The sequence below is a fragment of the Leptinotarsa decemlineata genome, unplaced genomic scaffold, assembly GCF_025532065.1.
Source record: "Leptinotarsa decemlineata unplaced genomic scaffold, Ldec_3_MD MMD2_P_RNA_scaffold_6, whole genome shotgun sequence".
Taxonomy (NCBI): Eukaryota; Metazoa; Arthropoda; class Insecta; order Coleoptera; family Chrysomelidae; genus Leptinotarsa; species Leptinotarsa decemlineata.
The window spans coordinates 481,119-553,207 of NW_027412533.1; the positions used below are offsets into that span (position 1 = coordinate 481,119).

General features: G+C 34.8%; 1 protein-coding gene across 1 annotated transcript; it reads right to left on the minus strand.

Moving 5' to 3' along the window:
* Nucleotides 1–10,188: 10,188 nt before the first annotated feature.
* On the minus strand, nt 10,189–20,519 carry LOC111504295 (uncharacterized). Its single transcript, XM_023158813.2, has 4 exons — nt 20,383–20,519; nt 16,240–17,445; nt 12,924–12,995; nt 10,189–12,639 (listed from the first exon to the last, which is right to left on the minus strand). Exons 1-4 carry the CDS (start codon nt 20,456–20,458, stop codon nt 10,385–10,387), a joined length of 3,609 nt encoding a protein of 1,202 aa, XP_023014581.2. The 5' UTR covers nt 20,459–20,519; the 3' UTR covers nt 10,189–10,384.
* Between the last annotated feature and the right edge of the window lie 51,570 nt (nt 20,520–72,089).

A 72,089-nucleotide genomic window follows, 5' to 3' on the forward strand; every position in this document is an offset into this window, starting at 1 on the left:
ATCTTCATCAATGATATTGAATACAAAAAAAGACTTTTGTACGCGCTCGGTTTGAAATACTCGATTTGGAAACGGTTTTCACTAATCTATGATACTAAGCTTCACTCACTGTCCGATTTATTTCGATCAGTTTATAAATAAAGAAACTGATCATTTGGGAAATCACGTTAAACACTTACAATAACAATAAAACTACTATAGAAATAATTTGGTGAACTATATTTATAGTTTGTAAAATATTTCATTCATATAAATCGAAGATAGGCGAAAACATAAAGATATTTCATTGTTAGAAAATCTGGAAAACTGTAAAACCGAAATCCAACCAGTTTTAATTGCACGTAATCTAACTTTCACCAGATCAAATTAAAATAACAAAATCCAGGCCAGTAGGCTGTGGTCGAATGAAATCTGAAGCACCAAACGTTTCGTACCGAACGGTCGTTCGTTACTTAGATTGAGGTGTTAGGTGTTAGGAATCACAGGTTAAAAGGTGAGACCTCGTTTTGAACAGATACATCTTCCGTCCACACATACTATTGATTATGTCTGCCGCAGTATCAGACGAAACGTTTTGTACTTCAGCTTCCATTCGACCACGGCCTACTAGGTTAGGTTAGGTTGGGTCCAAAGTGAGTGTGTCTATTCGAACCTCCATCGCAACCCGCAAGGGTTTATTGTGGCTCACACCTATTCACATTCTACCAAATAAACCCAGCTTCTCAACGAAACCGATTAGTTTGTATGGTGAGTGGTCTTTAAGGTCAGATACGTCCTACTAGCCCCGATTTTGTTTTTTTTTTTCAATCGTGACTCCGGGCGTGAAACCCTGTGTTCTTATGTTTTACCGGATCTTTCCAGAATTGCCAGTTTTATGTGAATTTCACCAAATAATTATTTGTAGATGTTCGAATAAAATACATTTGAATTTCAAATTCTGTAATTTGATTTCAGTTCATCATCAGTTCATTTGTCTTGATACTCACACAGCCCTAATGTACACTACTATGTAGTTGGCAATATAACTTAGGAGAATGATCAGTATATTTCCTCAAGAATGAAACAACTCCAACCATTGTGACCGATATACGTCAATTTGAGAGGTTCTTTCTACCTCACGTCCTGTATTTCATTTTATATTCGTTTTCCTGCAGAAGGGACAATTTGATTTCGAGTCGAGTTTGTGAGCAAATCAAGTTTAATTTTACTGATTGCCGTATGCAGTATGCAGAACTTGTAGAATACGTAAGTGGGACTGTATATTTTGTAAGCATATACAAAATCAGATACTGAATTTTCTTCATTCACCATTTGTGTACCTTTCCTTGTGGTACGTGAAAGCCGGAAAGAGTATTTCGGTTCACAAAATTATGTATTGAAGGTTTTCATACGAAGTGAATGTTTGGGTGGAGTGTCTGACTTTGATTAGCTTCAATTCATTTGTTTTTTGTTTTCACTGAGTCCATGAGTTAAAATTTTTCTCGAGATGACTCAATGATTTCAAGAGTTTAGAGTTATTTGCAATATATAATTTTTTGTTAATATAATAATCTTCGAGGCCTGTTGAGTACTACTAGACTTTTCAGGTCCACAAAGTTTTATTGGCGTCGCACGTTCTTCAAAATAAGTTTCAATGAATCGTTTTGCCTGACAAACAGTTTATTTCATAGAGAAATATTAAGTTGACTTTCATTTTACGGGCAATCAAATTTTTGCAAGTTTATATATCTTGAATGACTTGGGCATCTGACATTGGTATGCATTGTTTTGTAGGAAGAAGCTACTACACACTGTATACACAATTATGTCTGCCATGTATGTTGTCTTTGATGTAAAATAGAACAAGAGTTGAACCTAATTTGTATTTATGGAAATATCATTTCAGTCAGTAAATATATTTCAGCGTTAGTTTCCTAACCCGTGTTAGGAATCACACATTAAAAGGTAAAACCTCGTTAGTCCTTAGCTCGCACAAGTTTCGACTTCGGAGGGTTGCCGTTCGTAGGGATGCGACAGCTGGTTAACGGAAAACAGATTTTTTTTAAACATATATGTCATATGAATCCCATTGAAATAGCTGAAGAACTTTGTCCGATATATTCCTGATATATAATTCTGAAATATGCATGTGTGCAATTCCGATGTGAAATGTGTACTGATGCAATGAATGGTCTTACGTCAGTATAAAAGAATAGGTGAAGTGAACTGTCATCTTTCAGATACTTACGAAGCAATTATTTAATACTTATATACTGATGATAAGTATTCGTAGAATATATTCATTTGCTGAAACTGAATTATATCAATTCTTGAAACCCCAGGGGAATTTACCAGTAAACCTACCAACTTATCATTGTTAAGATTGAAGTGCCACTTACACTTCCGGTAAGTTTTCGAAGATTTAATTGATAATTCTGCGTTTTGTCGTTTTGGGGTGGTCCTCTGTTTTATAACTGTACAATCTCATAACATCACTGAAGTTTTTTCCCAACACCAAACCGTTATTTCAATACCTCGACACGTGTTTCGATCACCAAGTGATCATCTACAAGGGAAAGATTAAACTATATATACTTACAATTTTATCCTTATTTATACCAAAGATATCTCTTCTAGGTACCTGAGTCTTGAGTATCTTAAATTAATTTGACAATATTGCCTTATCTACTAGTCTCAAATTAATTTTACAATGTGTCTAATAATTGAAATATTAGGAATTGGTTCACCATCGTTATCCATAATATCATTATGTTTACTTATTTCTTATAGGCATCTAGATGCCTGTTGTTGTTAACTTGTCTAACCAATCTTAATAAACTAAAGTTTATGGAATAGTTTTGTTGCAAAATATGATGTGCGACTGCTGATTTTTGTAACCTTCCATATTTTAGGTATGCTAAGTGTCCCTTATATCTTATTTCAATAGATCTTTTTGTCTGTCCATAATATTTTGCATCGCAGTCCTTACATTCAATTTGGTGAATTCCAGACTTTTACAAATTCTCGACTTTGCCTTTTGAATTTCCTGAAAGGCCCTGTAGTATATGACTTGTTTTAAAAACCACCTTCATACCTAGTTTCTTGAAAATATTAGTATATATTGGTGGTATGGCACCGATATATATTTATCTTGGTTTTCGTCGTTTCTGAAAGTCATTCGTCGAACTTAAGCGACGTTATTTGGCGATAAAACACACACGGTGGCTGGAAGTCTACCAATCACACTGGAGGATATATAGACAAGTTACTCACATACAAGATCAAAATTGTCGGAACTAATAAAAAATTATCACATGAGAACTATCAATATGAAACGGAAAATTTACTTTCTTGATCTGACTTCAGCAAAAGGCATTAAATATACCAATCATTTCAAACAGCAGTTGCTCGAATTTTCATATGATTAGTAATATACGAGTAAATAAAAATAAGTATTTCGAAATTTGGTTCTATTGAGAAATAATGAAGACATGTGTCTGTCATTATTTGTCATTATTTTCCAGGTTTGACGGCTGTCAATTTTTGGAATTTCTCCCTAACGTGTGGCTGGCTAGTTATTACGGCTGCGTAACGCGTATTCATGGTGCTTCTTCAGGTAGTTTAGTGTGCTAATACCTGTACCTGACGTGTTCATGTTGATTAAGGTAGTCTGGACCTGGATTTGGTAGATTATCAATAACATTTTTGACCCTTTTTTACCTGCCGTCATGCTGTTTGCCATTCTTGAAGTTCTTAGAATGAGATTTCATATTTGATCAAGGTGAGCCTCAGTCGAATTTGGAATCCCATTCTAAGCAGTCGTAATATCCAGTCATCGGAGATATTAACTCAGATGAGTTAACTCTGAGTGAGGACGAAGCTAGCCACTTGCGTCAGCGAAATATTAAGAAGAAATTCCAAAAATCCACGGCCTTCAAACCCGTAAAATAGCGACACTTGAATAAAATTAATTCACATTTTGTTAATATACCGGAAAAGCAGTTATTCATTAATCTTTTCTAGAAAAATATGACCAAATTCCCAATAGGACACTTTCAACTTAAAAATAAATCCCCTTCAAGCGCAGCAATATCTGAATCGTATAAAAATTAACTGTGCTGGATCGGATGGTATATCTTTAATTATGCTAAGACATGTTGAAAGCTACCTCATCACCCACATCACACATATATTCAATACCGCAATTGAAACAAACAGCTTTCCCACTTCATGGAAAAAAGCTATTGTTTTACCGTTACCGAAGTGTGATAATCCAACAGAACTATCACACCTGAGGCCTATCAGTAAACTGCCTGTTCTTGCATTCTTTTGCATTCTTTAGCATGCAAGCTACAAAATATCAGAGCTATATTCTCAGTCTAGACCAACTAAAAATTGTATACTATGCTGAAGTGGAGTCGAAGTTGCGCTATGGTGTCTGTTTCTGGGGTTGGTCAACCAACCTGGATGAAGTTTTTGGGTCAGAAAAACATAATCAGAAGTATTACTGGTTTAAGTTACATGGAATCCTGTGAATCTTTTTTTTTAAATAAGGAATACTGACTTTACCCTGCTTGTACATAATGGAAATCGGTGTCTACGTTTCTCAACATAAAAGTGGATTTCCGTTAATAGACTCTACTCATACAATCAACTCTAGGCAAAAAAATATATCAAGTTCCGCCTGCTCGAAAGCGGATTGCTCTCAAAGGTCCTAATATGGCAGGTCGTCGTTTATTCAATGTTTTACCAAGTGAAATAAAAGAAAGCAAAACAATAGCCTTCAAAACAGAAATAAAACATATTTTAGTTTTGAATGCGTATTACAACATCAATGATTATTTAGGGTATGTATGGCGTGTGCATGCGTTTTCGTGTGTGTTTCTAATTTGAAATTTACCTTTGTGATTTAGCGTTTACTGACTATTCCTAATACAGTTACTTATGCAATTGTCGAACAGCAAAATGAAGGATTTGATTTGATCATAATGATCGTCACAGGTAGCCTGCATTAATCCTGGCTGGAATGTTCAGTTCTGTATCCCCTACGGGCGTCATGATAGAATACTGAAGAGATCAATCAATTGGTTGATATATTGGGTACCGAGTGTTTAAATTGCAAAACTCCCAACCTAATGATCACAGGAAACTTCTCATGTAAGAGCATCTATATGACAGAAATACCTAGCGATGAATTAGATTCAGCCCTACATGACTTTTTCGCTTCTCAGTAGTCTGCGTTTGCAGACCTGCACAGTAGGAATTTGTTGCCTCTCCTAATACAAATTCTGCTTTCGCCGCACACTTTCGCGAGAAAAAGACATAAAATACATTGATGAATGTAGCCGTTACCACGTGGTAGAAGATCATTGAGAAAAATGAGAAATGAAAATTCCTTTGTTTTTATACCATTTATACCACTTGAAAAAAATACAATAGAGTTTATTGTATTCATTTGAAAATGTCCTTGTTGAACAAAACTGCAGTAATGTTAACTACAAATATAAGTGGTATAAAAACATAAGAAGGAATACCACTTATATTTTCAACTAACTTCACTGCAAATTTTGTCCTACACGGACATTTTCAAACGAATACAATAAAGTTCTATGTAGCGAATACAATAAAGTTCTTTGTATTCTTTTGAAAATGTTCTTGCATGATGAAACTGTAGTATTGTAAGTTACAAATACGAATGCTATAAAAATAAAGTAAGTTTTATTTCTCATTTTTCAAGATACATAAAATATTCTGCTCCTCAAGCTGGCGACACCACCTATCCTCCTTGGTTTGTTAACAGTATCAGGACTCTGGTCCTTAGACTAAATACTTAGGGTCCATAAAGGGTCCCACGAGCAGATAAGGAAAGAAGATCCATCTCGGCAAAACTTTGTATGACTGGGATAAGACTATGCCAACAGAGCGCCCGGTATTTTGAAGGATCTGTTGGTGACCCTGTTGACCTCAGAGTCGTACATCCTTCAGACATGGATACACATACTTCAGGATAATGCTATCGGTGGGATGCCAGTCTGTTAGTTCAAGTAGTGTAACAATGTACAAAGACAGGAAACCCCACCAAAAGAAAAGTTCTAGTTTTGAAATGTCTTTTTTCAAAGCTGAAAAAAAATCATTGGGAAGATATAGGCGTAGACGTAGGTGAATTTACTTCACTAATGAAACAAAGCAACAGTACGAAACAGTCCCTTTAAACATCAACAATTTGGATAAAAATTTCAATAAATCTCAAGTTTTTGAAATATTCGAACAGTAGAGATTTGAAGTACCTCTGAAAGAAAATCTTATTTGACCTCTTGTACAATTCCAAAATTTTTAAAGAGTTGATTTATCGGTTAGGAGGTTTGAAAAGCGGTCAGAAATTTAAATGAGATTTTCAAAAATAATGAATTTTTGGAGATACGTATTCCATTTCATCATTTTATACACCAGTTGAAAATTGTTCACTAACCACACAAAGTGAAAACAAAAATTCGAATTCTGATATACACCACGTCTGTGAATACGAAAGGATCAAATCTACTCGACAATCAATAGAAGATAAACGAGTTGACACTTCAAGCAAATGAGTGTAAAAAGGAAGGAAGCGGATCCATACCAAGAAAAGAGATTCACAATAATACCTGACTGTACTGTAAATACTCTTCCCTTAGAATTCTACTGCGTTCTCTAATGAAATTTGTAGTTGCTCTCAGAACTACGAACAAAGTCAAGGCTATACTGATTAATGTGCACCGTTTTGCGACGCCCGTTAGATTTGAGCTCATCAGGCCGGGGCTATTCATTACTGTCTAGCCGAGTTTCAGCCCCGCGTTGAGGGTGACTGGTAGTGCTAGCACTGACTGCTCTACGCCCCAACATATATAACAATCACGTAAGCCTGTTATAGGCCATACGTGCTAATCTAGTATGTAATTAAATTCTGTATCCAAGTATCACGCTAATCCCGACTGTGATATAAAAGAATCAACGCACGAGATAGGTATCTGATGGGATTTTCTTTGTTTTGAAGTGTCTATTAGCCGCGTAGTCGTGATTTCATAGCGTGCTATTGAAATTGGTTGGCACATTCATTGATAATCTGGTTCTGTAATGATTGTGAATGTGTTGAACATGAAAATTGGAAAGGAAATAATTTTAGAAAATATTAGTATTCAAGAAAAAACTTTTTGGTTTCCAACTTTTTTCTATTATTTAATAAGAATAAAATCTATGCAATTAAACTTTTCACAAAATTCTCTTGTTCACGCACACAAGTTTCTTTTCAACACGAACTAGAAAAAAAGTCCAACCTCATGTGAACATTGAATTTGGCGAAAATATAATTTTTTCATTGAGTTAGTACTCCAAACATTAGTAATGAAATAGAAAGATATATCATTCGAAAGACGGCTGCAAAACTCAGTGAATGACAAGATATTGATATGAAATTCCACTCAATGGAAATTTATCCAATTCCTGGTGTACTTCGAAGTTTAGAGACCAGACACTTACTTACCTCCTTCTCAGCACCGTTCTCAGCCACTTAACGGAAAAATGACTAATTTTCTTATATATTCGAATGTTTGAAGTAATAACTAAATAAAAAAATGGATTTTAGTGTAATTTATTGTTTTTTCAGTTTGTAAGTGTAGGGAAATCTGCGCATGATCTATACGTCATTGTAAAGCGTACTGTTACGTTTTTCCCATGAGTTTGACAATAATTGACTACACTGTTCAATGATCAAACTAAATTTATTTCACTGTTGAACGTTGCCTTCCCAATAACCCTCTCCAACGAAATCTCAGACACCTCTCACTGGCTCATTGCACTGCCATCATGTAACTTATACCTCAAGAAATTCAATAAATCTGGAATCACTCCCAGTCTGCTCTACAATCACTTGTGTGTATACGGATACACACACATCTACAGAGATACTTCCAAATGAAATGATGGAGTAGCATCAGCCTTTCTGAGCCCGGATACATCAAGTGGTTTTGAAATATTCCAATAATGCAGCGTTTATAGTGGTGAACTTTTGGCAGTCCTTCAAGCAATTAAATTCTCCGCTGATGAAGAAATCCAGAAAACGTTAATTTTAACAGACTCTTCAAGTTCTCTGCCAAGTATACGGAAAATATATACTGATCACCCGCTGACAAGAATCATCAAAGAGTATACTCACTCAATTAGAGGCGCTTTCAAAAGGCTACAGTTCATGTGAGTATCGTCCCATGTCGGGATTTCTGGCAATGAAAGAGTAGACAAAATCGCACGTGAAATCATCAATGAACCAACTATTCAAGAACAAGAAGGAGTACATTATGTTGGCCTGAAAGTATATATGAAAACTGTGGTTTCTAATTACTGGTCATCCATGTGGACAGTATCTTGAATGAAATTAAAAGAAATTGAACAAGACATCAAGCCTTCGAAAGACATTCCCAAACAACAAGTCATAATGATTCATTTGCGTACTCATGAACACTTACTGAAAGGGGAAGAAGAAAAAATCTGTTATATGTGTGGGTTGCCAATTTCAGTTGAACATTTTATGGTGGGGTGTCCGATGTTCGTGGATGGATGACTGAAGTACAATATTAGTGCTAAGACTGCTTTTGTTGTCAACTGTAACTTCACAAACATTGTGAAATCCCAAGTACCAGACAGCCTCCCTTATCCCAATGTTATTTAACTTTGTGAAAATACTATTGTAAATGATATATGTAAATGTAAATGATATCTTCTATATTATGCAAAATATAATTGAAATTTCTTCAGTTCGACCCTGTAGCACATTTGAATTTTTCACTTGATGATTTTATACAAAATAGGATTGGCAGAAGCCAATACCATAGAGTGTAACATACAATTCAATATGGGAATAATATTTCCGAACTGATTCGCTTCTAGATGTTAGGAATATAATTAATACGAGTACAAATACTGTAGAAATATTAGAGGTGAAGTAATTCAAAAAGTTAAAAATGACAAACGAGCCACACTTTCATTTAATTATCAACTGTTTTAAATGATATTTCGATGATTTTTTTGAAAGAAGGTACTTCATTCTTGAACAAATTCAAGTTTCTTTGACCTACCCTATCTATTTTTGACTTCAGTCACTCCTGTATGGTCATTGAGCAAACAATAACTTTTGGCTGTATTAAGTTTGTGTGGCTGAACCATACATTTCAGTATTTGTTGTAACTACTTCAGCTTAAATTGAAAGGGTATATTTTTAGGAGAGAAACAATTTGGAAATCAATCAATTTCAAAAATTAACTCTATATAAAGATATGCAGATCATGCGAAGAAGTAACTTTCAGGCACAAACTGGAAGAAAAAACCATCTCGAAACAGCTTATTTCATATAAACATTGAATAACACTGTAGAAAATACTGTTGAAGCAAATATTTTTAAATGAACGCTGAATTACACAAAAAACATTATTTTTATTCCATTTGTATTCCGCACATTCGCAATGGAATTGAATGAGAAATTATTTACAGGATTCCTACACAATATAATTGATGAAAGAAGAACATTTCACTTACATGGAACTCTGTCCTCCTCACTGGTAGCCATCTTGATGTTTCGCCGCAAGACAATTGCCTTGTTGGCTCTTCAGTACCAAATACGGATAACATTATGAAAAAAAATACCCAATTCGTTTTTAAAATTACGACTTTTTGTCATGAAATAGGTCAAATTCACCCATGTCATCGTGACAGTGCGTAAATAACATGCATCCTCTTATTTGATTCAATACCAGCTGAATGAATCTTGTTTAAATTTGTAGGGTATATTTTTGGCTTTCTACTTATTCATCCCGATACAAAAAATGTGAAAATCTTCCAAGAAAATGAAGAAAGCAATCAACTTCAAAAATTAACTCTTTATAGAGATGTGTTTATCATGCAAAGAATTAACTTTCAGGCACAAACTGGAAGACTCCCACATTTCTTGTATCAAGATGGAGAAGTAGAAGGCCAATACTTTTTTATTCAAAAATCCTTCAGTTTGTTCTGAAGTCAAGTCTTTCAATGAGATTAGATAGAATGACAGTTTGTTATTCTATCTGATCTAATTATATCCATAAAGAAACTGAAAGTCTAGTTATATCCTCATGTTTTTATTATAATCACTACAAAACCACCAGGTTGAGAAACTTGTGAGAAATGTTGAAAAAAAAAACAAAACTATACATTTCCATTTTTATTTTCATGTTCCTGGTACATATTCCAAATATATTTTTTTGTTTCATTACTTGATATTTGAAGCTTTCGGAAAGTTCCATCCAAACTTAACAAGCTGAAGAATTTTTTCATTTTATTCTCCATCACAAAGTTATATGCACTGGAGAAAAGTCTTTCGGTGAAAAAAAAATCGATATTCATGTTATGATATTCCAAACATATTCATTGCAAAATTGAGGAAGACGTTTTTCGAAGACTTCAAAAGCTTTTCTCCTTCTGAAATGTTTCTCTCTGCTGGAAGAACAATGATGGTAATACAAAACTGTTGAGCTCTATCATAAGGAGTAGTAGAATTGACAGTTCTCTTTGGTATCCGTTGTATATCTATGTAGGACTGTGTATCACTACTGGATGATGTGTAAATAGTATTGTTCACGTACATAATATCACCAAAAACTGTAGCAACAGACATGCATGGCATCGTCACGTGAACCCTCTTGACACCCTTTCGGCACTTAGGTGCCTTATTGTCTAAACATGGTAAAGTCGACTTGACACAATTCGTTCCTTTTGTTTTTTCACATGGTTCTGTTAATAGTACATCTGTCACACACATAACACTTGAGTCGTTCAGACACAAGCTGGTGGTGTTCGCTGGACAAAAGGTTCCGCTATCTCCCAAACAAGCCGAAATAGATTCTGCATACAAATCCATTTCGATGGGAATTATCTCCTTGCCCTGATGATAATGATGAACAGAATAATGATCGAATTTCTGGATGGCTTCTTTCTGGACCATGTAGTAGTAAGTGGGATATTTGAGTCTCCCCAAACGATTGGACAGGTAATATCCTAAAGTTTTGTTCCCAGTTGCCTCTAACTTGTATTGGTAAGTTGGCACAGCCATATAAGATCTGCTTACACCTGTCACTTTTCTCTTCAGTGGAACTTTCACCTTGATTTTCTCACTAGGAGTCAGCAACACGGCTACACAGAACTGACGAGGTTTTGGTATCATTTGATGTGTTGCATTAGGAGTTGTATTCGAAACCTGAAGTACCAAAGTATTGTAGTATTTTGTTACCCCTTTCTTTGTTGTGAAAGTGCTGATCAGATTACTCATGTTTGCAAATATTTTTGCTGTGGATATACAAGGTATCACGATAGGGACTGTTGTGTTGATATTAGAACACATGGGATCAGTACTGTTTGCACATGGTATCGAAGAATTCACATAACTATAATTCATTTTAGTATCGTTACTGAAAGTTTTTGAATTGGTGTCTGTAACGCAAGCTACTGCCCCATCTGTCATACATAATGATCTTGTATTTTGAGGGCAAATTGTCCCGCTATCTCCTGCGCAGTCCATCACTACATGTGGCTTGATTTCCACTACTCGGGGCACTATAGTTGCGTTGTGATAAAAATGATGAATGTTATAGTGATCATATTTTTCTTTATAACGATAGTACTTATCATAATTGAGATACAAATAGCTAGGAGATTCTAATTTCTCCAGTTGTTGTCCGAGGTAGTAACCCAGTGGATCTATTCCAGAATCATTTGTTGTGTAATGGAATGGAATACTGATTTCAACTCTGATTTTTTTCGGTTTCGCAAGTTTATTTTCAGCTGGTAGTGCCAAAATGGTGACGCAAACTGAAGATTCAGTACTATCCGAGTTATTTTGAGAGATCCCAGATAGTTTTGCTGTTGATATGCATGGGATATAGACCGATGTGGCTGTTCTTTGGATACATTCCGTTGTCGAAATTCCCGAACAAGGTACCGAACTCCTAACACAGTTCAAATTTTTATCTTTGTCACAAGGAACTGTATTGCTTGACACACACATTACTGCTCCGTTGTTAGTACAGAGTGGAGAAGTATTTTGTGGACAAAGAAGTCCGCTATCTCCAGCACATGGCACTATAGTATTTGCTGTTATTTCTGCCTGTTGTGGTACTTTATCTCCATTATGGTAATAATGATGTACTTCATAGTGATTATAAACAGGAACATATTTATCATTCACGATAGATGTGCCGTAATAATAATAAGTTGGTCGTGAAATTTTTCCCAACTGGTAACCCAAGAAAGCACCTAACAGGGTACTTCCCGTATTTCTACTACTGTAATGATACTGTGGTATAGGAGAGTTGTGATAGTGATCGTAATTATTGTTGACTATGGTTACACCACTTGCTGGTGATCCGTACCCAGTATAGTGTTGAGTTGGATAGACCACGTGATGATTGTTGTTGTGAACGTTATTGTTTATGATAGTGAGTCCGATATTTGGCTGAGATTGACCACCAGGGACGTAGCTTCCTCCTGGATACTGGTTTCCAAAACTATTATAACTTGGATAAGGTGGATTCGTTATGTAGCCATTGGATAGTGGAACATTATGGAGAGGTTGTCGAAAGTTTGAAGTGACGTTTCGTTTTTGACCTATGAAATTGTATAAATTAGAGAAATAAAAATCGTATTGTTCACACTGTTTCTTTATATTCAATTTCATTATCATCTGAATTCAACTGAGTTGAAAAATAATTAAGAAAATACAAAATTTATACAAAAAATTATGGCAAATTTTTTTTAGGTGTGAAAAATAAATGGAAACTTTCAGAAAAATCGAAATTTTTAGGAATACTTGGGAGAGAATAACTAAGAAGTGACAATGGGTCACAATTCAATTCCTCCACCTGAAGCAACTGATATATTGAATATTTTACCTGGTGGATGGTAAACAAATCCATATGATCTATTGGTTGCTTGGACAAGTCCATTTTCTGGATACTGAGAACCTAAAATAGATATTTCTGATTATCATTGAGTAATCAAATTAGTGCTCCTCCGTCAATTTTTTTGAAAAACAACATATCATGTGTGAAACCCCAATTTTAAAATTTCGTCGGAAGGAATATTTTCATGAAATATGGAGAAAATAATTCAAGATTTTTTGAGCGTGAGTCAGATAAACTTGTAAAAACACGTATTCACTGTCCTGAAAATTTTCACTAGAATATAGAGGTTGAAAAGGAATATGTGTGAAATGAAAGAATCAATAAAATATTTTTCAGCCATAGGATTGGAAGTACAAAGGTTAATCGATATGTTTATTATGAATGCGAAGAACTTTGTCTCAGAAAGAAAGCAATTTGTGACATATACCTATAATATAAGGAATAAAATCGGTATGAAGTAAGTGGAACAGTGATCCATTTTGTGTGCAAATATGATGCCACTCATACAAGGTGTACTAACGGAGACCTGTGATAGGCCATCTGGATCAATAATGCTTTGGATCAATCAATAATACGAAAGTTATCAAAATTAGGGTATCCACTCATAGAAATGCATGGATCACAAGAGCAATAATCACCTCCAAAAACACACGTAATGAAATGTATAAAGGATGGCAACGTGATAAAGAAAACCTCGTAATATTTCAACAATTCAAAAACTACAGAAATAAATTAAACGGCATAATGAAACAAGCAAAGAATTAGTACTACAAAAAAAAGATAATTAGAAGCGAGAGTAACAGTAAACGAATGTGAGAAACTGTAAAAGTGGCATGCTCTAACAAAAATGAAAAATGTGAAATAACACAACTATGGAATGAAACAGGTACTATTTTGAAAGAAGCTGGAGAAATATCGAATACTTCCGTTAAACATTTCACAGGTATCGGTAAAAACTTCACGGAAAATATCTCAAATATAGAATTGTAAAGTGAGAAACGACTTCCAAATTAATTGTTCCTTGAAGAAACCTCAGAGAACGAAGTGAAAAATTTGATTTTGAACTTGAAGAATAATAAGGCACACGGATTTGATAATCTTATGCAAAAACTCTCAAATGCATGGTAAATATTATTTCAAAACCTCTGTCACACATATCAAACATGGTATTGAGCCAAGGATACTGATCATCTCAGCTTAATATTTTACTTTATACCGGTGTATGAAAATGGCGACAAACTGGATTGTAACAATTATAGATCTATATTATTGATATATAATCTTGGAAAAATTCATGAAAGTATAATCAAAGTAAGAATATCGAAATTTTTCCAGAAATATAAGATTCTTTCCCCGTACCAATATGGGTTCCAGGAGTCTAGATCCACTGATGATGCAATTGAATCATTGACAACAAAAATATATCAAACGCTCGAAAAAAGTTACCCCTCTTTGTGCATATTTGTGGATCTAGCAAAAGCTTTTGACACAGTGTGCCACCAGAAACTTCTGAAAACCATTGAATGTGCAGGATTGAGAGGCAATATATATAAACTGATGAAATATCATCTAGAAAGAAAAAAGCAATATGTAAAAATTGACAGCAGACTCGGTCACTTTGAAACTGGGGAATTGGAGTCCCACAAGGTACAGTACTGCGCCCCATTTTATTCAACATATACCTAAATAATTCATACAATCTTCTATTCTGGTGAAAATTGGCAACAGTTGTTTGGCAGCGTTGAGAAAGATTTTCTCAAAATAAAACAATGGTAGGAGACAAAATGTCTTCCGTTTTCAGTCACCATAACCAATTTTCCGGATAATTCACATCTATCAATCACCGACAATAATAACATCTTCACTTTACCCATAATCGAAAACATAAAATACTTGGGAGTCTATTCAGATAGTCACATGAAATGGGACACTCACATACAAAAGCTCACTTTCAAATTGAGAAGCCTCATAGCAAAGTTTAAACATATCATGAAATTTTTTGAAATAAGATACTTGAGAATTTAATACTTGGCACTGGTGGAATCACAATTGAGGTACGGAATAATAGCTTGGGAAGGTGCCTACGATAATCAAATGAACGGACTCGACGTACTCCAGAAATGGATACTGAAGATAATACACTCTAAATATCGATTATATTCCAGTGATGGAATTCATCACCTAGCAAAAGTTTTAGATATCAAGCAATTATTTTTGAACGACTTGATAGTGAAGCAAAAAAAAGAAGGATCTAAAAATTACTATGTGCACATATATAATATTCGGAAAGGAGATAAACACCTCACAGTGCCCTCCGTCTCTAAAACAATATCCCAACGTTCATCATATTTCCTCAAACCCAGAGTATACAATGCAGTTCCCAGTGAACTGAAAACAATCAACTCGCTAAGCCTATTCAAGAAAGAACTGAAAAATTGGATTTCAAACCTTCCTAGATCATTCACCCATCAACTGATCGATATAAAGAATGATTCCAGAAATTATACAATAGGACCAAAAGACTGTTCTACAGATGTCTTCGTTTTCATTGTAGAATAATTTTTCTTCAAAGAGTATCGATACTATAAATCTCACATAGCTTCATCTATATATGTGTGTACATGTATGTATGTATATGTATACGTTAATTGATATTTCATCAGCATCCTTTATTATTCACTATCATTATTTTTTTTCATTATTCCACGACAATCATACGTTTTTGTGGAACATCACTCATATTTATTCATTCATATTTTATTTCATGATGTAATACTATGTGAATTATGTACAAAAACATAATCAAAACCATTTAACTACTGCTTACCTACCTATTTACCTGCTTAAATTATTATGTATTATATAATTACCTCTGTCATTTGTTGAATAAATATATTATTATTATTATTATTATATTATTTTTGGTGATGGTTTCGTCTAGTTTGCAGTGAAGGATGTACAAAAAAGACCCATAATATCAAAAGTTGCCATGGGGATCCATGTTCATCTTACTCGTAGGTTGTCTACGCTAACTTGTACTCAGGCTTGTACTTCAAGCGTAGTTGAGGAAAATAATACGTTCGTGGTACAGCTCAGCATCACTAGGGTGACCCATACCAGGTCAAAAAAGCGCTGTCTGGTTTGTCTGCAGATTGAAAAAGTTACAACCACCAAATTGACACAGCTAACTTTAACTGAGTAAGTTTCAGTTGAGTGAAATGTATGGTACTCATTTATCTGTAACGGAGGCTTTCCCCAGTCCGGTTACATTAGGCATAATTTTGAAAAAGTTTATAATACTTACCCCAAGTGGTTTGTGATCCTAACTGTTCTGATGAGGTTTTGTTCAATCCTCCAATAGATGGTTTAGGAAAAACTAAGGCAGAATTGTGTGCACTGTTCAGTGAAGTTGTGTTCACTTCTCCAAATGGATTTGGATTTGTTATGAAAGTTCCATTTTTCCCTCCAGAAGATATGAAGGTAGAATTGTGGGCTGGTCGCTTGGTCATTGACGTCTTATTAAATTCTCCGGGAATTGCAAGTGAAGAAAAATTCGTGTGAGAATTGTTTAGTTTTGTTATAGAACTTTTATTTGAAGTAAAAAAATCTGTCGGCCTAGTAGATGTAAAATAGGGATTGTAAGGTGGTTGTCTAGGTATTGGTGTCGTTTTATTGAGAACTGAATTGAGTGGGCGTACAGTTGATGTGACGAAGGGGTTATAAGGAGGTTGTCTAGATACAGGGATAATCCGAGTAGTGGAGAAAAATGGGTTATATGGCGGAGTTGGATTGTGGGTTGGTCGTTTTGTCACTGAAGTTTTATTAAATTCTACGGGAATTGCAAGAGCAGAAAAATTCGATGGAGAAATATTTGGATTCCTTATAGAAGTTTTATTCGAACTAGAAAAGACGGTCGGTATAGAAGATGTGAAATAGGGATTGTAGGGTGGTTGTCTGGGTATTGGTGTGGTTTTATTGAGGACTGAGTTAAGTGGGCGTGCCGTTGATGTGAAGAAGGGGTTATGAGCAGGTTGTCTAGATACTGGAACTATTCGAGTAGTAGAGAAAAATGGGTTATATGGCGGAGGATTTGTGTGAGTGATTTTTGGTTGTGATGGAGTAAAAAATGGATTGAATGGCGGTGGTCTGGTAAGGTAAGTATCTGTTCTGTTCTGAACTTTCTTAGTGGTTCTTTGTTGTCGTGGAGTAGTTGTTTGATAGTGAGTGGTTCTTGTAGATTTGGTTGGAAGTACACGTCTGCGAGTAGTGATTTTTTTTCTACCTGGAGTTGTAGTTATATAGCTTGGAGTTGTAGTTATATGGTGTCTACGATTTGTGGTTATATGGTGTCTACGAGTTGTAGTTATATAGTGTCTCCGAGTTGTAGTTCGATGATGGATCCGAGGTGTTGTTGTTCTAATATATGACCGGCGCGTGGTAGTTCTGGAACTTCCATAAGAAAGATGTACTGGATTTGGGTGAGATGTATGACGACCTATGAGGGTAGAACCTGGGAGCGATGAATTGAAATTAGTAGGTACCGTCCATAAGGTGAATCTCAGATATATATGTATGTTGAAAATGTGAAAATGTAACGCCATTCAGTTTGTCTTAACAGAAATGCCAAATGGAGGATAAAGATAGAGTTCAATAAAATATATTTTCAGGAATTGAACATTCGAATATGTTTTTCCGTTCAACTGAAAGTCGATTCAACTCAAGAATTCTAAACGAAACCTTGTACATTCATTTGGACTATTCATTAAAAAACTAAATTTCATTCTCAAAAATAAAACATATATAGTTGTTAGTATTCAAGATAGCGGCAGACATTTTTACAAATTCAGAGCAATTATACTATTGAGTCACCTATGAAACTATTTTTTACAAAATTTGATGATGAAAAATGGTGAAATTTGTTCAGCTGCTGAACAACACTTGAAAAATTACTATGATGATTATAAATATATATTTCGGTTTGAAATGATATGATTCACTTCATTTTTCTCGAAAATGTTGATAGAAAGTGAAATATCTTTTGAATTCTCATTATTTTCTTCTGGAATCGAAAAATGAATCGGATAGTAACTTTTTTCATAGTGTTACACACCATTGTTCTCCATTATAACATGTGTATCCGTGCCGACACTGAATGATACTGAGCCTATCAGCTGTCATTACGGAACCTTCGAGATACCTTCTTTTCCTAGCTACTCGTGGGACTTTCATGGACAGAGTAAACTTAAAAATTATTTCTGACGCTGAGTCTATAGAGGAGATGGATGTCGAGCTTACGACTCCAACTGACCTCCCTGTGAACTTAGATCAGGAGCGAGTCTACAGTGGAGATGGATGTCGAGATTACGACTCCAACTGACCTCCCTGTAAATTTAGTTCAGGAGCGAGTCTACAGAGGAGATGGATGTCGAGTTTACGACTCCAACGGACATCACTGTAAATTTAGTTCAGGAGTGAGTCTACAGAGTAGATGGATGTCAAGTTAACGACTCCAACTGACTTCCCTGTAAATTTAGTTCAGGTGCGAGAGCTGCGGCGTACGCAGAATCTGTCTCAGGTGGGGGAACTAACTCCCCATGAGAGCAAACGTTAGCGCTCAAGTGGGGTTTCACCAAAACCAGAGGCAAAAAAGCCCTGCACGACTGAATCTAAGGCATCGTCAGGTGTAGCTGACGTAGCTGTAGTATATGGGAAGGTTGTCGTGGGTAACAAGGTGGGAATTTCGCAACTTGACTATCCGACTTCCTCATTAACAGAGCATATACTTTGTGCCTGCCCCACTGAGGACCGAATCAGGTCTTTAGAGTTCTGCAGAGCCGTACTCTAAAAGCCGGCCGCAAGTTGAGACGCAGGTTGTGAGATGACGCAGGGTGAGTCACGATGAGAAAAAACTGCGGGTGAATGGACCTCCGCAAGTTGAAACGCAGTTTGGGCCTACAGTTATTAGGTGACATGACTCTTGGCTTTCGATTTTCAAATGGATTTGGTTTATGAACTTTCAATTGATATCAGCTCCGAATCTGAGTCAGAAAATGATGAGGAGATTGGATCAATTATTTCTGCTAGCTTCATATCGCTTTCCTTTGCCACTTCCTCCCATAGTGAACTTTTTTATTTTATTCGCAAATAGTCCTCATGGCTTGTGTCGTACAAAACGAGGCGATTTCTAACTGCCTCTATTAATTTTTCCTCCATTTCACTAGACACCCCGTGACTCACTAAAGAAATCCGCGGAAGGAGGACTGAGAAACGCAGGGTCACGAACCGTGAAAACTGCGTCACGTCACCCTGCGTCGGAACTTGCGGGGTTCCTATCATTTGTATGATTCGCAGATATTCAACGTGACTCACCTGCGTCACCTCACGGACCTGCGTCTCAACTTGCGGCCGGCCTTACCATCTGACCTGAAAGACCACTCACCATACAAACTAATCGGCTTCGTTAAGAAGCTGGATTTGTTTGGCCGAGTGAGAATAGGTGTGAGCCACACACTTTGGACCTAACCTAACCTAACCATTATAATATACTGATGAAGACCAATAATCCAGAAACACACGTCTGTGATTAGCATTTATCAGTTTTGTGTTCATGAAATATATATTTTTTTCGATTCATTTCAAAACTACTCGTTAACTAATTTTTTGTACCTGATTTCCCCCTAGCTGAATAATAACTGAATAATATACAAAAACATTATTCATTGTATATTTCTTAGATATCGTTAGTTTTCAAACGAAATCGTTACATTTTTCAGTAAAAAACATTCTTGAATCTTGGAAAATGTCAGGTTTGGATCATTGAGAATAAAACGTGCCAATATTCAATTTTTTCTGAGTCATCAAAAAGTAACACGATAGTATCACAAAGGAAAAATCGAACCAGTGAAAAATAAAAATTTGTGTTATATCAGAATCATAGAAGGAGTTCAACACTTCATAATTGATATTGATTTTTGTATAACTCGTAATATTTTTAAACGGCATGTAGGTATAAGAATCGTCATATTCCAGACATAGGTGGAGTGTACTTCTTTCAAGTATGATGAAGAATTGAGGGTGATCCATAAAAAACCAACGAATGCTTCACGGTTTTTTGCATCTCGTTATAGAGTACAAAGCAATTTTCAAATTTATATGCCACAATTTCACTTGGAATAAGGATAAAATTGAACTGTCATATATTCCATATGCATTTATTATATGTATAACTTTTTCGAAAAGGAATCAACATTTGATGATCATATTCTCATTGAATGTATTTATTATGTTCTTTTAATCGATAATGTACTAGGAAATGTCAATTTGATACATTGTCAGCTATTCTGAATTCAAATGAGTGCTAAAGAATCAATTCATTTCATTTGTTTAAACTTATTCATCGTGTTCAGTTAAACTAATTCGTGACTATTAATAATATATAACCACTTACTTTTTTTCCTACACTCAATCTTATCAACACTTGCTACTAAATATAGTAAGAATAGAAAACAAATTCGGATAATCATTTCGCTACAGTTTCACATTGAATGAAGATATCGTTTTACTATGAGTAACGGATACAGCAGAGGTCAAGATTATCTACCTAATTAGTTATACTCAGATATCTCATATTTACCAATCATTGCGTTGAGTGATTGGAGACCAAACAAAATCAATTGATTATCTAATATTTCTCTAGAATATTTCTATCTACTCATAGGGTGTCCACTTTTTATATAACTAACCATCTAATACTATATTACCCATCCTTTATTATTTTTGCGATTTTTTTTCAGGAAGAATGTTCATTGAACAATGTGAGAACGAATTATGTAAAAGACAGAAATAGAAAATCAATTTATTCTAAAAATTATCCAGATTGGACACCGTGGAAAAACTTTCTCTGGCTAGGAGTGTCACTCGTTCAATAGACCAACAAAGATAATGATTGATTAGATTTTTTCATTGAGGCTATTGTTCATGGAAAACGAGAACATGGTGCATACATTACAGTTTGTGGTACCCATCGGTGATGGCAATGAGTGTGAAGGTGTGTGTCAACCAAGGAACACAACGTTTTATGTGCTTGAAATCTGGACAAGACGGGTTCACTGCAGTATATCTGGATAAGAGCTAACATGATGGGTTCACTGAAGTATGCCAAAATCCTATGATGCTTATTATCGTTTTTCGTAGTAGGATAGACCTGGTAAATGGCTTGCATTTGTAGTAAAATATCGTTGGTTTTTTAAAAAGAACGGGCGTTGTTTAAAAAACAAACAATAATTTAAGCAAATTTATTGAAGGCAATAACGGCAAAACTTCAATGTCGGATAGATCAGTAGTATATGAATCAACTTGTGGTTCTTGCTCACAACTTCACATCGGCGACACGGGAAGAATCTTTTCCCAAAGAATGAAAGAACATGGAAGTAGTGAATGTGGAGACCAATTCCACATTTGCAAACCATCTTTCGGCAAAGGTACATGGGTTCAACCACTACTATGATGCATTAGAGAAAGTTTGAAACCCAAACTTCTGGAATGCTTGCTAATTAATACATTTTGTAATACGAAATATCTACTGAATATATAAACGGAATGTAATTCTTATTTTCTTATGGCTCTGTTTGCTAATATGGACTTTAGTGATTTTCTCCTAATGTTTCAGTCTCCAAATAATTCATACCCAGACTCTATTGAAATTATCAGTCATTAGGAAAATATTTTCTTTCATAATGCTCAACGTTTTCATATAGTTCATTCCCTAATTCTTGTAAAATTATTAGTCATTGAGTAAAGAATATTACTGGAGTTTTTTCCCCAAGACCAAATCGTCATTTTCAACACCCCGACACGTGTTTCGATTACCAAGTGATCATCTTCAAAGAGGAAGATTGAAACTAGAAACTAATGCGAGCTAACCCTATTTATGCTATATAGGTATTCCATACAGGTAAACCATCCAGGCGTACCAACCATACAGGTATACCAACCTAAATTAATTTTACAATTTTGCCTTATCTATTGTTTTACAATATACGTTTATATAATACAGTTTTCAGCTATATGAAAATTAATTTCACAATATTGCCTATCCAAATTTATTTTTGCAATGTGTCCTTATGTAGTAATCAGTAAACCCAACAACATTATTTTATTTTAACAAGCTATATAGTTTGCTTTTTGGTATGGGTCCGTCATCGTTATTCATAATATTATTGTGTTCACTTCCATATTTGTGTTCACTTCCATATTTTGCTATGTGTTCCCTGATATTTTACTTCAATAGATGTTTTTTGTCTATCCATAATATTTTGCATCGCAGTCCTTACATTCAATTTCGTAAATTCCAGACTTCCCGAATTCTCGACTTTGTCTTTTGGACTTCTCAAAAGGCTCTGTAGTGTATGACTTGTTTTAAAAACCACCTTCATACCTATTTCCTTGAAAATCTTTCCAAAGTTCCTCATATATGGGTGGTATGGAACTGAGATGTATTTATCTTGGTTTTTGTCCTTTCTGAAAGTCGAGATTTCGTTGATTTTCTACCTAAACTTCTTCTTCATGATCATTATGATGTATGCTGTGTTGCATAAATAACATCTTTAAGATATCTCAATAGGACTGACTACTCTCGTGAGCTGTTGGAACCGATCCACTTTAGTTGTATATGATTATTTGGAATATCTGTCATAATTTTCTGTTTGAATGTGATACATCATCTTGCTGAAGGACCATATATTCGTCACACAGAATAATGCCTTCGAACTATTCGGGTAAGTAGTATCAAAGTATATCTCATCGGTTGAATTACAATAAAAAAAATTAATACCTATAATCCTCCATCATTAAATCCACTCCAAACATTCTTACCTCGTCTAGTTTGAGTTTGTTTGTTGAGGCCAGTGCCGGATTTTATTTATTTATTTATTTAACAGGCAGCACCTAATATACAAATATGTTATGAGGGTTTTTGCACGTCAGCTACACTTGAAGATGCCTTACATTCAACCGTGCAGGGCTTTTTCATCTCTGGTTCTAGTGAATCATCGATTGAGCGCAAATGTTTGCTCACCTGCTCATGGGGGGTTTGTTCCTCCATCTGAGATAGATTCTGCGTTCGCCGCTCAAGAATTTGGTGCAAGGCGGTGTCACAAGGTGCCCCGCTCTTGAGGAGACGACTCAGTCGTTTCCTGACTGCACCACAAAACCTTTTTTATAGGTTCAGTTATTGGATCAGGAGAGAAGCTCTCGCTCCTAATCTAAATTTACAGAGAGGTCAGTTGGAGTCGTAAGCTCGACATCTCCTCTGAGGACGCAGCGTCAGAAAGAATTTTTGAGTTTGCTCTGTCCATAAACGTCCCACGAGTAACTAGGGAAAGAAAATCAATTACGGCAGAGCCCCGCATTACCGTGACAAGGCGATGCTACTACGAGAGGGCGCCCGGTATCCCGAAGGATCCGTGGAGAGAGCTGATAGGCTCAGTGTCATTCATCCTCTTGGCACGGATACACATACCTTAGGATGAAGCCATCGTTGGGATGCCATTCAGTTAGGGAATAACAAAACCACCAAGTGATTCTGTCATTCCCGTATCCAGCGGGACTACGTGGAAGCAGGCATTTGATGGCTGGTTTGCTCAACCTTCTCATCCCAAGCCAATGCACTTACAAAAACAGAATACACAGTGGTTCAGGCAGTGGAAGATGAACAAGGGCAGCCAACCCGCCAGGAATATAAGCCGGGACATAAAATTGGCCCACCCGTTATATCTTCGTGGGATCTGTAAGGAACGGCAATTTTTCCATTTATTTTGGACTAAACCTTCGTGCTTAACTCTACTACATTTTTAATGAACGAAAAAGTTACCTTGTACTATAAATATCAATGCTATATATCATAAAATGCTATAAATGCTATAAATATCATAAAATTGATTCCCCTTTCGGCGCTACTGAACTTCACATTAGTTTTTGTTGGATCGTATATTCGAGTAATTCGATGTCCCAAAGTCCTCTATAAGCCTGTATTTATTTTTATATGATGCTGCGCTGGCAGAATAGTACTTTATCCAATATAAAGTTGGAGCGGGGTGGTCGGGAGGACACACTTTGCCTGGCATTGTGCAACCCCAATTTCACACCCTGGCGCGTCCGCTCGACCGCGATGCAACTCATATCGATGGCTAAAATTCATTATGGTGCCATCCCTTTGCGCAGCGGAGCGTTCATTTATCCAAAAAATCGTATTTTTTTGATTTTCCGACCAACTGTCACATGACCCAGAGCTTTGTGTTGTAGTTTTAACAGATAATTTTTCCACGACCATAAAATAGTTGAATCATTTATACTTCCATGTATTATCTGTCATTTGTAGCCAAAATGATCAATCAGTATTCACTAATCATTTTTTGGAAGTGGAAATATTATTGTTGTTACGAAATCGGTAAGCGAAACAATAAAAAATTGACAATATCGAAAATATCACTGAACTGATACTTCACGATGATTCACAAATATCTTATAATATACACCACTATACAAATTTGAGTATTTGAACCGAAATAGTGAATGCTAAATCGAGAATCCTACTCATTGCTTTGCTGACGACAGCACACTTATCTCATTATTCCATTTGGATTCCAGGATATCGGCTACGGAAGCTCATCTTCTCCGGCAACAGGAGGTTGCATATCTTGATGAGTATCTAGAAGTGATTCCGAATTGGGGTGAAAGTGACCAGGTTCAATTCAATGCCACAAAAACCCAGGCATCGGTTTTCTCCAAGAAGATAAATGTCTTCTAACCGGATAAAATAATGTCAGGTCAGACAATTTCGCTTTCTGCTTCGATACCTTTGTTGAGGGTTAAATTGGACACCAATGTGCCTTGGCAAAATCATGTCGCTGGAGTTGTGAAGACTGCTTCTTAAAAGCTTGGGACACTGTTCCGAACCAGCAACTTCTTCACAAAGCTCAGTTCAGACCTTCTTCGGAGTATTGTTCTCATGTATGGAGTTCTGCAGCCAAACTCACCCTGAAAATGCTGGATTGCTTCCAAAAAAGAGCCAACTGCCTGATTGAACACGCAAACATCACGTGCAACCTTGATAGCCTTTCTTTTGTTGATACTTTCACGGGAGGTATTTGAGAACTCTTCCATCTAGAGAACTACGTTTATGTAGAATAAACTTCTTGGGAACGTTTTTCCTAATGGATTCAAATTCAATGGGAATCGCTACTATCGCTACAGTCTCCAAGCACTTTGAAGATTTTCCTGTAGTGCTTGTGTTCTGTCCGTAAAAAAAAGATTATAACCTGACTAGGGGCATATGCGACTGTATTTCAAGCTGAAATCTATGCTATTGAATTCTGGGCGGAGAGATTGGTAGAATCTAACCTCACTCACAAGTCAATAAAAATTTTCTCGGACAGTCAGCGGCGGTGAAAGCTCTTGGCTGCTACCATGCAACGTCTAAGTTGGTAGCAAATTGCCAAAAACGATACTCCTTAATAGGAAGACTTAACAAATTGTCTCTGGTTTGGATTCCTGGTCACACTGGCCTGGAAAGTAATGATGCCGCTGACTCTTTTGCAAAGGAGGGTGCTGCAAGTAGCTTCATTGGACCAGAACCTGTGATTGGCACTGCTATAGGTTTTTCCAAAAAAACATTGAACACCTATATAGCAAGAAGATTCGAAGACTTCCGGCAAAATCTTCCAGGACTGGCTCACTACAAGGCATTCGTTCACCCTTCGAAGAATGAAACCAAATAGTTGTTGTTGTTCCTGCCTCCCTGCGGATCAAATCAGGTTTTCAGCTTTTGCTAGAACCACACTTCTACTATCTGACCTGAAAGATCACTCACCTTATAAACTAATCGGCTTCCTCAAGAAGCTGGGTTTATTTGGTCGAGTTTGAATAGGTCTGAGCCAAAATAAACTCTTGCGGGTTACGGTGGAGAGTCGAATAGGACCACTCTCTTTTGACTGAACTTAACCCTAACCTGCTCTAAGCTCTGCACACATGAGGCCAATTAATAAAACCAATTGAGAGGAAGCCAAGCGCAATCTTCATCAAGTATATGTTCCGCGAACAACTAGAGCAATCTGTCTCTCACCTTACCGCCTTTGATTATGTTAACATTTACATGCCAACAAACCGACAAAATTTCTTTGACAATGTGTACAAATATTACTGGAGTTTTTTCATCTATTCATCATCATCATTTCACTTATCATTACTACATCAAGGGTTCCAATCATTGCATCACAAGTAAATATGTACAAACACTTCGCCAGTCTTTCGAAGCAAATGAACGCCATAATATACTCTTCCAGTTGAGACTAACATTTTTGTTTTCAAAATATTTACATTTGTCTCAATTTTTTCAGCATACCAAAAATTTTGTTATGCAAGCATTCAACTAGAGTAATCCAGATCTGCCATATAAGAAGGAACACACAAGGTCGTGAGAAATGCGATTATCCAGTTTTGTAACTTATGATTGTCTTTGGGAAGAGACATGACTCAAAACTCCACAAAAAGTATCTGACCACTTAGCAAATATCAAAACGAAGACAGCAGAATCATTAAATATTTCTACAGAGTTAATGAATATTACTGGAGTTTTATACCAACACCAAACCGTCATTTTCAACACCCCGAAAAGTGTTTCAATCATCAAGTGATCATCTTCAGAGGAAGATCAAATCTGGTGTTTGGTTCTGATGTTGGGAAAGTGATTTCTGCTTGCAGTCGGTTCAAACGGAATGATTGAGTTTTGTTCAATCTTTTTGAGGCTTCCTGCTTATTCCTCTCCGCATCAGCTTCTAATGATCTACAAGTAATATTCAATTCATTTTCGAATACTGAATTCAAGTCAACGATTCGGTAAGCTCATCTATTTCACACAAAGACCGCAGATCATTCTGCGGCGGTCATGGGACAATTCTGAAGAATTGAAAAGATTTTCTCCTTCAGTAACATTCAGTGACATCAAAAAATAATTCAATAAAACTAAGAAAACATTGTGCTCTGTCAAGAATCCCATTGTTGTAGGGGTGTACCTGGACCTAGAACTTCAAACCAATCCATTATTTATTATATAAAAATGGTAAAAAAAAATTATTCGAGTTCAAATTTTTGTTTCATACTCTACAGTATCATTTCATGAATTATCAACTTATATTAAAAGTTTGCAACTTACGGCAACAAACTTTTGTAAAAATAGACCAATCCCACGCAGCAGTGATTTCTTTCTGAGAATAAACTGGACGATTTTCTTTGATTAATAATGCGAGATCCTCCAGATAAGTAAAATGCAGCAACCTTTGGTGAATTATTTCTGTTGAACATGCAATATGTCGCTTTACAAGTGAAATTGCTGTGAATAAAAAAGTTCAATGGTTGAATACCTACAATTCATTCAGATCATGTGGGTTCATGTCAATTATAGTCCTTGTTCGATATATAAGGCATTAATTCAACATTGAGATTCACCTTGTTGATGTTATCAGATTTATGAAGAACTTCCATTGAATTACTTATCAGCTATAATTTTGAAACTGATTTCGGTTGTTGCAAATATTATACATAATAGTTTTAAAAAGTACAAAAGTCTGCTCTATTTATAATTTTGAACCTCATTATCAAACTGGCCTGTCGAAAAACGAGAAAAAATTAATCCGAATGATAAAAATATTAACTCATTCTCAGACAAAAAAAATAAAGATACTTGTGGAAAAATACCGTTCTGATCGAATTAGTGACATCATTACTATCCCGTATATAATTTTTTTCGAATGACAACCTCTACACACAGGACAGACATTGAAGAATTTTGAATTACACCAAAGTTTTAAAGATTCAAAATTGATTTATTCCATTCAAATCTAAAGCAAATGAACTTTAAACGTCGCTCCAACTTTGGAAGAGGAATGAAATACTCAGAAAGAATTCCGATTTTCAATTGTGGAATATCATTGACTTTAGGTCGATGATGGGTCACTATCTTGCACTGATGAGTGGCTAATAAGCCTGAAACCGGTCTGTAAGTGTGCCCGTTCCATAATTGAAGGTCGACTCTTTCAGTTGTATTGCCAATTGCATATGCAGGAAATTTTCTGTGAAGATTCCTGCACTGACGCCTGTCGGATATAATCCAACGCCCTTCGTGGTATTAGACAGGGGAGTAGTTGTTTTCTGATAGGCGTCAGTCCATTAAACCTACTGTGTAGGTATATAGACTGGCTTGAACGTTTTAAGTTCATTTGCTTTAGATTTGTTGACTGCCAGTCTTCAAGCATAGTCCACTGACTAAAGTCAGTTATTCTAATCAGTTAATTGAACAAACTAAACTTTTTCTGTGTTCGATGATATCCAACATATTTATCACTCTATATTCTTTCTCACTAACTCATAGTTTTTTGGAAAATATAGTTCCATATATTTCCTATATTTTTTTCATTTATCATCTGAGAATTATTATTCATAGGATAGAAGATAAATAGACTCCAAACATAGTATAATCAACGGAGTCTTTTTTTTTGGTAGTCTTCAGAAACAGATCTGGGGTAATTTCGATGGAAGTATTTCTTATTAACAGTAGGAAACTCATTCAGGTTTATCGATTATATATATAAACCGATAGACAGGCAGCCGTGCTATTTCGTTACAGGTGCTTCTCATTCTGACCATGAGCTATGGAATAGGCCGTGGTTGATTTACGTATACTTTAGAAGATCTCACTAATCTCAAAAAAATCCGTGAGCGTTATATCAGGTGATCTAGTGGTTGTCATCTAGCCACTTTCGAACCAGCTGTTCGTAATGAAGGGGTACATTATTTTGCTGAAACGTAACATTAGTAAAAAACTTATTTGGTTTTATCAATTATTCAATCCAATCCAAGAATTGCTCACTAGATCACCTCATATAATGCCTCAAGATGTTTTTGTTGGAGTACATGATAACTGAAGTGTACGGTACACAAAAATTAATTTGCCAAATACTCCGGAACAATTTGTCCGACTCACAAAAACAGTGTTGAATAGAAATTTGATATAGTAACACAATCACAATCTCTCCTTTCCATTAAAAAAATGAGATGATAGCGCCCTCTTAACGTCGAGTGATGCAACCGTTTTATCTTTCTAATATAAAAGTACAAAAAATGTTTTTTACAGAAATGTATTCCCATTCTGATATCTTGTCTCGTTGAAAAGTTAAGAGGAGAGGGAACTTTTACGTCCGCATTGTATAACCCTAAATGAGCAGACCATACTATCAATTTTGAATAAACCCACTCTATGTTCAACGGAATATCTCAGAGTGGTACACATTTTGTAAAAGATCGTTGAATTCAACGCGTTCTTCCCGATCCCCAGTCATTAATTTCAGGACCGAAAAACATCAAAATATTTCCCAACTAACCATCCTTCACTCGGCCTATTCGTGCCTGAAGTCTCTCCCACGTATTCACCTGACAACGCCGTAATGAGACCCGGTGACTTCAAACTGGTTACTAATTGTTATTTATTACGGCGTTAATGAATTTCACAGCAATATAATTCAGCGTTTTATCACAAGAGTGAGCTGTCAGATAAAGCGTGTTTTACATAATTTGTTGTACCGAGAATTTCTAGTATGCTCAAGGGATGTTCATGATACACCTTCAAGGGTGGAAAATGGACATTTATTTTGTAATTTACTGAATTAAATTTGGTCGCCGGGTGATTCATTTCAGTCGTTACTTTGAGTGGTGGACAATTTGGCGAGGTTTGCTCAAAAACGGTATTGTCGAATAGAATCACACAGTATGGTGAAATGCGGATACTTGTTCGCTGATTGTACAGTGCGCTGATAGGAGAGGAACCCCATTCTTGCGTTTGGGAGGGTTTGAATTTTCAAGACAAAAATGACAAAAATGGAGAGTAGAATGCATAGAAAGTCTGGAGAGTAGAAGACATATGCATAGAAAATACATACGCAGAAGAAAATTAATATTTTGAAATGAAATATCAAAGCATTCATCTCTGCTAACGTACCAACACAGTATTTTCAGATGAATGCCTGCCGAAAAAAAACTATTTCTCTGGCTAATACATTGAATTATAACCGACCTACATTTATGCAAGATATGCAAGAATTTGTCGATGGAGAGAATGAATGATACCTACTACTACAAGGCGGGTTGGCTGTCCTTGCTCATCTTTCACTGCCTGAACCACTGTGCATGCTGTTTTCGGCGAGTGCATTGGCTTGGGATGTGGGGGTTGACCAAACCGGACATCGGATGCCTGCTTCCACGTATCCCCGCTAGATACGCGAATGACAGAATCACTTGTGGTTCTGTTATTCCTTAACTGAATGGCATCCTAACAATCTTAATCCCAAGGTGTGTATCCGTGCCGGGAGGATGAATGACACTCAGCCTATCAGCTGTCACTACGGAACCTTTGAGATACCTGGCGCCCTCTCGTCGTAGCATCGCCTTGTCACGGTAATGCGGGAATCTGCCGTGATTGACCTCCTTTCTCTAGCTACTTGTGGGACTTTCATGGACGGAGTGAACTTAAAAATTATTTTGACCCTGAGTCTGCAGAGATGGATGTCGAGTTTACGACTCCAGCGTACCTTCCTGTAAATTTAGATAAGGAGTGAGTCTACAGAGGAGATGGATGTCGAGCTTATGACTCCAACTGACCTCCCTGTACATTTAGATCAGGAGCGAGAGCTTTTCAACTCTCCAACTCCTGATCTAATAACTGAACCTAAAAAAAAAGGTTTGGTAGTGCAGCCAGGAAACGACTGAGTTATCTCCTTGAGAGCGGGGTACCTTATGAAACCGCCTTGCACCAAATTCTTGAGCGGCGTACTCAGAATCTGTCTCAGGTGGAGAAACAAACCCCCCATGAGCAGGTTAGAAAACGTTTGCGCTCAAGTGATGATTCACCAAAATCAGAGGAGAAAAAGCCCGGTACGGGTGAATCTAAGGCATCGTTAGGTGTAGCTGACGTGCAAAAACCCCCATATGGGAAAGTTATCGCGGGTATCGAAGTGGGAATCTTGCACCTTGACTATCCGACTACCTCATTAACGATGAAACAGCAGAGCATACACTTTTTGCCCGCCCCGCTGGGGACCGAATCAGGTTTTTAGAGTTCGGCAGAGCCGTACTCTTACCATCTGACCTGAAAGATCACTCAACATAATATAGGCTTCGTTAAGAAGCTGGGTTTATTTGGTCGAGTGTGAATAGGTGTGAGCCAAAATAAACCCTTGCGAGTTGCGGTGGAGGGTCTAATAGACACACTCACTTTGAACCTAACCTAACCCAACTACACTCATTCATCATCATAGTCACAGTGAAATCAACCGTATTATTGTACAACTTTTTTTTCACGAAGGGAAAAAATTAACTCCATCCCTGATTCTACTGATCTGAGGAAAATTGCTACAAGTGGCAAAAATAGAAATCATAAGCTGAAAATTGTCGAGTTCATTTTTGAAATTATGAATGATTTGAATTATTGTGCTGAAATCAACTGATCAAACGACATGTAAAAATAATATAATTTTTTCATTTCACTTCAAAAAATTACAGAATGAAATCGTGGCTACTAGTCTTTTGTTTGGATTAACATTCAATATACAACATATATGATTTTTCACATTTTTACAAAGAGTTTATTTTGAAGTTGATTTCTTTCTTTCTTCCTTCAGATGTTTCTTACATTTTTGAATTGATAACTTCTTATGGGAGGGTAAAACGCTTCTTTGCCTAACGTGTAATGGCGCCAGTTTGTGTGGCTTTTCCTCTCACGCATACGTCTGCGGAAGGCAGGCTCCTTCTCTGTGTTTAGTGTGCGTTAGACATATACTGTTGACATTATTATGAAAATCTAACCAGCAAGCACATAACATTTTTTTATCAAGTGATACGTGGGTGAAAATAATGACAATAATTATGTGTATGTACATTATTAGTATCATTATTTAATCCTACAAAAGTAACAATTGGTTTATGGTAGCCATAATATATTTTACATACATACATATACAAAATAATCAATAAAATATTTTATTAATAAATAACCTTTCCTTGCATCATCTTATCAGTATATAAAATAAAAGTAATTACCTAAGCTTTTTTCAAGTTGATCAATTTCAATATTGAATAGTTCAACTGAGATTAATTCAAGTTATCACATCTGTCGGCGACCCTAGAAAAACACTTTTTTTTATAGATAGAGTAGAAAAAGTTCAAGAACTAATGTCTTAAAGAAAATTTACAGTTTGAAATCTGCAACTCGAAATATTTTTCACCTAATGAATATTTGTGATATTAATGACTTATTTATTTTGTGGAAATTCATCTTCAATTAAATGATATAGATATAGAAATAAAATACTTTGTCTAATTCCCACTTACTCAATGTATTGATATTAATACGACCAAGGTTTCAGTTTTTACACCATTCTCAAGTATTCTAACACTAACACAAGCGGTTTACTTTGACGAAAATGCATCTGGTTTTAAAATGATTAGATACGGAGTGCTTCAAGGATCGGTCTTGGGACCTACTTTATTTATAATATATGTAAATGATATAATGTGTAATTTACAGCCTTCCTGACGATGTAAAATTATATGAATCAAGTAATGATAAAGACCTCTTAGAGTGTTCTATCATGTCAGTTGAACAAAAAGCTGATGAATGGTTTGTAGCGAATACTTTCAAGCAGAATCCTAAGAGAATTAGATTTTCGTGTGATCCTCTGAATCAAATGGTTGGAAAAGCCAAGCTTTTAATCTTATTCTGTATTACATGACTACAACACAAGCAATAATAATCATCTGATAATAACCCGGTTTAGGCTTTCTACATCAGTTAGTAATTCCCTTGAGTGATTTCCATTGGTAAAACAATGAGTTTTTATGTAGGTGAATCTTCTTCAACTTCTTGTGACTCATCATGTATTAGTTTTGAGTAATTTCAGTACTTATTTTTATATATACCAATTTCATGATAGTATTATTATGCTTGTGTTATCCGCAACGCTATTTAAATATTTCATTTTTATAAACACTTTGTACCCTCTTGCTGTAGATATTCAAGTATTGTGACTACAAATGTCTTGAACATAACGTATTCGAATAAAGTATCTATCAATATCTAAAAAAGTATAGATCTAGAAGGCCTTAAAATTTCCTATTATAGTCAAAACTACTTGCCCATCATTGATATTTGAAAATTCAGGACAGTTGGGAATATCATCTGTTTTTCCGTTAATCAGCTGTCGCTCCCATACGAACGACAACTCTCAGAAGTTGAGAAACTTGTGCGAGCTAACGACTAACGAGGTGTTACCTTTTAACATGTGACTCCTAATATGGTTGCAGAATCATCCCAGCTTCAACCAGATAAATTCTCTCGAGAAAAATATCTGGTCGAGGCGGGAATCGAACCCACGGCCTTCCGATCGTGAGTCGGGCGCACTACCATCGCTACCAATTCCAATATATTCATGAACATTCAGTAATTTCTGTGCCCTATTGAATAATGCATTAACTTGAATTATTCCGTCTCTTACACATCACCGTGTAACAACAGCAAACGAACTTGCAGACCAAAATGGAATGTGTGTTATTATTGTATAACTTTGATTTCAACTAGCACAATCTCCCGTGTGACACAATCAATATTCAAGTCACAATGGCCAGACTCCCGGTTGTAGCTGCCCTCCCCTCGACGTTGTTAATGATTGTCGTATTTGAAGCGGTAACCGACGAAGCGTCGCTGGCGTTGGGACGGCGGTCCGGCCTGATTGTGGCAGTTTCACGTCCGACAATGTTTGCACACCCCTTATGAGCCCGCCAAAGTTGACTCAGTCGATGAGTCGAGTGCGTGCTTGGACAAAAGGCAACATAATGCACTCCTTTGGCATCCCGCAAAGCTGGATGAGAGACTGTACAGGCTGCGACACAGAGTTTTCTCTAACGATACGTGATGAGCTGCGGGCTAGATTATACAGGATCTTGCGTTGCGTTTCAAGGTTTTAAAGATTAAGTAGGACTCTTCTACACGAACAATTTTGTACTTATGAGAGAGGTGATGATTGCTTCTGCAGCCTGAACTTATTAGAGAATACATACAGTGACCGGCACCGGAAACGAAACAGATCGAATATACATAATTGTTGCAAAAAAATGAAACAACAAAACAATTTTTGACCAAGAATATTTCTATGATAACCTAAACTATGATAACCCCACCCCTTGGTGAATAGGAAAAGTACCAAGTGCGATGCATAACTGAAAATATCTTTTTTTCTTGTGAATAATGTGAACGAATCATAAAATGTTCACAGGAATTAAAAGAACCCCGATGCTTGCTGTTTTACATCAACTGCTAAACAGATATTTAGTCTCAAAACGTTGTCTGATATTTTGAAGCATTTCTGAAGTTACCTGAAATCATTTTTTACGCAAGAGGGCGCCAATATGGAAAAATAATCAGCTAATAGTTACATTGACGAATTCCTTATGAATTCTCCTTATCATGATGTGTAACACTTATTACTTTCTCTACTTAAATTCTGAAGGTTATGGTCACCAATAGAATGATAAAATGAAACAGAAAGAAAGATTCAGTGTTCATATGAAAGTATTTGTTTTGAAAGTATTTTTCTTTCATGTAAGTAAATTTTGTGATTCAATGTTTGTACGGAACTGAAATATCTTCGAAACAAGCCAAGATATGTCTATATTCATCAGCTATCTAGGTTAATTGATCCACCTTCTTCTTTTATCAGTGTAGTCAATGGACATAGATCATTCTTGCCCCCCAAATATGAGCTGCAGTCCTCGTGGTTCCGGTTCTATTTCAGTGAAAGAGCTCTACTAATTCTCTAGGAAACCCTCCATCACTTGGAAGGATCGATTGCAGCTTAAGCAATGGTTCTGATGCAGATTCTGTGAAACATATCCTTACGAATCAGTAGAGTTGTCCTGAAAATCTTGAGAAGAAAATTGGATTAGATAATTTAGGAAACACTTGCTACATGAATTGCATTTTAAAAGTATTGTTTGTGAAGAATAATTTCAAGAACGAGGTTTTAACGATGAACGAGAACGAGAATGTTTCCTAATTATTCACCAAACTCAAACACCTGTTCATGCAACTGCAGTTTCGTATGAATATATCATCTTTCCCACCAAACGATTTCCTCGAATCTTTGAAGTTTACTAAATACTGATTAGAACAACAAGAAGATTGTTCCGAGTTCTTGGGGTTTTTGTTTAATACTTTTCGTGAATGATTCCATAGAGTTTATCTCGTCTTTTGTGTTTGTAGATCTTTTGCTGGAAAAATCCTCACTTATTTACTTTGTAGTAAATGTTCAATAGGTAACAAAAACATGTGATTTTGTGGAACTTTAACTAGCGTTTCCCAATATGACTAATAACCAGTCCGTGCAAAGCTTTTCGTTAAATCATCTGAAAATGGAACTTTTAACGGGTGATGATCATCTGTATTGCCAAACATGCACTAAACTAAATGACTCTTACACGAAAATAAGTATAGCAATCTAATAATAACACTGATGAAATTGAAACATGACGGAAGCACCAATCTCTTACAAAGGTTCAAAATAGATGAACACTTCAATCTAGCAGATCACTATTATGATCTTCATGCAGCAATTGTTCACTGTGGTTCTGGCGTTGAATCGGTCATTATTACGCATTGGTTAAAGACGAAACGAACTGGTTAAAGTTTGAAGATAGTCGTGTCACTAAATATTCTGGCGAATTTATTGGAGCCTCTGGAGACATCCTACATTCCATTCTATGAAAGAGGGGGCATTGACAGATCAAGATCTACAGATGATGTGATGCTGAAGGTTTTTCCGAGCTTTCCTGCAGCTAAAAAAGCAAATGCACCACTGGAATCAATCAAGTCGCTCCGGAGCGCTAATTGATATTTGTTGTTGTTTCATAATTTCATAATTTGTATTACTTTATTCCCACAAATTATGAAAGTGGCGGTTCCCAAAGGGATTTTCTTCCAGTTGGTGTGTGAAAGTTATTTCTTTGCATAATCTACACATCTTTGTATAGAGTTATTTTTTTCAAAGTGATTGCTTTCATCTTTTCTTTGAAAGATTCACACATTCGTTTGTGTGAAGGTGGAGGAGTACAAAGCCAAAACTTTTCCTAAAAATTAATGTCTTTTAAAAATATTCCCCTTTCAATTTGAATGATGAGAATATTTATGAATTGAGAATGGACTCGTTTTTGTATTTTTTTCTCAATAATGTGTCTTGAAGATATTCGATTCTTTTTGTGAGCCGCACGCTGTATAAGTTATAAAACAGTTTTGATAACGTGAAAATATTACCAATTTTGTTAAGAAAAATATATGAAAAGTAAAACTGGAGTATCTGACGAGAATGATTCATTAACAGAATTTCCTCAAAGAAACTCTGAAGTAGTTTACCTGAAGACTTCAACTTGCTTGGTGAAACGCGTGACGAGAAGAGTGTAGAAGTTCTGTTGTTTGGAAGCAATGCTTGTTTTTGAAAAAAAAATTGTCATCAGGAGTTGAACTCGAGAATATTTTTTTGCACAACTCGAGGAAGCATTTGTTTTTCTGCAATTCTGAAACGGTTGGAGAAATTAATGTTTAGAATTTTATTATGAAATATTAATTTTCTCGATACATCTGTATCTTTCTTCGACACAGTTATCATACTTATTTTGATTTCAATTACGGTTGCCTCCTCTGAATAAGAATTTTACAGTTCATCGGCATACAACAAGAAAATTTAAAAGTAACTTCTCATAGAATCAGCAGCTTTACTGAATATCTGCTTAGAAAAATTAGAAAAATGAACAACCTTTTTGAAAATTAGTCATTCCATCATCAGACTAGGTAACTGGTAGTAAGTAGAATGCATGATTTGCCTAGTCTCTCACTTGAGACTATCAGACAACAAGTCGATTCATTCTTTCCATGTGGGAAGAACAATTGTTTTTCCACATGGAATGAAATATATTTGTGATGATTGCAATATGGAAAATGTTGGTTATATTATGAACGAAATAATTTCTGACATAACCCAACAAAATAAGTAGAATGTTTTCAGCTCCAACACAATTATATTTTATACGGTCAAGATACTTTTTTGTGTTTGATCTGATGAAATCACTGGGCTTTTATATGATCGTACTGAATATAGATCAACATGTTACTAAAATCTCACATATTTTCTAATGATTACTCTTACGGCAATAACAATGAGCAAAGTACCCCTCATTCATTCACCGCGACAGTTGTTTGATGAAGGGCTATATTCGAAATATACTGTTACTATTTTTAAAAAGGGTTGGTGGATCACATCGTTCGAACAAATATATTAATTTGCGAGTTCATTCGATTTTGGTTGGGGTAATAGTTGAGCTATACGTGGTATAGTCAGGGAAAATAGTCTTTATAAGATAACATATTTCATTTACACTAATGCATCTTGACAAGTATACATAAAAACAACGTTTGGTAATGATTCAACACAGTTAATCCATTTATTATTTTCCATGAAACTATTAGGTACATTCAAAATATATTTCATGATAATAATAGCAAAGATATACAAAAAACTACGCAACTGAGCTTTATGTGCTCCCTTTTCTCAACCTCTTCTCTGGCACGAATGTTTGACAATACTAATTGTCGTGTCTATGAGACACGACTCATGTGTGTAACATATTTTCCAAAAAATTTATGGCCTTCTGAACAATCGGAATACGGCATTTGGGCATGTTGAATATTTGAACTATTGTTTTTTCGTATGTTACCTCCTTCAATAACCATATACGCAAGCTCTTTCAATATTAATGTTTGTTCTTATATCGTGTAGAGATCGAAGTCGACTCATTTCTCTTAGTCACCAACACAACAGGTGACGACCAGAGGCTTGATTCCTAGAGACCTCCTTTCTATAACATGTCCTTAACGATGGATGAAGTCGTCTCGAAGGTTGGGGTATGCGCTTGGCATTGCCAGTATCGATCCGATATTGAACAAAATCCATTTGATCAATGATTTTGCTCTTCACAAACATATAGTTCTCTTTCTCTACGAATCGGGTGGCCTTGTATAGTGTGCAGTTGCCTATTACTTGCCCTTTCTTGGGGTGGAGCATTCTTACTGGAATGATCTTATTTACGAGAGATCTGGTCACAAAAATTCCTGCTTCATAACCTTTGGATGGCTTTATGAATGCTGTACCCAAGCTGCCAGGTCCAGCAATCTCCGATTGAATGATTTTTTTGGTGTTGGGAGAGATTCCAGAATCTTCCAGTAAAACCGCGCAGTCATGAGGCTGAGACGTCACATCGAACAAAATTTTCCCATTTCTGATTTCAACTTTTTTCGAAATTTGGTCAAAAAATGCTAATTCTGATTTGTTTTTTCCAAAAAATGGACAGTTATAGTAAGTGACGAGTGATTATATTGTTATTGGTTCTAATTAAATCAAAAACCGGCTCATGCAGCCAATTTGAAGAAGGACTTTGAATAAAAAACCTCACATTGCCGACTTTAACGGTAATACCGTATATACAGAGGAATCAATTGAATCTAGTTTCATGATAATTAGTTTGTTTTTGAAGAAAAATATACAATATTAAAGACTATTTGACAATTTCAATTGATGCATACACGTCAACAAGTCAAATTGTAGTCGTGTCGATTAGAGATCGTGGAATACAATCGTACAGTGAGTATTAGCAAGCTGTCAAACCCACAAAGAATTTGGACTCAAATTTTCATGTGGATTGTACTGATACTAATTCGTTTGAATCCCTAGCCCAAGGCGGCCACATGTCATGTATCTTTTTTAATGACCCGTGAGCTATTGTAAACTTTATGTTATTTTTGTGCAACTGGTAGGTAGAACTTGGTCCCAAATTCGAATGGGGAAGGATTTATTGATGAATACACAATGCGTTTTTTCAATAGGGGATCTACATTTTGACTGCGTTTGGATAACTTGTTCGAATGAACATTGAATTAAATTCGATAATACCCGAGAAATTTGAAAATAATGAATTATTTAATGAGTATTAGAAAATTATTAGACTACTGGCATTGTATTTACTTTCTCTTTATATACAAAAAGGCGCAAAATCGGGTAAGTTAAACCATTCATAGCTTAAGGATGTATTAAGATTTTTTTGCTCAATAGCTAGTTTTACTTCACATAAAATCAACTATCGATATCATGTAGCCTCAAAGTATGGAGGAAACCTCTGAAAAATTAATAATCACCTCAGTAAACAATGATGACAATCCTAAAAGAGTAGTTGAAATATGAAATCAAAACTGACTCACCTTTTTTCACTTCGAAATGATTGAAAGCATCACCATGATTCACCATCATGGATATGAAATATTTATGATACACCAAGAGTGATAGGGGTTAATTCATTGGTCTCAGACATTAGATCTTCCAGCCCTAATCTAACAGGCGATGCATTCACAGGAACGTCATGAAACCAAATTATCTGCAAATACGAAAATAACCAATAGTGCTTTTTTTCATTTTAAGTGATTGTTGACAACCTTCTTCATTTGAAGTGGTTTCACTTCACTTTTAAATTGAACACACCTTTCAATTTTCATTCTTGATGACCGTGACGTCAAATAATGCCAGAAAAAAGAAAATTTGAAAAAACCGAAAGAAAAATTTTCTGCTTTTGTGAAGGAAGATACGTTGAAATTTTTCATTGAAGCCCGTTACTTTTTCGAATATGAAAGTGGAGTCACTCAGTAGAAGTGAATTTTAGCATCAATTCAACAGGGAAATCAGTGAATATTGAATTTTCTCATTCTTGAGACATTGTGGAAAATATTCTCTATTGGATCTAACTCACTTTCCATTGTCTGAGTTCACCGATTGAACACAGAAATATTCAAGACCATCCACCATATACTGATAAGTTATTCTCATTATAGAATCACTCTCTCACTGTGTACAAACTTCATGTACCTTTTCTTTAGGAAGTTTTCGTTTGAAACAGTATAATAATTTAAAATCTTCTATTCCAAGTGTAATAATTTATTTGGCCCATCTTGGCTGATATGTTCTGATCCACCACAAGTGGGTCCGTAGCCAAAAAAAGTTCATCCTGAAACGAAGCTAATCAGAGTACTCTGAAAAGAGAAATAACCTGTAAATTTCATCATTAAACACCGATCAGGCGGGTCAATTCCAATTTTGATTGATGTTACATTTGCAGAGCTATGACAAACTTACCTACTAACCATTCATAATAATATTCATTCGCTACACTTCACCATCTTATACTATCTGATACGTAACATAATACTTACTTCATAACAACTTCCTGTATATTTACTGAAATGCTGACATTATCAATCTATCCAAGTACATATAATTGTCAATATGACTTTCACCTATAGTAAAACGGCATACGCCTTTTTGAATTGAATTATATATGAGGCCAGTCTTTTCCTACCTACACAGTAGGTTTATGGACCGATACCTATCAGGAAACAACTACTTTCCTAGCTAATACCAAGAAGATCGTTGGATATTATCCGACAGATGTCAGTGCAGGATTCTTCACAGAAGCAATTTCTACATATGCGTTTGGAGATACAACTGCCTGAATTCAGTATTGGAACTGGCACACTTGCAGACACGTTTCGGGCAATTTGGCCTTTCGTCAGTGTAAAATAGTGTCCTACATCGACACGAAGTCGATGATTGAAAATCAGAACAGCATATTTGCCATCGCTCCCTCTGCCTGTAGGCAACGTACTAACCAACTGCATATGCAAATGGCCCAAATCCTCGTATGAGGAAATAAATTTCATCTGTAGTGAGTGGGCATACTTGAAGATTGGCTTTAAATCAAATCATCTAAAGGAACAATTCGTTCAGACCAGTTTTCCCTTACCTACGCAACAGGTTCATGGACTGACGCCTATCAGAAAACAATTACTCCCTTGACTAATATCACGAAGAGCGTTGAATTATATCCAACAGGTGTATTAGTATGAGGTTTAGATTGGGTCGAATTGTCCAAAATTGTGTATCTCATTCATCATATTCTTTCTTCAATTCCATTTCGCCAACAACTCTCTGTCTCCCTCTCTCTCTCTCTGATTTCTATTACCGTTGCTTCTCATTCGAACGCATTTGTTCCGACTCCTGCTTTTTATAGCACATCCATTATCGAACTGACAACCTCGTCGAATCCGACTGTACGATTTCTATTATTTCTACTATCTTGAATTTGACTATGCCCGTAATAACAGAATAACCAACAAATTGATGACATTGCGCGTAAAGACAATTAAGGTTATGACATTTGTGTTGGTGTGTTACTAGGAGCTCCATCTCATGGACAAATTCCCAAGAGGGGAAAAGGCATCACCAGAAATCAAAATACTATTTCAAGAAACCCAATTGTGGTATTAGTCAAGCCTGACGATGATATTTTTGTAGTTGACAAACGCAATGAACTATCCTCCATTTTGTAACACTCATCCGGAGTATGTTTGTATGTCAAATTCAAAAACTATTTTAGAAGGTTTCTACGTCTTCATGTTTTTATGTTTCATCATTTTACGTTATGAAGAACGGCCTATTTATATACTTTGGAAGATATGCTTTATGGTGAAGTTGAATCTCCTTGATAATTTTCAGTTTTTCTATTATCCTAACCCGTGTTAGGAATCACACGTTGAAAGGTAAGACCTCGTTAATCCTTAGCTCGCACAAGTTTCAACTTCTGAGGGTTGTCGTTCGCAGGGGTGCGACAATTGGTTAACGGAAAAACAGTTTTTAAACAGAGAAACAGATTCTTTCATATAAGTACTATGAATTCTAATAATTGAGGTCAGTAAGAAATTTGACGGAATATAACAAACTTCAATGTTGATAACGAAAATTTACCAACGTTAACTAATTATTTAGATACTAAGTACTCATATTCGTTGATATTGCACAACAAATTGAATTATATTAGATGAAACTTTCAAATTATGCACCGACATTCAATTCATCAGTTCTATTTATTTTGCAAACCGTAGATTTCAAATAGAAAAATTTTGAATCAGTACAAAGAATTATTCTGTTAGTTACATATAATGTTTCAAAATACGCCACTGAATTGACATTCTACAAACATCGCGAAATCAAACAAAATACTGAGTTGATGGTTGAGTTGTTTCTATTTGAAAAAGCGGAAATTCAGAATCATAAATTGATGACAATTTGTTCATCATGCTTCAGTAAACACCCTCTTCTAATATATAGATGTAGTGTTCAGAAGAGGGTTGGTTGTATGGCCACAAAAAACAGTATCAGAATATCTCAATCCAATTCGATTATCACAATAAAACAATACAGTATGAACTCGAATTTAAAAACTCACCATACAGAAAACTTTGAAAATAGCGAACCAAATGTCCTAGTTCACTTCGAATTGGTGAGTTGATGATATATGTTTGTGAATTATTGAATATTTCAACTATTTCATCGAACCAGAAACAAATGAGGATTAAGAGACTTTGTAATACTGTGACACCATCCGCAATTTACCACTTCTTGGTTCCCTCGACACTAACCTTTGAAAATATCATCGCATTCATGGTTTCTCTTGAATCTCCATAAATACAGAAACAGTATATCCTGCATGTATTCCACGAATAATCTTGAAGTTATTAGTTGTAAAAGCATTTTTTTCCAGATTCTTCCGGAAAAGGGGAAACATAAATATTTTCCAGCTGATGAGATTTCGCAACTAATTAGCGGAATTTCATAGTTTGCATTTTATTTCTATTACACGTTTTCAACAGATACTTTCTGTAACCAATTTCATTATTTGACTGCATTTCATTGGTATTTATTTTCTAGATATAATATGTGTTCATTGTAAAGTATGTTATTTCTGTTATTTTATTATACTTTGTAGTTATTTATAGTGGCTAATAATAAGCATTCATTGTTTCTTGGGACAATAAACTGAATTGAATTGAATGCTTATGTCTGATGTCTACATTACAATTTACAAAATAATAATGAAACCTTATGTCTAGTGACTACATTACTAAAAGATGAAACAATTCCGGTACTTACAAGAAAAAAGATGTAATAAATCTGGTACTTACAAAGAAAATGGTAAGGTAAAGAAAAGTTTCGAAAATGCTATAGCTGTTTCAATTGATTTTCAAAGACCTGAAATGATACATTGAATAGATTTAAATTATTATGATATGGATTTCCCAGCTTCAGAATACGAAGAATCAGACTGTTGAAAGCATAATTAGTATGGAAAAAAATGTATATGAAAAATGTTAGGATTTCTCGTATCTTTTTGTTTGATATGAAAAGTTATTAGTTGAAGTAGTTCTGGGCAGTTTATCTCACTATTCATTAATTTGAAGAGAAAACTCAAGTTCATAGAAATTCTCTTCCAATGATTTCATATTCAACTTTGTCAAGAGTTGACTGTACTCATATTCATTTCGTTGAATACCAAAGTGAAAGGCATAATTTCTTAAGAATTTCTTTTGAACATTCTCAATAAAATCGATATTTACATTGTAGAATCGGTTCAATGTAACCAAACAATATTCAAGAATGGATCTAACAAAAGCACAATATAATTTTTTTTTGTTTTAATTGAAAAATCAGAAGAAATACTCAACACAAAGCCTAGAATTTTGAGACTTTTTGCCACAAATTCTGATATTCGACGATTAAAATTAATTTCAACTCCCAGATCGCGAATAATATGACTTTCAGAAAATAAACCTAATTCTTTTCCCCTGGATCATGTTTTTCATGAATATAATACAAGGAATTTCATGTGACAAAAGTTGACATCTTGCTCTCTATATTCAAATCGTAACCCAAATTTGATTAGCCTCATTTACAATCATCTCGTCTATATACTTTCCTCAATCTGAAGACCTTGATGGAAATAATATCCCAACAAATACTGAATAAATAAAATACAGTATCAGTTGGGTGCCACATTCGAATGTGAAATCATATTGAGTACTATCAAAAACATATAATAGAAATGAATGCGGAAGGCGAAATAATATAAGACACAGATTGCTGATCAGCCCAACATATTCTTTCATCTTCACAAACATCTCTGTATTAAATAATTTGATGAAAAATATTTGTTTTCTGAATAGCTACCTGAATTCTAATTGAAAAGATAATATTTTCTGAAAAAAATGTTCTGGTTTCTTACTTCTATTCTATTAGTATACAAAAATGTGGAAAACTATCGAAGAAAATAACGACTTTCAATCAAAATTATGTGATCATTTGATAAGAACTGGAAGAAAACGTCCATCCAAAACAACTACTTTTAATAAACATTGAATAACATACAAATAATTGGTTCTTTTTCAGTTCATACTCCTAACATTCGTAATGGTAACAAAAATTATAACATTCACCGGAACTCCATATGACATAGTATGTAAATGAAATTGATATAAAAATAGTCACTTACATGAAAATGAAAATCACTCGTTTTCAGGTCATCATCAGTACCATTTTGGTTAATTTTACGAGACAAGGCACTTATTTCTCACATAAAATTACGAATTTATTGAATTGATAACGAAAAGTTATTCAGTTTACTGTTCAACTACATTAATGAAAGAGATTTTGATGTACAACCATATAATGAATCAAAAAAAGATTCACTGAGTAAATCCGTACGATAAATGATATGGAGTTAGAAAAAATCCATTGCGGACATGGATTCTGGAAGTAATTTCATTATAAAAATATTCATTCAAGATAATTTATTCCCATACCCAATAATAAATTGAGTGTTTTTATTCTGTTCAAAAGGTATAGGATATATGTGGATTTGGTTTACTTTATCATCCGATGGTATTGAGGTGAGGAGTAGCATAAATAATCTCAGTACAAAGTCATAATAATGTCAAACCTATTTTTTTGGGTTTCTTGTGTGTAGTCGGCAGGTTTTGATGTTTAACTTCACGTCAAAGTTTCTATTTCCTTCAACAACATATACTACAGGAGATATGAGGTGTGGGAACAACTAAAGCACATCGTGTATTCTTCATCGTCTTTTATAATGTCTACCGCAGTTATAGACGAAACGTGGGTCTTAAAGTCCTTCTATAAATCATTGAATTGGGTGAGATTCTTACATTTATCTTTGAAAAACAATAACGCCATCACAAATTGGCTTTCAGTGGCTAAAGTTTCAAACAGAGTATAATAAAGTGATATCAACGTCTGATGTATATCGAAAAATGGGTAATGAATTTACTTTAAAAATGTTTGGTAGTGGATTTTATAGCATTATAAACATGCAGAATATTTCTTCGTATGACCATATTTTACGGATTATTGGCATAAGGAAAGCTTTCCCGGTAACTTCCCAACATAAGTCAAAGCTTTAATGGAAAAACTTGGACGTTATTAAAAGTTAAGATATTACCTAGCGACCTCCACTCCATAAAACACAGGACGAATCGAGAATCGAATGCACTTGGGATTCTGTCGCAGAGTTCCCGTGTTGTTAATGTGTGGCGAGACAGTGGTTTTTTGATTTGGACCTTTTTTATCTCATTAATAATACTTAGGTAGATCGAACAAAGGTACAACTAATAATCGTGATTGTGGTAGTGACAAAAGTAGTGTGCTCGATCACGATGCAAATGATAATAATAATAATAATATACCTGAGCAGCAGATTAACTCAGTTTAGTTTTCGACACTGAACGAAGTGATCACAACTCTGTCACCGAGTTGAAGCGCGTTTAGCAAAAGGCTCATATAAAAGTCGCAGAGATCACCACACTTCTGCGGCAACACAAGGATAACCCAAAGCAAGGGGTCTTCTTCAATAACATTGAAGACCTTGGCTTATCAAAGCGCCTGACTTTCGCTTTCCTCAGGTCGAGTAGGCTGAAGTCGGAAACTGAGGGGTGTGCGTCAAGAGCACACTCCTCAGGTATGAATGTTTTCTTATAGATGAAAGAAAAGAGCTACAATAACATATAACTTTTTCTGTTCACTCTTTATTCCAGAATGTTCTATTATGTTGCTATCGGATACTATCGAATATTCTGGATTGTTCTAGAATCTTTCAAAGGGAGAAACTTCTATCCTTCATATTTTCTAAAACACGCCTTTCTGTTGAAAACGAAAAAACTTTCTGTGCAAACTATTATGACATTGTGACAAAAATTTGTGACATAATATTATCGGCATTAATGTCGTTGATCGAATGCACATACATAATATCTGATAAATATCTCAGAGTTCCCCCATCGCATAAAATGCAGCAATAATGCTGCAGGACGTAAACCGGCATCAAAGTTTTTCTACAATCTAATCAAACGCTCACTTTTAGCATCTCGAGCTTATCTTCCATCTCTTGATTACATTAAACATCAAACTTTTCGTCTTTCTCAATTGCTTACCTAACTTCATCTCTGCCTGGATTATTTGTATTACCGGTGATGATATCCAATCCAGATTTCCGCTTTTTATTATATCTGTTTTATGAGAGGCATCCGGAAGAAGTTTGTTACGCCAACAAAACTTTCAATATTTCATAGCATTAGACGGGATCATTTGGAGCGGAATATTGTGAGAGTGAGTTGTTTAATGGTATTATACTAAAATTTAATTGATAAGTCGTGGATTCAGATTAATTTTTTCGATGATCATGTTATTTAGAAACTTTTGATTTCATTGAATTATCTGTCAGTTCTGTAACTGACATAGTAATGATAATACATGATAATAATAATAGATGATAATAATACTGATAATGAATGATATTATTTATACCAAAAAATACCCTATAACAAATATTCATTGTTATATCTGAACAACATGGTAACCATTACACTTCATTTTCAGGAAGTAAGGAATTATAAATGAATGGTGTGCACTATATCTCTACTGAAAGTTATGTATTTAAACGTTTATTGAGTTGATATGAACTAGATATGAAATAACATTGAATATAATCAAAAATATAATAGGTGTAAGTAATTGTTTGAAGGTGATTGACAATGTTTCATGATGAATTTCACTAGTTCGGACTTCCATTGTTTACTATATAAAATGATATGAAATCCCTCAAACAACTAATAAAGAAGAATTGAAAATGAATAGCTGAAAATAACAATTATATTAACCAAAATAAACCTGAAATGAAACAATAGTGAAATAAAATACAAGTGAAAATAGAACAATTGAATAAATAAAAATAAAGAAATGAAAAAAGAAAATGAAAAGAAAAAGTGGAGAGATTCCAAGTCATGTTAGTTCACAACGTTTCGATTGTTAGTATCTACAATCGTCTTCGGGTGATGACTGGACTGATTCCTCCGAGAGATTTATGTATAGGTCGTTCGAATACTTTCACTTATCCCCGATTTCCATTTTCCGCTTCACTGGTTACGTGGGAGATGACCGTTTTGGCGGGAGTTGTTCATTTTTTGCTTGATGATGGGTTTCCAAATGTTGCGTATTTCTACGCTGGCTTGGCTGAATACGTTGTTGGACAACATGTATGCGGCTTCCTTGAATTTTCTCCTAAACCAATGTTCCTCTCTGTGCAAGATCTCAGCTTGGGACCACTCGATGTTGTGTTGATGGATCCAAACATGGTCTGCTATTCCTGATTTGCTGGTTTCCCCTCGCTGTGTGTGTTTCTTGTATATGGTGTAAGGTGTAGGTGATATTCATAAATGAAAATCAATACAAACAAACACACAAGATAAATACAGACACTTAAAGAAATATCAGTGTAGTAATAATTTTTCAAATCAATGAACTGGTGAATTATCATTCTGAGATTTGGCAATATCCATTTTTCAATTTCAGACGTGAATAAAGGAATATAGTTGAGTTTAATATGGCACATATGACATCGCTTTTCTTCGCATTCCTCTTACACTCCTAGAATCAAGAATCTAAGATGTATTTCATCAGTTCGGACTTCCGTTGTCTAATATAATATAAATTGATTTGAAATGACAATTTTATTTGAACAAAAAAAAAACTGAACATTACAAAGAAATAACATAAAACCAAACAACAACCAAAAAAATAAAAATTGAACTATTAATAAAAGCTAAAAATTAAAAATTATATTATTAACAAAAATTAAAAATTAAAATTAAAAGATTCCAAACCAAGTTATGTTACGACGTTTCGATTGTTAGTATCCACAATCGCCTTCGGGTGATAACTGACGATTGTGGATACTAACAATCGAAACTTGGTTCGGAATATTTCAATTTTTATTTATATTTTCCATTTTTTGTTAATAATAATTTTTAATTTTCAGCTTCTATTATTATTTCAATTTTCATTTTTTTTAATGCTGTTTGGTTCTATGTTATTTCTTTGTAATTTCAGTTTTTTATTCAAATAAAATTGTTATTTTCGGTTAATCTTTCTAATAATTTTTCAGGAATTTCAAATCAATTTATGTTATATTAGACAATAGAAGTCCGAACTGATGAAATACACCACGAAACATTGTCAACCTCCTTCAAACAAAGAATCTAAGAATTGAAAAAAAACATTATGTATACAAAAGCTCTTTTTCGCGGAGTTTGTTTTACTAGCATCATCAACTGAATTCGATCTTTGAAACAGATATTTCTCCCAGTCGGCTAATTTGAAAAACAGTGGACAAAATTAATTTTCAAATAAATATCGCACTCTCATGTTTATTTCAGGAGCTGTTATCAAAACAAAATCTGCAATTACTCTACAAATTTGGTTTCCAAGAATCTAAGTCAATGCAAGATGATTTTCTCAACTATATTCTCAAAATATATTCAACTTCAGACCAGGAGACTTCAACTGAACTTGAAAATTTACTTTGCTAACATTCACCCAATTATACCTGTTAGTAACGAAAATAGTTCGTTTATAACAATTGAGAATGGGATACCACAAGGAACTGTTTCAGGTTCCATGGTATTCACACATCTTTATGAATGATTCATTCAGTTCAACAATAATATGAGATGATACCAAGATTATAGATGCTTGAATACACTGAAATCCAATGTCATTTACTGCTTATCACATTTAAAATAGTGTATACCTTCAGAAAACACTCGAAAAATATATATCTGAACTGGTTAGAAACACAACACAAACATATTGCTGAATAAAAATTTGTTTTTTTTCCATTTTCAGTTCACCAAACTATCTTAAACAAGTACTCTTGATGCACTGTTTGGAACCTTTGGTGTAGTAATGAATATTACTGGAGTTTTTTCCCAACACCAAATCGTTATTTTCAACACCTCGACACGTGTTTCGATCACCAAGTGATCATCTTCAAAGAGGAAGATTAAAACTAGAAACTAATGCGAAACTAACCCTATTTATGCTATATAGGTATTCCATATAGGTAAACCATCCAGGTATATCATCCATACAGGTATACCAACCTGAATTAATTTTACAATTTTGCCTTATCTACTATTTTACAATATATGTTTACATAAAATAATTTTCAGCTATATAAAAATTAATTTCACAATATTGCCCATCTAAATTAATTTTTGCAATGTGTCCTTATGTAGTAATCAGTAAACCCAACAATATTATTTTATTTCAACAAACTATATAGTATGCTCTTTGATATAGGTCCGTCATCGTTATTCATAATATTATTGTGTTTACTTATTTCTACACTCTCATAGGCATATAGTTGCCTGTTGTTGTTAACTTGTCTAACTAATCTTAATGAACTGAAGTCTATGGAATGGTTTTGTTGCAAAATATGATGGACGACTGCTGATTTTTCAGGTCTTCTATATTTTAAGTGTACTATGTGTTCCTTATATCTTACTTCAATAAATCTTTTTGTCTATCCATAATATTTTGCATCGCAGTTCTTAAATTCAATTCCGTAAATTCCAGACTTATCCGAATTCTCGACTTTGTCTTTTGGACTTCCCAAAAGGCTCTGTAATGTATGACTTGTTTCAAAAACCACCTTCATACCTAGTTCCTTGAAAATCTTTCCAAAGTTCCTCGTATATGGGTGGTATGGAACTGAGATGTATTTATCTTGGTTTTTGTCCTTTCTGAAAGTCGAGATTTTGTTCATTCTCTCCTCTCTCCTCGAGAAACCGTTAGTGGCTGCTATTTCCTATATTGTACGTCTTTCTTTTGTGAACCTATCATGATAGGTTGTGAACCTATCATAATAGGTGGAATTGGCCGCGGTGGTAGTGCGCCCGACTCACGATCGGAAGACCGTGGTTTCGATTCCAGCCTCAACCAGATATTTTTCTCGAGAGAATTTATCTGGTTGAAACTGGAATGATTCTGCAACCGTGTTAGGAATCACACATTGAAAAGTAAGACCTCGTTAGTCCTTAGCTCGCACAAGTTTATCAACTTCTGAGAGTTGTCGTTCGTATGGGGGTGACAGCTGATTAACGGAAAAACATATTTTTTTTTTAAACAGATTCAGAGTCAAATCAGGTCGTTTTAGATAATATCAATTATTCTATAACGGTTTGTAAAATTATAATAAGTTGCCAATTTTGTGAATTTTTGCGTAACATTAACATATTATTGTAGGATTATCGCTAAAATGTTTAGTGGAAATCCTCTGAATCGTGACTGAATCAAATTGAGTCGAATTGAATTTAATCAAATCAAAATGTATCGAATAAACATAAATTCAATTAAATTAAAATAAATTGAGTCGAAATGAATTGAAATTCAATTCAATCAAATTATATTAAATAAATTACAATTGATGAAATTAATAATTTGAACTGAAATGAAATTAATTGAATTGAATTGAATCAACTTCAAATTGATTAATTGGGTTGGATTCATTCGAAATGAACTGAAATAAATTAAATCAACATGGAATAACTCAAATTAAAATGAATAGAATTGAAGTTATATACAATAAATTGAATAATTCCGAATGAATTGAATGAGTTGAATGAACTCCAATATATTGAATTGAATTTTAATGAAATTTAAATAAAATAAATGAATTGAATTCAAGCAGATTGGAATAAACTAAATTGTTGAATTGAAATTATTTGAAAGAAATCAAATCAATTCAATCAATATTGAATTAATTGAATCGAGTTGAAGATAAATAAATTGAATTTGAATGAATTAATTCATTGGAATCAAATTAAATTAAAATAAACTGAATTGAATTTGATTAAAATGAATTGGAATGAATTAAATTGTATTCAATCAAATTGAATTGAATCAGATTGAATTTAACCTAATTGAAGTATTCAATTCATTCAATTACTTCACCTACATGTACTTCTGTATCACTCTTCATACATTCATGTATGAAAATAGTTTTCCGTTTGCTAGTTTTCGCCAAGATATAAACTTATTGTGGAAGTTAATTGTTGTATTGAATATTTAGTGAAATTATAAGATTCAAGATCAAATTGAAAAAACTTTGGCTAACGAAAAAGTTTTTCGTAGTGAAAACTCATCTAACTTGAAATCTGGAAAAGATGAAATTGAATTTTACCACATTCAAAACATCAGCATGCAATTTCGAGAAATCATAAGAACTCCATCACTAGAAAAGTATTATTTGAAGTTAACTGTCATACTGAGAAGATATTCATTCCTTCGCACACGAATTTCAAAGGAAAAGTTTATTCAGTTCTTAGTATGAGTGGTACTATTTACGAAAAGGGTATTTTCCTTTCTGCATTGGCATTCTAATGGTTGGGTCGACTAAACCGGAAATAGACTGACCCTTGTTACTCTGGCCAATCTCAGCACCATCTTCGGAAGTGAGACATTTCCATATAGAAAATTACCTACAATCCGTAGTGAATCGATACAATTTTCTTAGCAAATGTTCTATAAAAATGAATGCTTTTTCGATGTTAAAGTCTTTTCGGACCGCCGTGGAAATGGAAGCTTCAAAACCATCCCCACTGCTTTTATTACCTGAAGTTATCTTTTCTACACACTTCGTACATTTGTAACGGCATCGTGATAATTGTTTCCTCCAATGAAAGTAAAAAAGGTTATGGTTATGGTTGAAGTCAGAAATTTTCATGGATTTATACGACGATATTGCAGACAAATCTGTAATAATGCAGCTTCGGTTGCTGTAGTTACAAGCAATTCACTCTTAATGTGCCTTCGCGAAAAATAATATAACGGTGTTAGTATACACTTGATAATTTTATGAGATATTTTAATGGCTACTTGTTATTTTATTGATCGGGGCAAACTCAGTGATTAATATATTTCATTCGGCAATATAATACTCGTAAACGACATGCCACATTTGAATGCTCATCAATCAATTTGTCTTTTAAAGATGGCAGAACCGTATTTTCTCATTCAAAGAATCAATTATGTTTGTATCAACGATATCAATTTCGAAAAATGTATGAAAACTATTTTTTTTCTCAATCAGGTCATTGAAGGGAGCCAGATACAGTTTCAATCCTCAATTTTGAATTAAAGGTAGTCAATGCCCGTTTCTCAACTCCGTGTTTATAGTTTTCCTAACTGATACCCTCTATCAATTTTTTCCGCTAATTCAAATACTTTTTGAGGATGATTGCAGTTGAATTTGATCACCTGATGAAAATTAATTTTGCCTTAGTGTGATCAGAACCCATATGTACGAAACGTTTAGAAGAATATTGAGTTTGAAGACACATAGTCGGGATTATTTCGTTCACAACAAGATTATTATTAACAGCAACACATATGAAGTATAATAATGATTTTTACCCATTAAATAAATCACACGAATAGTTGAGGTGAATATTACTGGAGTTTTTTCCCAACACCAAACCGTTATTTCAACACGTCGACATGTGTTTCGATCAACAAGTGATCATCACCAAGAGGAAAATCAAACTGAAGTAGTCTATTCATTTCAAGCAATGTGAATTAAACTAATTGATTGATTTTGGTGATAATCAATTAATTTTTCACATTCATGGTAGAGTCAACAATAATCAAGAAAATATGTCAGTGTTGGTAGGTGCATTACTAGTGTATGGCTAATCTTATTGAGGTGAGTTTATGTTATATGCATTACATAGACAAACAGAGAATTCTTTCAAAATATCGAAGTACTATTTTTGATATGGATAACGCTAAATTCGTCTGCTTCACGATACCACCTGTCTATTTTAAAAGTTTTGAAAAGTTCACCCCGAAAAGTTGAAAAATTCAAAAAATCAAATATTGACACTTAGCTTTCTTAAGTGGTTACCGTTCGAACAACAATCCTTTTCCGTTCTCAAAACCTGTATTCACTGTGAAAATCTCGCCTTAAACTATGATATTTCTAATTTCTGTTTTCTTGTGTCAAAAAAAATATCTTGACTGTTGTCAAAAGAATGACTGGTGTCAAAAGAAATTAGAAATATAACAGTTTCAGGCGAGATTTCCATAGTAAATGTAGGTTTTGATAACGGAAAGGTTTTTCTGAAACGTTAACCATTTGAGGAAACTATGTATCAATATTCAATTTTTTCCATTGAATTTTTTCATCTTATAGGGAAAATTAATAAATATGACAAGTTACTGACCAATTGGATTTTCCAGTAGTTTATATTACACTGTAACTTTTAGGAGTGAACTTTTTAGTTCGCCTTTACTACTACTTTTATTTTTTCAGATTGTGAAAGGGTATACATCCAAAAAAAAAAACAGTATAAAATATTGAGTCACCCACAAAAAAAATGTCGTTTACAGAATATATCTCACAGTATTTTGTTCAGTACATTATTTCCGAAATCATTAACATCCATCCATTATGAAATTCCAAGTACTAGTGGGGACTTCAACAATGATGATTGGAGATATTCGAATCTGTCATGTCCTGGAAGTCTTGAATACATTCAGATTCCGAAAGGTAACCTCAACTTTTTTTAAATATTTGAATGCATTTTCTTCTGATGTGACGATTAATAACCAACCTAAGTCCCTTTTTTATTTTCTGTAATATATGAACCAAGCCCCAAATTTGGTGAATATAAATATGGAAAGCCACTTGCAAAGAATGTGACGGGTAACTTGTTTCATTATAAATAAGCGGTAAAATCATTAAACAGGCCGTTTTTTTATCATGTGTTAACACGGCTATATTCTAAACCGTAACAGATATTAAGACGATTGAATAGGAAAAAACATAACTGTCATCGAGAACAATACAATGGAAAAAGAAAATTTACTGGGACTCTCGCCCTCCTCAAGTTATATACGGGGGAAAATGAAAAATGCTGTTTTTCGCATTTGATTTTTATAGCGATTCATTTGAAAGAACTACCATCATCAGTGACAACAGTTGTAAATTACGGTCCTGTCGTTACTTCTTCTGCTAATTGTTTCGATTTCTTCAAAATATAATTCAGACAACCCAATAAATTCTACAGGTAGGCACTTCAACACAATGAAATTTCGTACTTTTTCGTTTTGTAAATTTTTTGTATTACCGTAATCCTTCTTTCAAGGCTTATTTTTCCATGATCATTTGTAATTCGTAATATTTGTGTGATTCTGAATCCTTGAAGAAACGAAAATATCAGTTTTTGGTAAAAATTCGATTGTTGTATAATTTGGTATGATCAAATAGCATCTCAATTCATTTACCATCTTAAACGCGTAGACTTTGCTTGGTTTCTATGGCAGGAAAAAAGAATGCGTTTTTGATGTCTGTTGAGAACTGTCAGACGTTTATAAACATGTCAAAGATGTCTTCAAATGATGGAAGGACTAATATGCTATTTACTTATGCAAAATCAAATAGAAACCCTCTTTTGGCAAGGAATATGTATGTTGAGATATACCCGAATCGTCGTATTCCAAACATCCAAATGTTTGGACGATTAGAAAGAAATTTGAGGGACTACGGTGGATGTGTGGTTACTGGAAGTGTAAAGAATCAAAAATGTTTTTTTTTTAATTTAGGATTGGCCAGTTACAAAAATTATGCTACTCAAGATTGTTTTTTACGAGAAATTCCCCACCGAATGGGGATTTCACCAAAACTATTTTGAGAAAGAACAAATATAAAAGCTACAGGATACACAAAGTTCATCACCTCAATGAAAGGGATTACGGAAGTATGATTTGTAAAGTGGTTAAGACGTAGAAATAGGAAAGTTGGAAATATTTGTGAAGAGAATAATATAAACGGACGAGTCAAAATTCACCAGCAATGGTTGGTTCAACAGTAATATCCATTATAGGTGGAATAATATAAATAAACAGTTACATAGGGAAACCAATTTCCAAGACAGGTTAGGAATAAATGTGTGGTTGGAAATTGTGGAAAGAAACATTCTTGGCCCTTCCTTTTACGATGATAATTTGCATATTGAAATGTATTTTCATTTTCTATACAATGAATTCGATGGCTGCTTAGATGAATTGCTACTGAATATCCGCCATGAAATACAATACCTTCTTCAACAGGACGGCGCTCCTCCCCATAATGTAGCAATACTAAGGTAACATTTGAATGTAATATTCCCAAGAAAATGTATTGGGAACCATGCACCAATTAACTGGCCAGCTTAATTCCCAGATCTCACTCCTTTAGATTTTTTTGTCTGGGGATACATGAAGGATAAAGTTCCTTCAGCACCAAGTACAGATAATGACCATCTCAAATAAAAAATAAGAGATGCATGTATTAGTATTACACCTATTATGCTAGAAAATATCCACAGAAATTGTCTGGACCGACAACTTATGTGCATTCAACAAAGAAGTCGTCAATTCGAAAATTCAATGTAGATTGCCATGTAGCTTTGATTTTCCGTATTGGTTTAATTTTTCCCAAAAGTTCATCATAAAATAAATTGTTTTTCTGTTTGATTGTTGTCACTGATGGTGGTTATTTCAAATGGAATGCTATCAACATATCAAATGTGTGAATTTATGGCTTTATCATTATCTGTAATAAAAAAGACAGGTCCGTATTTGAAAAAAAAGTTGATGGTGGCCATGTTGACACGAAATATTTTATCGAATATTCATTATTACATCGTCATAGAACGCTTCAAATACAATTACATTTTTCTTTTCCATTTTTTATATTCTCCGAAATAACAATTCCATTCGAACCAAATGAAAAGTAGCATTTTTAGTTTTCCTTGTATAACTCTTGGAGGGCGAGAGTTCCCGTAAATTTTCTCTATCATTGTATTGTTCCCGATAACAGTTAACTTTTTTCTCACTTAATCGTCTTCGTATCTGTTATGGTTTAGAATATAACAATGTTACCACATGATGAAAAAAATGTCCTGTACATATACACAAATAGAAAAAAATTCCAAAAAGCATGGTTTTGGTTTCTATCATGTTCATGAAAATCCCCGCCCCTTGAACAATTTTTCTCGAATATCTTTCATATACCGAAAACGATCAGTCATACTTGTTGTGTGAGCATTTATTATATAGTGTCATCATCCTTAGATTCGAAACAATCCACATGTTTTATTATTCGGTGCTTCCAGAAAAGCTTGACGGTAGTCATCATCATCATCTTTGTCGAAACAATTGAAAGTTACTCGTTAGCATAAATTTCAATATGACATTAATTCGTTATCTGCTGCAGCAATATTTCCTAAATTCGGATTTGCTTGTAAAGCAGTTCCTAGTTTCAATTACATGACGATGCACTTATGATCGGAAAATTAATTAGAATACCGTCAAATCTCCTGTGGTTTCACATCAATTTAACTCCAGATTATGAATTTCCGAGGTTCATATTTCTGCCACATCTATTATTCCATTGATTGAACTCATAGTGAGTAATATTTCATATGAAAAACGAAAACAGCTGAAAATCGTCTGATCTAGCCTGAAGTGGATAAATTACAGTGTTGAAAATGAGATACTATTCAAGGAAAATCATTCATGAGTATAATGAATTATGAATATACTTCCGTTCCTATATGAAAACTAATAACATTATCCATGATAATAATTAAACAATTTTTACACTCATTTTCAATTCCTAGACGCATTTCGTATAAATGTAGAGAAAATGAGGTCTCTTTCAACTTTCCATATCTTTGTAGCAAAGAGGCAACAACAAACGTGAACTCGTCTAGAAATGTATTTACTTTTGTATATACGAGTATTACCGACCTATACGTTCCACAGTCTAGATGAATTAAAAAAATCATTATTTTTTTTATTCAACTATTTCCCACTTATACAAAACTGTTATTCTTCAACGTGCTCCTCTGAGAAATTATGAACTTCTCAATCTGAAGAAGATTCTAAGCCGCAAGAAAGATTTTTAAATTGTTAAATATTAATCATAAATGTTGACCTATGATATGTATATGGTTAATTAAGATTATTGAAAGTTTATATCACTCTGACATTGTTAGACTAATCGTTTCGGAAGAGTTTTGACACTGATGAATTATTTCATTGATTATGCATAAATTATATACAGTGTCACACATAAAGTTCGCGATATATGTGAGTTTTTTTTTATTAATAGATATAATCAAAATTTGATGTCGCAGTTAGTTTGTGCCTGAAAAAAGAGTAAAAAGCAGCCCCTTTCTCTTTGTCATGTGCTACTCTAAACCTGTCAAATTCAATTTTTTTTTGCGAACATTTTTTTTAAATTTCTAAAAATGCCATTGTAAAATGGTGGTCAATTTTCAATTTTATACCTTTGCTCCAAATTTGAACTGTCTACTGTTACTTCGACTTACGAGATTTACGAGATTTACGAATCTTTCGCTCTATTGATTCGAACCAAACATGATTCAAGTTTCATAATTTTAATGAATACGAGACTTCAGTGTCTTATCTTGTCAAAAAAATACCCGCATTAGCCTGTTACCTGTTAGAAAAAGAAATAACTACTCATCCAGAAATTCGTCTTTGTTGTTGCAACGTTCATCTAGTATTTTCATTCCATTGTTGAACTAATTCGGATTCATAATGTATAGCTGTTGATATGTCAGTAATCGAATAATCGTATTTCTCTTCATTCTTATTGAACTCGTGTTCCTTTCATTAGCAGATTTGTATCCCATTAGCCGCAATGAGTTCGAAACAGTGTGACTGTTGGATGTATCCTGTTGAATGTAGTTATCGAGCAAATGAGTTGATTTCATAATTCTTATATTATTTATTTTCACCATTAGATATGTGAAAAAAAAATTAAACCAAAATAACTGTAACCGAATTCACAACAACATTTATTGATGTATCTCAATAATCTTATAAAGAAGCTGAAATATTCATCATTCAGTATGCCGTCTTTCACATTCTATACAAATTATAGTCCTTTCATTCACAAACTTTGTGGTATTTTTAATAAATAGGGGATTTATGTTAGCACAACACACCCGAATGGTATTCTCTATATGTTCTTTGTTTGCAAGTGATCTGTGTTTATACACTTTTTGTTTCAGATAACCCCATAGAAAAATGTTCATCGGAGATAAGTCCGGTGATCTTAGTGGCCAATAATCACTTTGCCCCGGATTCACTTCTACCGTTTGGTGGATCGGTGCCCCGTCAAGCTGATACCACAAATTTCGTCTAACACTTAGAGGTTGATTATTCAAAACTTTAGACAATTGATTCATAGTAAATGTTCTGTATATGTCTGCGTTAAATTTTTGTTTTGACTTCAGTTCAATTATTTGGTTGTGTATGAACCCACACCACACATTTGTCTTGAATTAATATTGGTGGTCACATCGACACTTTTGGAAACTAACTGTTTCGTTCGACGTGAAAGTTGCCTCATCTGTTGCCTCGTCTTTTTCATTAAGAGTGTATATGAACTTTGGCTTATATGGATGAAATTCATTTTTGTGCAAAATTTTGTTTCTCTGCCAACCCCTGTATCTTCACTAAAACTCCTAGTATTAGTTTTTTCGTTTTCAACAACGCTCAAACAAACATTGAGTTGTTCTTTTTCAATATACTGTATTTTTCCCGATATGTTGCATTAGTTTTGTAATGTTTAAAAATCACGAAATTTTTTATCATGTTTATTACAAATCGCTAGAAAGAAAGTCTTTTGATTAGTTAATACACTGTAGGTCATTATTTAGTTCACAGAAAAGTATGATATTTCGTGTTAGTTTGTAACTGAATTATTGGTCATAAAAGTAATCAAACGGGATGAAAATCTGTTATGAAAAAGAATACGAGTGTAATAAAAATGAAAATGAATACGTTTATTCAATTACTGACATATTAACGTCCATACATTGAAAATCCGAATAAATTCAACAATGAAATGAAAACACTGGATGAACTTTGCAACATGAAATCATGTTTCGTTCGAATCAGTAGAGCGAAAGAGTCCAAATTTCGAGCAAGGGTATAAAATTGAAAACAGAGCAAATTCTTTTAGGTATTTTTCTAAATTTCCAAAAAAACTGAGTTTTTGAGGATTTTCGAAAAAAAAATGTCAAATTTGACAGGTTTAGAGTAACAAGGAGAAAGGGGTATTTCAAGCACAAATTAACTGCGAAGTCAAATTTTTATTATATCTATTAGTAAAAAAAATTATATGTCGCGAACTTTTTATGTGACACTGTATATAGAGCTCTCAAAATGTTTTATCAACTCTCAACTCTTTGGCAAAGATACATTTAGTAACGTTCAACAGAATTTTGTCTTTCCACTAAATACTTCAAACCTAATCGTCTGCTAAACATAGTAGCCGACCAGCGTTGATTCGCTCAAAAAACTCCAGAATAATCACTCTCCTATCAAAATACTAATTAAACGACAATAGTTTCAATCGAATTCTCAAGAAGATAAAAGTTATTCGACACATGGAATATAGAAAAAATAGGCCATGAAGTGCTAAAATGAAATTATTTCATATAAAAAAAGTCTTCCAACATCAATACGTGAAATAAAAATGAAATATGTTCTTTCTTGTGATGCACTGTTTGGAACCTGTAGTGAATATTATTGTAGTTTTTTCCCCAACACCAAATCGTTATTTTAACACCTCGACACTTGTTTCGATCACCAAGAGATCATCTTCAAGACGAAGATTAAACTGGAAACTTCCCTAAGCTAGCGCTATTTATGCTATACAGCTTTACCATACAGGTATACCACACCTAAATTAATTTTACAATTTGCCGTATCTATCATTTTTACAATATGTCCTTATGTAATGTTCAGATGTTATAACATTATATATAAAACAATTCTCAGCTATATAAAAATCAATTGCCTATCTAAATTTATTTTTACAATGTGTCCTTATGTAGTAGTCAGTAAATCCAATAATATTATTTCAACAAGCTATATAGTATGCTATTTGGTATTGGTCCGTCATCGTTATTCATAACGATGACGGACTTACTTATTTCCACACTCTCATAGGCATCTGCTTGCCTGTTATTGTTAACTTGTCTAACTAATTGTAATGAACTGAAGTCTATGGAATGGTTTTATTGCAAAATATGATGGGCGACTGCTGATTTTCAGGTCTTCGATATTTTCAGGTCTTCGATATTTTCATTGTGCTATGTGTTCCTTATATCTTCAATAGATCTTTTTGTCTGTCCATAATATTTTGCATCGCAGTCCTTACATTCAATTTCGTAAATTCCAGACTTTTCCGAATTCTCGACTTTGTCTTTTGGACTTCCCAAAAGACTCTGTAGTGTATGACTTGCTTTAAAAATCACCTTCATACCTAGTTCCTTGAAAATCTTTCCAAATTTCTTCCTATATTGGTGGTATGGAACGAAGATGTATTTATCTTGGTTTTTGTACTTTCTGTCCTTTCTATTACTACACCAAAGGTTCCAAACAGTGCATCAAAAATGGAACCTGTAATAATGAATATAACTGGAGATTTGTCCCAACACCAAACCGTTATTTCAACATCTCGACACGTGTTTCGGTCACCAAATGATCATCTTCAAGAGGAAGATCAAACTGATCATCTTCAAGAGGAAGATCAAACTGATCGTCTTCGAAAGGAAGATTGAACTGATCATCTTCAAGATGGTGTTTCGATCACCAACTGATCACCTTCAGGAGGAAGATTAAACTGATCATCTTCAAGAGAAAGATTAATATTTAAGAGGAAAATTAACGGTGTAGTGTTGGGATAAAACTTCAGAAATATTCATCTGTTTTTCCGTCATCCAGCTGTCATTCCTTCACGAACGGTAACCTTTAAAAATCGAAACATGTGAGAGTTGAGGATTGCCGAGGTCTTTTTCCTAACACAGTGTTAATGATTCAACTATCAACATTCAACCAAGAGAGCTAATTTCATTCATAAACTTCAGGCACCCTCACCAAATATCATTCGAAAATAATTTTAGTCTGAAATGTATATAACAAATTCTGTAGAAAGGGTCCGAGAGGTCAGTCTCAGACAAATATTTGTCAACCGATGCCATTTGATGAAAAGCCGATTGAGGGGCATATTCCGTTCTAACTGAAAATCAAAACATTGCTGGGGTACATAGTGAAATGTTTGTCTTCACTAGAAACTTTGTCAGAGTGTTGCAAGATGAAACATCCGAATTGAGTGTGACAGAATTTCATTAGCAATTATAGGTTGTTTGACAAAGATATACGACTTGTGTACATACGTGACGGGATGTATATTATTTGTGACTCAGAAGTTATAATGATCGTACCATCTTGGGAAGAGAGAACATATTCTGGGAATAATGTTGAAAGTCCCATATACGTTTGAAAATTCTGTAAAATAACTAATCAATGCGTCAAGAGAGTTACTTGTCACTCAAAGATTTCACTACAGCTCAACCATAAGTATAACGAAATTGAAGTCGAACCTTTCTTACATCAGAATCTATATGGTGAGATGTCCTTCTGAATGACGCCTTTTCACAAGGTGTATGTATCTATCTGTCGTGAAGAAACTCCTTGCAAAGGATGATTTATGAACTATGAAGTAACAAAATAATCGACCACTGAGTCTACAAACAAGATGGACATCGACTTAAGGACTAAAACTTCCTTTCCTGTAACATCGGAGCAGAAGCAAGAGCTTCTCAGTTCTACAACTCCTGATCCGGTTAAAAACCCTAGAAAACTGATTGGTACCATCATATCGTGTTGCTTCCCCAAAGGAAACAAACTTTTCCTGAGCAGATGAGCAAACGGCGATACGCACAAACCTCAGTTGAAATAGCTCTGCATGGCTGAATTTGATGTATTATCAGATACAACAGACTCACAGATTCCTTCTTAGAGAAAAGTTGCTGCGGACATTGAAGTGGTAGTCTTGCACGATAGACATCAATACCTACCAAACAATTGATTTTTTTTATAAGCCATTATGGCTGCTGTATAGCATATTCCAGAAGATGGTTTACAAGAACAATTCCATAACTACCAATATCCGCCTGGATAGCTGAAGATTACCTGAATGGACTAGACTAGTGTGTGCAGTTAGTACCATGTAGCGATGGTAAATCGTTTTCTTGGAAAAGGTGATACGAGACATAGTTTTCAAACACATACCCATTTGTGTAGCTTTCCTAGCTGACGAAGGTAGTCGCAGACTGACCTCCGATTAGATCCTCGCTAGATCGAATTCAACCTGAAAGATTATTCACCAAATGAAGTAGTCGGTTTCGTTAAAAAACAATTTATTTGGTCGAATTTGAATTGATGAGAGCCGCAATGAACCCACACAGGTTGCACTGAAGAGTTGAACGGTCCCATTCACTTCTGACCTACCAGTTACTCACGCTTCATTTTGAAGTTGAAAATTCATTAACAAAACCCAACGACGAAATTATTGAATATTTGAATGAGTTTGTTATATATTCGCTCCATGAAGATATTCATATGGTCAGTTAATCCAATATATATCATATCAATTCGACTATATCCATGATTAGATCAGATTTGAGATGATCAAGTAATATTTGTGTTTTCATTATGCGCCAAACTTGGGTTTAATGAAAGTATCATTTCTGACAATATACTATTCCACGCTTCTCAAAATATTTCTTCGATATAAAACACTCAACCCCTAGTTGATTGTGTCCCTCTCCTTCCCATTCAAATGTTGTAAATTTTTTGATTTTCCTTCCTTTCTATTTCTTACAATATTATAGGGCTCTTTCATAAAGTGTTTGTATTTCAAAAACTGCAGCCAAAATCGATACCTGAGACCGGAGTGGGTGATAAATTGTACCTTTGAGTATACTCAAAAATAGGGTGGAAATTAGAAGCTATATGTAATTATTTCTAGTTTTTCAAAGGTAACACGCTTTTGCATCCATTATTATGCCTAATTCGAAGAAAATTACGTATCCAGCAAAAGTGCATGCCGATTTCGAATCCATCCGATTCTTGATCCTTGCCGTTTTCCCCTAGTAGTTTACAATTTTTGCGCTCATATTTGCAAAAGATATGAGGTAGGTTGAATCATCCACAGTGATACTATTCAGATGTCATTCAAAAAATTTCATTTTATAGGTTGCTTTCGGGCTAACGTTTCATTGCTGTGCCGCTGTTTCCGGTTTCAAGGGTGGGAATATAAGGAAAAATTGCATGATGGGTCTCTGGAGTCGAAATACTCCGGAGGTAAAATAGCTGACCAATTGGATCTCCGGGTGGGGCTGATTTGAGGGCATTATCCTGCAGAAGTTATTCGAAAACCACTATTTCTGACAGTCAACAGGGTCTTCCCTGTTGCAAGGTATCTGCAGTTGCTTAGAGGTAGCGATGCTTTTGCAATAAGCAGCAGACTCACTTATATTATAAGTGAGCCAACAAGGATTCCTAACCGTGATGGAGAATGAACTAGGCTCCTGGACCTATATCTAACAACCAATTAAGAAATTCACACAGTCCCGTAAAGCAGATTGACGATAAATGTTGGGAAACATACTGAGCTGCGCAGAGTTTGGCATTACAGATCTACTGAGTGGAAGGATCTTCAAGACAATTTTTGAAATGTTCCCTGGCTAGATGTTTCTTTCAGCCCAAACGATTCATCTATTTGTGCTTCTGAATTCACGGATGGTGGCATATATTCCTTTTTCAATGAAAAGAACTTCTAACGGCAAACCTTTTGGTTGAACAAAAATAGCGAGCAAGCTGCCGCCTCCAAAATCTCGTCTACCGGCAATAACACCGAACTAGGTTTGTTGATGCTCGCAACAGCTGCAAACTAACAATGAATGAAAGCAAATAACTTCACAATTAGAGAATTAGGGATAAACTGCTTGCCAATCCCAACAGGTCCAGATCCTTCTGGTTGGTAGCTGAAGCTGATAATCAAAACTTCACAAAATCCTTAATTCCACCAATCGCAATCCCATTTTCAAAATAAATACACGGCAATCATGGCAACTCAGTTACTTGATACATTAATACCTCAATTAAATACACGAGTTACTGGTATGAGTGCAGTCTGTCAAACATTCGATTTTCTAACACCAACATTTTTATTACATGTTGATGAAGCAACTTCATTACAAAGAAAATATTCAGATATAATAGGCCCTAGCTTTTCACTTCAATTTGTTGATATTTACCACCTGCTTGTACCTCAATTAACTCAAGTATGGACTGAGTAGATATGGAGTGGTAGAATGCGATCTAACGGAAGTATTGACAGCAATGTTATTATTCTTTACAATTCCTGTCACTTCTGCAGCAACTGAAAGGTCATTCAGCAAATTGAAAATATTAAAAAATCATTCAAGAAATAGTATGGGCCAAACTCGACTCCGACATTTATCACTAATAGCAATTGAGAACAAAACCGCATCAAGTATGGATTTAACCAAAGTTATTGATACTTTTGCGAAAACTAAAGCTAGGAAAAGATTGTGATTATAATAGCTATTTGATCAGTTGATAGGTCCGATCTTTATATAATAATAATAATAATGAACCCTTGAATCTTTTCAATTTGGTTTTATTGGCCAATACCTACTCCAATTATTAAAATAATTGTAATTTATATAGTTACTGTTTAATATTTTTATTACCTGACCTGCAATGCATGAAAAAGAGCTGATTATAAAGTAGCTTAGTATATTTGTATATTTGATGATTTTACTTCATAAAACCTTACCAGTTTTGATAGTAGTGGGGCACCATTTTTTTATTTGCCCCAGGGGCCTTAGGTTAACCAGCTACGCCACTGATCATCAGTATGGCTTTCGGAAACAAAGATCAACAGGCGACCTCCTATCGTATGTCACCCATTTTTGGAATAACGCAATCGCGAAACATGGAGAGTCAACGGTTGTAGCGCTTGATATTTCTGAGTCCTTTGACCGTGTGTGACATGATGCCAAATTTCGAAGCTATTGCTTGTCGGATATTTTTTGTGTATGGCTCACCAGCTTCCTGAAAGTGGCCCTGCAAGTGGCCGTTGACGGATATCTCTCGAATATTTTCACCATCAACACTGGCGTTCCCCAGGGATCTATATCATTGAAAAACAAAAAGAATCCAATATATTGCTTTGCTGACAACACACTTGTTTCGTCATTCCATTTGGATTCCAAGACATCGACAAAAAAAAACGAGAATGATTGCCAATGAACCCCACTCTGAGAGACGTAAACTAAAAAATTCATGTCTCATATCTGGAAAAAATGTATTTCGAACAGCTCCTCAGAAATGGTTAGTATGTGGCTACCTTTCTTGAAGAAAAATGTGAATAGTGGCGAAATAGCAACAGACTTATACCAGATAACATTTTGTACATTGAATGTTTGAGAATCTGTCGAGGAGGTTATAAAATGAAGAGAATCAGCGAAAAGGAAACTTCTAATATACCGGGTGTCCCACATTTTATGTGACAGGCAATATCTGGTTTGTTGAAGGAGATACACAAAAATGTTTCATACAAAATTTTAGGAGTTCATGAAAGCTATATTTTGATATAATTTTTAAATATACAGGCTGTTTGGTGTAGGTGCTACAGACCAAAATTCCATTTTTTAAAATAGAACGCCCTGTATATCATTACATATTCAGATGCTACGTTAAATTCTGATATCATTTCATTTGGTTCTTGAAATTCGGTTACGGCGTTGTTGAGTTATTGCTTAAAATGTAAAGTCTTGAGAACGATTATTATTTTTAAAAATATCTCATACAATTATTCTCTCTGCATCAGATCACATGAAAATTAGTCAAAATTTTGGATGTTCGAAGTAATGGCTTCAATTTTGAGTTGTGGAATTCAGTCAGGAATCATTTTGAATATGAAACAATTGCGAAATTGAAAGAGGTGTATTCGAAAACAAATCTTTAATTAATAACATTGTAAATAATATAACTTGATGAATCATTTCATAAGAATGGTAGGTACCTAGAAATAAGTCATCACTTCTCTCGTACAAGTCGCTCTTATAATATCAGGCGTAATATCACTGCACGCTAGTCGAATTTTCATTTTCAGATCATCCACATTCAAAGGGGGAGTAGTGAAAACAGTATATACAGTATATAAATAACCCCATTGGAAAAAATCAAGCGGTGACGAATCTGGGGAACGAGCCGGCCACCGAATTGGACCCTTATTACCAATCCATCTATTTGGGTACGTTCTATCCAGATATTCAGTAACAACCTGTGAATTGTGAGGAGGAGCACCGTCTTGTTGCCACCAAATTGCTTGTCGTTCTGCTATGGGAATATCTTCCATCAACTGGATCAAATCATTTTCTAGAAAATGTAAATATCGCAATCCATTGAGATTTTCATTGAAAAAGTAAGGTCCTATAATGCGGCCATTGAACAATACACACCATACATTAATACCCCAAGTAGTTTGAAAATTACTTTCGCGGACCCAGTGGGGATTTTCTTGAGACCAATAGTGACTGTTATGTCGATTCACAACTCCATTATTGTGGAATCGCGATTCATCGCTCCAAAAAATTTGACTGAATATGTTAGGACTTTCATGTAATATAACCTGAATACAAGCAATGAATTCAAGTCGTCGTTCAAAGTCCGTGGGTTTCAAACCCACGGACTTTGAACGACGACGAATTCTTTCAGAATTCTCTGTCCATTAGATTTATTCACACCGACTTCTTCTGCAAGAGTACGGATAGAAACATGTGGATGAATAATAATATAAGCCAACACAATGATCTCTAAATCTTCAGCTCTAACAGATCTCGTATGATGACGATGCTTTATAGTAGAAGGAAATGACCCAGTTCGCAATTTTTCTACAACTCTCGAAAAAGTCATTCGTGACGGAATGGGTCTGTCTGGAAAACGTTCTTGGTATAGACGTTGTGTTTGACGGCAGTTTTTCTGACATTCCCCAAAAATTAATAACATATCAATGCAATCACTTGGACTAAACGCGAAAGGCATACTGGACTTTTCGCACAAAGAACACAGTTACTGTTTTGCAAAGAATCACTGAATCGAACTGACAAGTAGATACAATTCAACAACATTTGTTACTATGGCATCAATAAGCATAAGCTACTTGATGAAATTGTGCAATATAAAGCAATTCACCCTCAAGTTAGTCACATTCTCAAGAATTTCAATATTATATTCAACTGATATCGATATCGTATCGTAGAGGTGAGAATAATGGTTTGTATTCAGTAGTAGTCTAGTTCAATTTAATAAAAGATATAGACTGGATTCGTGTACGAGTAAATAAGTTTTTTTGAAACTTTATATTTAAGGAAAAGTGCAATAACTCAACAACGCCGTTACCGAATTTCAAAAACCAAACATGAAATGATATCAGAATTTAACGTAGCATCTGAATATGTAATGATATACAGGGCGTTCTATTTTAAAAAATGGAATTTTGGTCTGTAGCACCTACACCAAACACCCTGTATATTTAAAAATTATATCAAAATATAGCTCTTATGAACACCTAAAACTTTTGTATGAAACATTTTTGTGTATCTCCTTCAACAAACCAGATATTGCCTGTCACATAAAATGTGGGACACCCGGTATATTGAATTTTTGAGACGTAGGCAGATTTTGACCTCCAAAACGTTAAGATAAGTATCTGCATAATTCCACAGCCTTATTTCGATAGGTGAAATTGTTGAATACTACAAGTAACTTTTTTTTTTTCGTGAAAAGTACTTTTAAATTATGCAGTAACTCATCAGAGTGAACTGAAAAGTTTGCCTATTCTACACGTGTTTCAATTCCTCCATTACAATTTTTTTAATTTTCAAATCATGAAAGATGAGAATACCCAAAGAGTGTCTATGAAAAAAGTCGCATCGAGTTGTAAAATAGCGAGATCTGGATAGTAAAGAAAAATTCCAAATTCAATCCCACTATTTTCTTTGACATGTATATTGCGAAGCGTTTTTTCCTTGTTTCAACTCATTACCAATAACATTCTTTCCTTCACCAGACGTATATATTCTCTGAAGAACTGAAAATTCAAATTCATCTTTTTTATAATACAACTTCCCTCCAGTAGTATTATGGGCGCGTTCGAGGAGAAATAATTTTCTCCCCGTTCCAATTTGGCGTGTGAAATGCTCGAACATCCAATTTAAAACTCTCCCTTTATCTCAGCGAGGAACATATTTTCTCTTCTGGAAAAATTGAGGTCTCAATCGGTTTGAGATTATAATTACAAAAATAAAAACATATCCGTCGTCTATTTCCGACCGTGAGATCATAGGTGTCACTGGAAAGTATTTCATGGGGATCAGATATGTTGGAGGATGAAAAAGTGAACATCAAGTTGTTCAATCTTCTCTTTCTACATCATAAGTATAAGTATCACAAGTTATATAATGTGATCAGAAAAAACGGCAACATATAGGATTTTTTGATTCATTGGAAATTTGACTTGGCAACGATGTTAACGAAAAAAGCTATCAAGTGATCCAAGTGATCTGTCAAATTTTATTTCAATAATCAAAACTTTTCAAAATCTGAGAAGAATGGGTCATCTCAACCTACGGCACCCTACAGTATTGATGAGCCAACGGGCTGGACTCATACTCTGGAAAATTCAAGTAGCATTTTCATTATAATAGTTGAGCAGGGATTGCCACTAACACCTGAGGCCTTTGGTGACTTGCGCCGCAATCCGAGCAACTCGTGGAAAACCACCGGCAGAGAGTTTCAACAGCTTGAGCTCAAAGAACTGTGCAACCCGATAACCCCGGATGACGTTAGGAGAGCCGTTGTGGGTTCCAAGAAATTTGCTGCTTCAGGCTCAGATTGACTGAATACTTTTTTATGGAAAAAAAAACCAAGAACTCATCGCCATATGGCCAAAACTTTCAAGTCATGACTGGATGGAGAGCAGTCGGAGAACATCCACAAAAGCGAAGGACTCGATAGAGTATAAGCGTAACCTCTTTATGTCCTGGATTGATTACCATAAGGCATTTATTTGTTGCAACATCGCATTGCTCATATACCTCGCGGTACCCGACAAAATAGTGAGACGCCCTGATCAACTGATACCACTCTAGCGGGTTTACTCCATCATACCATCTGCTCAGGCTTGAGTCCAAACAGGATTGGTTACGATTATTTATTCTCGAACTTCGATCATGCCACTGAAGATGACTGTCGCAGTTGAAATGTTTGGAGATTATGAACAAAGAAGACGACAGCAAACCCCGAATGCCAATCAAAACACAGTACAAACATGTTTTTGATAGATGAAAGCATCCAGCATCCAGATGGTGCTTTCCAGCCACCTCGGGCTGAAAAAATGCTACTCCAAAGAAGCAGTGAAGAATTCTCTCTGTGACAAGTATCAGGACAAACTCCAACAGATCTGGTCATCGAAACTGTCAAGGGAAAAAAAGTCGCTGCTACGAATATGATTACCGTTCCAATGATAAAGTAGAGTATCAGTGATGAAATGGACCAAAAAAAAGCTATTTCCACTTTGCATATCGTCAGTTCCACGGTTGTTCTTTCCTTTGCTTCTCTAATGTTTGTAACACTGTTCCGAACCAGAAAAATGTACACACCTCAGCAACTTTTGATGCTTCATAAAGCTCAGATTAGACATTCTTTGGAGTATTGTTCTCATGAATAGAGCTCTGCCCCCAAACATACCCTGAAGTTGCTGGATTCCATCCAGAAAAGTCCCATCCGCTGATTGGAGACGCAAACATCACGTGCAAAAGATTGGAGATTTGTCTCTCTTCTATAGATACTTTCAGTGTTCAACTTGGCACATTTGATTCCACCAAGAGTGGTACAGAAATACGCGAGGGACTGTGGCTGCTCATCGTTAGAACATTTTTTCAAATGAAATCAATCTCCAGCGATTTAAATCCAACGCGAATCGCTACTTTCGCACAGTGCTTTCGCTATAGTGCTTGTGTTCCGTCCTTGGAGAGCCGCAGGGTGTTCTGAAGATATAGAGCTCTTTATATGTGGGCAATAATGAAAATAAGGTACAGTTTGAGCATTATACGGCATCAAACTTAATGAGGTGTGTACATCTTGGAGTTTCAATTTTCTGAAATTGTTAAAGTGCCATATCGTTCTTCAACTGATTCAACCACTCGTTTGTAATAAAACTTAAAGTTAATGAACTGTACATTTTCTTACAAAAATATTTCATGCATACTTTCACATACAGCACTTCCCCGTTGAGACACGGCCTTGCTTTGCAGTTCCTCAATCCATCCCCAAGGGACAGTGACAGAGTAGAGAGAAAATTGAAAGAAATAAAAGGTTTCCTAATAGGACTGATAAAAAAATAAATTGTTCGTATGTAGAGGCAAGGCAGAGCGCTCTATCTACGATTAGATGACTTGTCAACCTTCTGGAGAAAATTTCATTTCACAAACTTTGATAAAAGAATTGGATGGAATTGAAGTTGAAGTGGGATTGTAACGATGAGAAATTGCGGGCTACGTACGAGTTTCTTCGGAGAACTCAACTAGCGAAGAAGAAAAAGAATCCAAAATTAATGAAAATATCGGAAATAAGGGATGAGGGTATAGTTTCAGTGTTGAAGCTGATACTCACCAAATTCCAAAATAAAATCAGATCGGTTACAGAAAAATATGCACACCGATGCGAAGCAAATCATTCAATTGACAATCTTTAGAAAATGGTATTCATTGGGTTATATTTTGCCAAAATACCTAACCTTTGATTGAAAAGAATTTTTGGATCTGGAGCTATAACCTATCATCCAACAATCACATACCCAGTGAACGCTGTGTTTTTAAAATAACGGTCATTCGATGATTTTTATTAGACATCTGCAGACTATGCCTATCAGCTCCATGACTTTTGTAATAGAATATCATATTCACCTTTTTCTTATGAAATATTTTTCACTATGAATATGTCTCATATCAAATCATTCTCTTCAAGTTCCCCAATCATTTGCATATTGAAACGAACAGAAAATAAACAAATATTTGAAAATGATAGTTATCAGTCATTCAGAATAACGTTATCTCAAGTACATACATATAGGAAAAATAAGTTCGAAAATCCAAAATTGCCCTATTATTTCGATTATTTATGAAACGACTCATGAAATATGTATTTATGACCGGCGAAATACTTTGTTTTGGGATGATATAGGTATAAAAACTAATATCATGCTTGAAATTTCGGATACAACTTTGAACATCATACGTTAATATTTGCCCCACAACCTCCTATTGAGGTGGTGAAAATACTTATTTTTTCAATCAGTAAAAAGTCTGCATTTTCCAAAGAATTCAAAACATTTCCATATCACTACAAACAGGTAATGAACAAATATTTGAAGATGAAAGTTATCAGAAATCTAAAATATCTATCATTATTTTCAGGCCATCAGACACATCAATTCAAAAATATAAAAAGACCGTTTTTGCCATCAGAATGACATTTGCTTCGGAATTATCTATATACGTTATTTTGAAGCTTTCAATATTCAGTAATATATATTGCATTTCAAGTACAATATATCTTTTATAAGACCATCTCCTACAAGTTTATGAATGAAGGTTTTTCCAAATGGGAAACTTAAGTTTCATTATTATAGTAATAGAAATTGAACAAAGAGGTGTAAGTCAAATTCATAAGTAATTTTGAATATTTGAATAAG

What these genes read in the sequence shown, in the direction of transcription:
- LOC111504295 (XM_023158813.2), bottom strand. Translation starts at nt 20,458, where the DNA reads ATGATTATCCGAATTTGTTTTCTATTCTTACTATATTTAGTAGCAAGT. An exon ending in AGGATCACAAACCACTTGGG is followed by an intron (nt 12,996 to 16,239) that starts GTAAGTATTATA and finishes TATCTATTTTAG; the next exon opens with GTTCTCAGTATCCAGAAAAT. An exon ending in ATTTGTTTACCATCCACCAG is followed by an intron (nt 12,640 to 12,923) that starts GTAAAATATTCA and finishes ACAATTTCATAG; the next exon opens with GTCAAAAACGAAACGTCACT.